At 44.0% G+C, this 72,089-nt stretch overlaps 2 protein-coding genes across 3 annotated transcripts; one reads left to right on the top strand and one right to left on the bottom strand.

The window, feature by feature from the left end:
* The first annotated feature begins 12,173 nt into the window (after window positions 1-12,173).
* On the top strand, window positions 12,174-24,246 carry pold2 (polymerase (DNA directed), delta 2, regulatory subunit). Its single transcript, XM_036936232.2, has 11 exons — window positions 12,174-12,487; window positions 12,833-13,073; window positions 13,174-13,295; window positions 13,415-13,538; window positions 13,679-13,793; window positions 14,105-14,303; window positions 14,491-14,571; window positions 14,692-14,849; window positions 15,129-15,256; window positions 18,208-18,309; window positions 23,529-24,246. Exons 2-11 carry the CDS (start codon window positions 12,839-12,841, stop codon window positions 23,687-23,689), a joined length of 1,425 nt encoding a protein of 474 aa, XP_036792127.1. The 5' UTR covers window positions 12,174-12,487; window positions 12,833-12,838; the 3' UTR covers window positions 23,690-24,246.
* Window positions 24,052-54,669, bottom strand: LOC110536316 (uncharacterized). Of its 2 annotated transcripts, none has more exons than XM_090191084.1 (23): window positions 53,681-54,669; window positions 43,707-43,907; window positions 43,082-43,129; window positions 42,310-42,870; window positions 40,699-40,782; window positions 38,367-38,444; window positions 37,730-37,795; window positions 34,859-34,936; window positions 34,535-34,644; window positions 29,661-29,800; window positions 29,498-29,582; window positions 29,088-29,232; window positions 28,928-29,019; window positions 28,617-28,740; window positions 28,322-28,518; window positions 27,843-28,019; window positions 27,491-27,663; window positions 26,732-27,232; window positions 26,489-26,619; window positions 25,836-25,975; window positions 25,643-25,742; window positions 25,259-25,425; window positions 24,052-25,169 (listed from the first exon to the last, which is right to left on the bottom strand). In XM_090191084.1, the coding sequence occupies exons 1-23, from the start codon at window positions 53,928-53,930 to the stop codon at window positions 24,798-24,800; spliced, it is 4,020 nt and encodes a 1,339-aa protein (XP_090047210.1). In that variant the 5' UTR covers window positions 53,931-54,669; the 3' UTR covers window positions 24,052-24,797. The 2 variants fall into 2 exon arrangements, with proteins under 2 accessions (XP_090047210.1, XP_036792126.2); XM_036936231.2 differs by having other exon boundaries at window positions 42,310-42,927.
* Window positions 54,670-72,089: the final 17,420 nt, after the last annotated feature.

Genomic DNA, 72,089 nt, shown 5'->3' on the forward strand with positions numbered 1-72,089 from the left:
CAAGGAAGGAAAGAGAGGAAGGCTCCACTTTCTCACTTGTGTATCTCACCTTGATCTAATTTTGCTATTTTGTAGCTATGGCAAGTGTGTGTTTTCTATCCCAGTTTACTCCTCTCCCTGTAGCCTTTATAGATGCTCCCCACCCCTTGGCTGCAACCCTTCTAATTTAGTGTACCCTGCGCGCACAATCCATGTGCAATTCCTGGTCTCTGGCTGTGTTTGGAACTGCCAATCTGCGGTCAAGAGTTAATTTCAGCCAATGTTACCATTCAGTCCCTTGACTTGATTTCCCTGACGGAGACATGGATCACCCCAGAGAACACTGCTACTCCAGCTGCTCTCTTCATCTGATTATGTTTTCTCCAAGAGCATCTAGTTGTCGCGGTGGTGGCACAGGGCTACTAATTTCTCATAACAACTGGAGATTTTCTCACCTGTCCATCTGCTAATTTGAATTTCATGCTGTCACTGTCACTTGTCCACTCAAGCATAACATTGTCATTAATCGCCCATCAGGTGCCCCCCCCCCCCCCATCAGATCCTCCTCTTCACCCTCTCAGGGCTGGGTGTTTCAGGCTCTGCACACTCTTGGATTGCATCCTACCAGGCAGGCCGCTCCTACCGTTGAGAGGATCTGTGTCTGCATCATGTACTCTCACTACTGGTGTCCCCCAGGGCTCAGTTCTAGGCCATCTTCTCTCTATACACCAAGTCACTCGGCTCTGTCATATCCTCATGGTCTCAGATCATTGCTATGCGGATGACGCTCCACAACTTTTCTCCTTCACCCCTTCTGACACACAGGTGGCGACCCGCATCTCTACGTGGCTGGCAGATATCTCCACTTGGATTTCAGCCCACCACCTCAACCTCGACAAGCTGGAGCCGCTCTTCCTCCCGGGGAAGGCATGCTTGTTCCAAGACTTCCATCACAGCTCAATGTTGTCCCACTCCCAAAGTGCAAAGAACCTTGGCGTGACCCTGGGCAACCCCCTGTCATTCTCTTCAAACATCAAAGCAGTGACTCGCTCCTGCAAGTTCATGCTCTACAAGATCCGTGGAGTAGGACCCTACATGGCACCAGTCCTAATCCAGGCACTTGTCATCTCCTGCCTGGACTACTGCAACTCTGTTGGCTGGGCTCCCAACCAGATGAAGCTCGCATCTACTAAAATATCATGGTGCTTGCCTATGGAGCAGCAAGAGGAACGTCCCCTCCCTACCTTCATCGGATGGGGCCACAGTGTCTCATCTCCTGTCTTATCTGGTGTCCTGTGTGAATTTAAGTACGCTCTCTCTAATTCTCTCTTGGTGGACCTGAGCCCTAGGACCATGCCTCAGGACTACCTGGCATGATGACTCCTTGTTGTCCCCAGTCCACCTGGCCGTGCTGCTGCTCCAGTTTCAACTGTTCTGCTTGCGGCTATGGAATCCTGACCTGTTCACTGTGATTACTATTATTTGACCATGCTGGTCATTTATGAACATTTGAATAAAATCAAATCAAATTTATTTATATAGCCCTTCGTACATCAGCTGATATCTCAAAGTGCTGTACAGAAACCCAGCCTAAAACCCCAAACAGCAAGCAATGCAGGTGTAGAAGCACGGTGGCTAGGAAAAACTCCCTAGAAAGTTTGGGGTTTTAGGCTTGGTTTCTGTACAGCTCTTTGATATACAGTGCCTTGCGAAAGTATTCGGCCCCCTTGAACTTTGCGACCTTTTGCCACATTTCAGGCTTCAAACATAAAGATATAAAACTGTATTTTTTTGTGAAGAATCAACAACAAGTGGGACACAATCATGAAGTGGAACGACATTTATTGGATATTTCAAACTTTTTGAACAAATCAAAAACGGAAAAATTGGGCGTGCAAAATTATTCAGCCCCCTTAAGTTAATACTTTGTAGCGCCACCTTTTGCTGCGATTACAGCTGTAAGTCGCTTGGGGTATGTCTCTATCAGTTTTGCACATCGAGAGACTGAACATTTTTCCCATTCCTCCTTGCAAAACAGCTCGAGCTCAGTGAGGTTGGATGGAGAGCATTTGTGAACAGCAGTTTTCAGTTCTTTCCACAGATTCTCGATTGGATTCAGGTCTGACTTTGACTTGGCCATTCTAACACCTGGATATGTTTATTTTTGAACCATTCCATTGTAGATTTTGCTTTATGTTTTGGATCATTGTCTTGTTGGAAGACAAATCTCCGTCCCAGTCTCAGGTCTTTTGCAGACTCCATCAGGTTTTCTTCCAGAATGGTCCTGTATTTGGCTCCATCCATCTTCCCATCAATTTTAACCATCTTCCCTGTCCCTGCTGAAGAAAAGCAGGCCCAAACCATGATGCTGCCACCACCATGTTTGACAGTGGGTACGGTGTGTTCAGAGTGATGAGCTGTGTTGCTTTTACGCCAAACATAACGTTTTGCATTGTTGCCAAAAAGTTCAATTTTGGTTTCATCTGACCAGAGCACCTTCTTCCACATGTTTGGTGTGTCTCCCAGGTGGCTTGTGGCAAACTTTAAACAACACTTTTTATGGATATCTTTAAGAAATGGCTTTCTTCTTGCCACTCTTCCATAAAGGCCAGATTTGTGCAATATACGACTGATTGTTGTCCTATGGACAGAGTCTCCCACCTCAGCTGTAGATCTCTGCAGTTCATCCAGAGTGATCATGGGCCTCTTGGCTGCATCTCTGATCAGTCTTCTCCTTGTATGAGCTAAACGTTTAGAGGGACGGCCAGGTCTTGGTAGATTTGCAGTGGTCTGATACTCCTTCCATTTCAATATTATCGCTTGCACAGTGCTCCTTGGGATGTTTAAAGCTTGGGAAATCTTTTCGTATCCAAATCCGGCTTTAAACTTCTTCACAACAGTATCTCGGACCTGCCTGGTGTGTTCCTTGTTCTTCATGATGCTCTCTGCGCTTTTAACGGACCTCTGAGACTATCACAGTGCAGGTGCATTTATACGGAGACTTGATTACACACAGGTGGATTGTATTTATCATCATTAGTCATTTAGGTCAACATTGGATCATTCAGAGATCCTCACTGAACTTCTGGAGAGAGTTTGCTGCACTGAAAGTAAAGGAGCTGAATAATTTTGCACGCCCAATTTTTCAGTTTTTGATTTGTTAAAAAAGTTTGAAATATCCAATAAATGTCGTTCCACTTCATGATTGTGTCCCACTTGTTGTTGATTCTTCACAAAAAAATACAGTTTTATATCTTTATGTTTGAAGCCTGAAATGTGGCAAAAGGTCGCAAAGTTCAAGGGGGCCGAATACTTTCGCAAGGCACTGTATCAGCTGATGTAAGGCGGGCTATATACATTTGATTTGATTCAGGCAATTCTCAAACCCTCCACCCCAACCCGAGCACTCCGTTCTGCCACCTGGTAGCATCATGCATAATTTATTCAGAATTATGTAAATTATTATACCGGTATATTCCCTGAGTTAACCACAGCCAACAAAGTTACATCACTCACAGTATTTTTTATTTACATTTGACTTCAGTTTATTTGAGTAAATACTTTAACACTTATTTTCTTTCTTAACTGCATTGTTGGTTAAGGGCTTGTAAGTAAGCATTTCACTGCAAGGTCTACCTACACCTGTTGTATTCGGCACATGTGACAAATAAAATTAGATTTCTGTACGTTTTATAATAATTTCATGATTTTTTTTTTACAATTTGGTACAATACATAGAAATGACATTGAAACAAAAATCCTGAAAATAATTTAAGACTTAGCAACCAGTGTTTTCAGTTCCTATTCTGGCACATGTAGGTAGCCTATGACTGTCTGTCAGGAACAATGAATGGGTCTTTCCACAAAATGGGTTCCTTTGCGTCCCTTTGATAGCCTATTTTAAGTAGAAATTGTCAACCAAGATTGAATTTTAAAAGCCTGTTATATTAAATTATGGATAATTCAATACATCTTTTAAAATTAATAAAGACTTGATAAATTGCACAAATTAAGCATTTTGACATTTCCCTCCGTCAACCGTGTCACCTCTAGAAAGATTTTAACCCACTTAACCAAACATTTTCTTCACGTTTCACCATCACTGTAAAGCCCTAGTTATTTTGTTTCTTTGACAAAGTCATATCTGAAGATCATTTATTTTAAGGTCAACCCTTTTACGTGAACTGAATTCTCATTTTTAATATGACGAAGTAAAAAAGAAATTCAAAAGACATATTGAACATCTAATAGTCAAATCATAGTGTAAAAACAAGTGAGCTGGTTCTACTGTTTTTGTACATTTTCTGGTGTTTTGTGAGGGACTACTGAGCGGGTTGAGCATAACAAGTCAACTCTGTTACCCATGGATAGAAGACAGGCTAGAAATGTTGAAACTTTTTTTTTACGCTTGCATTTAATTGACACTCCCTGTAAAAGTTGTGCCACTCCCTGTAAAATTTGTGCCACTCCCTGTAAAAATTGTGCCACTCCCTGTAAAAGTATGTGACCCCCACAAACGTTTACCGATGCACCATTGAGAGCATCCTGTCAGGCTGTATCACTGCCTGGTATGGAAACTGCACCATCTGCAACCGTAGGGCTGTGCAGAGGGTGGTGCGGTCAGCCCAAAGCATCACCGGGAGCACACTGCCTGCCCTTCAGGACATCTACAGCACCCGGAGTCACGGGAAGGCCAAGAAAATCCTCAAGGACCTCAGCAACCCGAGCCACGGCCTGTTCACACCCCCTATCAACCAGGAGGCATGCTCAGTACAGGTACATCAAAGCTGGGACCGAGAGACTGAAAAACTATATTAAGGCCATCAGACTGTTAAATAGCCATCACTAGCCAGTCTCCACCCAGGACCCTGCCCTGAACTTAGTCGCTGTCACTAGCTGGCTACCACCCAGTTGTTCATCCCTGCACCTTAGAGGCTGCTACCACATGTAAATAGACATGGAACACTGGTCACTTTAATAATGGAACACTGGTCACTTCAATAATGTTTACTGTTTTACAGTTGAAGTCGGAAGTTTACATGCACCATAGCCAACTACATTTAAACTCAGTTTTTCACAATTCCTGACATTTAATCCTAGTAAACATTCCCCGTCAGTTAGAATCCCTACTTTATTTTAAATATGTGAAATGCTAGAATAATAGGAGAGAATGATTTATTTCAGCTTTTATTTATTTAATCACATTCCCAGTGGGTCAGAAGTTTACACACACTCAATTAGTATTTGGTAGCATTGCCTTGAAATTGTTTAACTTGGGTCAAACGTTTTGGGTAGAATTCCACATGCTTCCCACAATAATTTGGGTGATTTTTTTGTAGGCCTCCTTGCACACGCTTTTTCAGTTCAGCCCACAAATGTTCTATATGATTGAGGTCAGGGCTTTTTGATGGTCACTCCAATACCTTGACTTTGTTGTCCTTAAGCCATTTTGACACAACTTTGGAAGTTTGCTTGGGGTCATTGTCCATTTGGAAGACCCATTTGCGACTAAGCTTTAACTTCCAACTGATGTCTTAAGATGTTGCTTCTATATATACACATAATTTTAATTACTCATGATGCTATCTATTTTGTGAAGTGCACCAGTCCCTCCTGCAGCAAAGCACCCCCACAACATGATGCTGCCACCCCCATGCTTCACGGTTTGGATTTTATTTATTTATTTCACCTTTATTTAACCAGGTAGGCAAGTTGAGAACAAGTTCTCATTTACAATTGTGACCTGGCCAAGATAAAGCAAAGCAGTTCGACACATACAACGACACAGAGTTACACATGGAGTAAAACAAACATACAGTCAATAATACAGTATAAACAAGTCTATATACGATGTGAGCAAATGAGCTGAGATAAGGGAGGTAAAGGCAAAAAAAGGCCATGGTGGCAAAGTAAATACAATATAGCAAGTAACACACTGGAATGGTAGATTTGCAATGGAAGAATGTGCAAAGTAGAAATAAAAATAATGGGGTGCAAAGGAGCAAAATAAATAAATTAATTAAATACAGTAGGGAAAGAGGTAGTTGTTTGGGCTAAATTATAGGTTGGCTATGTACAGGTGCAGTAATCTGTGAGCTGCTCTGACAGTAGGTGCTTAAAGCTAGTGAGGGAGATAAGTGTTTCAAATTTCAGAGATTTTTGTAGTTCGTTCCAGTCATTGGCAGCAGAGAACTGGAAGGAGAGGCGGCCAAAGAAATAATTGGTTTTGGGGGTGACTAGAGAGATATACCTGCTGGAGCGTGTGCTACAGGTGGGAGATGCTATGGTGACCAGCGAGCTGATGTAAGGGGGGACTTTACCTAGCAGGGTCTTGTAGATGACATGGAGCCAGTGGGTTTGGCGACGAGTATGAAGCGAGGGCCAGCCAACGAGAGCGTACAGGTCGCAATGGTGGGTAGTATATGGGGCTTTGGTGACAAAACGGATTGCACTGTGATAGACTGCATCCAATTTGTTGAGTAGGGTATTGGAGGCTATTTTGTAAATGACATCGCCAAAGTCGAGGATTGGTAGGATGAAATTCTAGATTTAACTTTGGATTGGAGATGTTTGATGTAGGTCTGGAAGGAGAGTTTACAGTCTAACCAGACACCTAAGTATTTGTAGTTGTCCACGTAAGTCAGAGCCGTCCAGAGTAGTGATGTTGGACAGGCAGGCAGGTGCAGGTAGCGATCGGTTGAAGAGCATGCATTTAGTTTTACTTGTATTTAAGAGCAATTGGAGGCCACGGAAGGAGAGTTGTATGGCATTGAAGCTTGCCTGGAGGGTTGTTAACACAGTGTCCAAAGAAGGGCCAGAAGTATACAGAATGGTGTCGTCTGCGTAGAGGTGGATCAGAGACTCACCAGCAGCAATGGTGTTCTACGGCTTGCAAGCCTCCCCCTTTTTCCTCCAAACATAACGATGGTCAATATGGCCAAACAGTTCTATTTTTGTTTCATCAGGCCAGAGGCCATTTTTCCAAAAGTACAATCTTTGTCCCATGTGCAGTTGCAAACCATAGTCTGGCTTTTTTATGGCGGTTTTGGAGCAGTGGCTTCTTCCTTGCTGAGCGAACACGTTTTTCTGAGGTCTTGGCTGATTTCTTTTGATCTTCCCATGATGTCAAGCAAAGAGGCACTGAGTTTGAAGGTAGGCCTTGAAATACATCCACAGGTACACCTCCAAATGACTCAAATTTGGTCAATTAGCCTATCAGAAGCTTCAAAAGCCATGACATCGTTGTCTGGAATTTTCCAAGCTCTTTAAAGGCACAGTCAACTCAGTGTATGTAAACTTCTGACTCACTGGAATTGTTATACAGTGAATTATTAGCTTTGGTAAGTCGGTTAGCACATCTACTTTGCATGACACAAGTAATTTTTCCAACAATTGTTTACAGACAGATTATTTCACTTATAATTCACTGTATCACAATTCCAGTTTACATACACTGAGTCCCGCCCCAATAAGAAACATCGACGGCCCTGAAAGAACTTCCTTTGACTATGTAAACTGGAAACCACATATCCTGAGGCAGCATTTATTGTAGCTGGGGATTTTAACAAGGCTAATCTGAAAACAAGGCTCCCTAAATTTGATCAGCATATCGAGTGCGCAACCCGGGCTGGCAAAACCCTGGATCATTGTTATTCTAACTTCCGCGGCGCATATAAAGCACCAGTCCCTGTCCCAGTCCCTGTCCCAGTCCTCCTTTCAGAAAATCTGACCACGACTCCATTTTGTTGCTCCCAGCCTATAGACAGAAACTAAAACAGGAAGTGCCCGTGCTCAGGTCTGTTCAACGCTGGTCCAAACAATCAAATTCCATGCTTCAAGATTGCTTCGATCACGCGGACTGGGATATGTTCCGCATAGTGTCAGACAATAACATTGATGTATAAGCTGATTCGGTGAGCGAGATTATCGGTGATGTTATCGGTGATGTTGTACCCACAGCATCTATTAAAACATTCCCAAACTAGAAACTGTGGATTGATGGCAGCATTCGCGCAAAACTGAAAGTGCGAACCACTGCTTTTAATCAGGGCAAGGTGACCAGAAACATGACCGAATACAAACAGTGTACCTATTCCCTCCGCAAGGCAATCAAACAAGCTAAGCGTCAGTATAGAGACAAAGTAGAGTGGCAATTCAACGGCTCAGACATGAGAGGTGTGTGGCAGGATCTACAGTCAATCACGGATTACAAAAAGGAAAAGCAGCCCCGTCGCGGACCAGGATGTCTTGCTCCCAGACAAACTAAACAACTTCTTTGCTCGCTTTGAGGACAACACAGTGCCACTGACACGGCCCGCTACCAAAACCTACGGGCTCTCCTTCACTGCAGCCGAGGTGAGTAAAACATTTAAACGTGTTAACCCTCGCAAGGCTGCCGGCCCAGACGGCATCCCCAGCCGCGTCCTCAGAGCATGCGCAGACCAGCTGGCTGGTGTGTTTACGGACATATTCAATCAATCATTATCCCAGTCTGCGGTTCCCACATGCTTCAAGAGTGCCACCATTGTTCCCATGAAAACGAAGGTAACTTAGCTAAACGACTATCGCCCAGTAGCACTCAATTCCGTCATCATGAAGTGCTTTGAGAGACTAGTCAAGGACCATATCACCTCCACCCTACCTGACACCCTAGACCCACTCCAATTTGCTTACCGCCCCAATAGGTCCACAGACGACGCAATTGCAATCACACTGCACACTGCCCTAACACATCTGGACAAGAGGAATACCTAAGTAAGAATGCTGTTCATCGACTACAGCTCAGCATTTAACACCATAGTACCCTCCAAACTCGTCATTAAGCTCGAGACCCTGGTTCTCGACCCCGTCCTGTGCAACTGGGTCCTGGACTTCCTAACGAGCCGCCCCCAGGTGGTGAGGGTAGGTAACAACATCTCCACCCCACTGATCCTCAACACTGGGGCCCCACAAGGGTGCATTCTCAGCCCTCTCCTGTACTCCCTGTTCACCCATGACTGCGCGGCCATGCACGTCTCCAACTCAATCATCAAGTTTGCAGAAGACACTATGTGGTAGGCTTGATTACTAACAACGACGAGACGGCCTACAGGGAGGTGGTGAGGGCCCTCGGAGTGTGGTGTCAGGAAAATAACCTCACACTCAATGTCAACAAAACAAAGGAGATGATCGTGGAAACAGCAGAGGGAGCAGCCCCATATCCACATCGATGGGACAGTAGTGGAGAAGGTGGAAAGTTTTAAGTTCTCAGCGTACACATCATAGACAAACTGAAAAAGTCCACCCACACAGACAGTGTGGTGAAGGAGGCGCAGCGGCTGAAGGAGGCTGAAGAAATTCGGCTTGTCACCAAAAACACTCACAAACTTTTCCAGATGCACAATCGAGAGCATCCTGTCGGGCTGTATCATCGCCTGGTAAGGCAACTGCTCCGCCCACAACCGTAAGGCTCTCCAGAGGGTAGTGAGGTCTACACAACGAATCACCAGGGGCAAACTACCTGCCCTCCAGGACACCTACACCACCTGATGTCACAGGAAGGCCAAAAAGATCATCAAGGACAACAACCACCCGAGCCACTGCCTGTTCACCCCGCTATCATCCAGAAGGCGAGGTCAGTACAGATGCATCAAAGCGGGGACCAAGAGACTGAAAAACAGCTTCTATCTCAAGGCCAGCAGACTGTTAAACATCCATTACTAACATTGAGTGGCTGCTGCCAACATACTGACTCATCACTAGCCACTTTAAACAATGCCACTTTATATAATGTTTACATACCCTACATTACTCATCTCATATGTATATACTGTACTCTATACCATCTACTGCATCTTGCCTATGCCGTTCGGCCATTTTTATGTACATATTCTTATTAATTCCTTTACACTCGTGTGTAAGGTAGTTGTGAAATTGTTAGGTTAGATTACTTGTTAGATATTACTGCATGGTCGGAACTAGAAGCACAAGCATTTCGCTACACTCGCATTAACATCTGCTAACCATGTGTATGTGACAAATAACATTTGATTTGGGGGTACCACAGGGTTAAATTCTTGGGCTGACTTTTTCTCTGTATACATCAATGATGTTGGTCTTGCTGCTGGTGAGTCTCTGATCTACCTCTATGCAGACGACACCATTCTGTATTCTTCTGGCCCTTCTTTGGACACTGTGTTAACAACCCTCCAGACGAGCTTCAATGCCATACAACACTCCTTCCGTGGCCTCCAATTGCTCTTAAATGCAAGTTAACTAAATGCATGCTCTTCAACCGATCGCTGCCCGCACCCGCCCGCCCGCCTAGCATCACTACTCTGGACGGTTCTGACTTAGAATATGTGGACAACTACAAATACCTAGGTGTCTGGTTAGACTGTAAACTCACCTTCCAGACTCACATTAAGCATCTTCAATCCAAAATTAAATCTAGAATCGACTTCCTATTTCGCAACAAAGCATCCTTCACTCATGCTGCCAAACATACTCACGTAAAACTGACTATCCTACCGATACTTGACTTTGGCGATGTAATTTACAAAATAGCCTCCAACACTCTACTCAGCAAATTAGATGTGGTCTATCACAGCTCCATCCGTTTTGTCACCAAAGCCCCTTATACCACCCACCACTGCGACCTGTACGCTCTCGTCGGCTGGCCCTCGCTACATATTTGTCGCCAAACCCACTGGCTCCTGGTCATCTATAAGTCTTTGCTAGGTAAAACCCTGCCTTATCTCAGCTCACTGGTCACCATAGCAGCACCCACCCGTAGCACGTGCTCCAGCAGGTATATTTCACTAAAGCCCTCTCCTCCTTTGGCCGCCTTTCCTTCCAGTTCTCTGCTGCCAAATGACTGGAACAAATATCAAAAATCACCGAAGCTGGAGTCTTATATCTCCCTCACTAACTTTAAGCATCAACTGTCAGAGCAGCTTACCGATCATTGCACCTGTACACAGCCCATCTGTAAATAGCCCACCCAACTACCTCATCCCCATATTGTTATTTATTTTTTGCTCCTTTTCATCCCAGTAGCTCTACTTGCACATTCATCTTCTGAATATCCATCACTCCAGTGTCTAACTGCTAAATTGTAATTATTTCGCCACTATGGCCTATTTATTGCCTTACCTCCCTAATCTTACTGCATTTGCACACACTGTATATAGACTTTTCTATTGTGTTGTTGACTGTACATTTGTTTATCCCATGTGTAACTCTGTGTTGTTTGTGTCGCATTGCTTTGCTTTATCTTGGCCAGATCGCAGTTGTAAATGAGAACTTGTTCTCAACTGGCCTACCTGGTTAAATGAAGGTGAAATAAAATAAAAACAAAAAAATTGGATCAGGAAGTAACAATTTTGGTTTTAATGGCATGATCATGAATAATACTTAATGTATTACTGTATACAGTAATGTATGGGATTAGCAAATTAGAAAAATAACCATTATTGAGAAGAAAAATAACAGACAATGAGGGCATGACAAACACACACACACACAGGTGTGATTGTGACACCTTGTGACATGCTGAATCATGTTTTTTATTGACATGATGTGGATAACTGTGTGTGACTGTCCTCAATGTCACACACACACCTACCAACTGCTTATTCTATTCACTCAATGGGTATGCTTCTTCTCTTGTCAAATCGTGTTGTGTGTGGGTGTGCCATATTCTGATAGATAGATGCATAGCCGCAGGAAGTAGTTTGGGGGTGCTGAGATACTTGTTCTGTATTAGCAGTCCCAGAAAACTAAAGGCCCAGCTCTTTTTTTTTTTTTTTTTACATTTTCAGGGGTTTGCTGCACCCTCAGCACCCCTACTTCCAGCTGTTATGGATAGATGCACACATTCCCTCTATTAATGTAACATAATAACTCATCCTTACCATAGTAATGGCCCACTGCCAGTGGGCATACATTCGGGAGGAAGTGAGCTGAATAGTTTAGAGCAGGGCTCTCCAACCCTGTTCCTAGAGAGCTACCATCCTGTAGGGCGGTAGCTCTCTAGGAACAGGGTTGGAGTGAACACCTACATAACAGTAGCTCTCTAGGAACAGAGTTGGAGTGAACACCTACAGGACAGTATCAAATCAAATGTATTTATATAGCCCTTCATACATCAGCTGATATCTCAAAGTGCTGTACAGAAACCCAGCCTAAAACCCCAAACAGCAAGCAATGCAGGTGTAGAAGACAGTAGCTCTCCAGGAACAGTGAACACCTACAGGATGGTAGTTCTCTAGGAACAGGGTTGGAGAACCCTGGTTTAGAGGACGTATAATAAGACGTCCAAGAACTCAAAACTCCGTTTTGACCTTACAAACATGTCTGACTGGTTTGTCTGTTACGTAAGACGTTGTGCAACGTCGACGCCGGGTAACAGTCAAATTTCGCGGGAGATATCTAAGCTATGCTCTTTTGAAAGAACAAACTCCTCTCCAAAAGTAAACGTGCATTTCAACAAAATCGCATTTTTGTCACGAATAAAAGGCCAATAAAGGTAATGTAAATACTTTATTTAACGCATTGACGTTTTCCTGCTTTCGCAGGACACTGCTTTTGTTGACAACAATAAGACGTTAGCAGCTAGCTTAGGTAGCTAACTAACGGAAGCTAAAGTATTAGCGAGCTAACGTTAATAACCACACTCACATTTGCAGACCACGGTACAATCATTGTAACTATTTATGAGCTGAGTTGAGGTTTAGCTAGCAGTAGTGGAGATGGCATATGGACTGTGTTTAAGCCCTGTTCAAACTACCTAAACTAGCAAGGATACCGTGTTCATTACAGCTGCAATGCAAGATCCCATATCATGTGTTTAACTTAATAACTGTCTCCCCAGGCAGCTATGTTCTCTGAGGTAAGCGCCCCTCAGGAGGGTTCCTGTTCTCTTCTGTTGTGTCGTCCTGGCTCCGAGGACCAGGAGCCCTCCGTGTTTGACAGGGTCAAGCCGGCATACTCACCCTGCTCTGAGCGTTTCAAGCTGGGGGAGCGCAGCTTCAACCGCCAGTATGCGCACATTTACGCCACAAGACTCATGCAGATGAGCCCCCTGCTCACGGAGAGGGCCCAGCAGAAATGGGGTAAGTGCAGGGTTGACCCCTAGCTCTCCAATTTGCTGCAACAGTTCATACACCAATACCTTGCTGAGAGTTAACTCTGTCCTGACTCCCTCCCTGTCAGGTGCAGATGTACGGATCAGGAAGTTGTGTGATCTGCAGATGGGTGAGCAGTGTTGCATTGTGGGAACCCTGTTCAAGCACATGGAACTGCAGCCATCCATTCTGAAGGAAATCAGTGAGGAAGTAAGAAGTTGCTAACATAAAATCAGACTTTGATTGTCATGAAACAAACAGGATCGTTTGCCAAAGTCTGTATACTGTATCTGGTAGTAACTCTTTAACTACATCTCTCTCTCTCTTAGCACAATCTGCTGCCCCAGCCTCCGCGCACGAGGTACATCAGCGAATCAGATGAGTTGATACTGGAGGACGAGCTGCAGAGGATCAAATTAGAGGGCAATATTGATGTGGACAAGTTTGTCACAGGTTTCTGTCTCCTCTGTACCTTCTACCTAGTGTATCAGGATAGACAAGCTTGTCTCAGTTCTCATGTAGTAATTATGACTGCCTCCTTTGTTTTGTTGTTTTTATTATTTATGTTTCTCGCTCTCCTTTCTCACTCTTAGGTAGTGTTATTGCTATTTATGGTGCAGAAAAGAATGATGGGAAATTCACAGTGGATGATTTCTGTACTGCTGACCTCCCCCCGCAGGCCCCCAGAACCACTCTCAGCTCAGACAGGTACACACACACACACACCATACCTGACTTTGTGAAATGTCAAACTTTAGAAGTGTACCAGTATCACAACACTGCAAAGGAAACTAAACAGGAAGCGGACCTAAATTCTAGAGGAAAACAGTCTTAATGTTGGATTAAACAGCCTTTTGTTGTCACCCAGAGTCACATTTGTTTATTTAACAAACTATAGCACACAATATTTAACAAAAGTAGGTTTTAAAGGACCAAAGCGTAGAGTCTGCTTTTTCTATTTTGCCAAGAAAAATGTGGTATTGTGACAACACTAAACTAATATATTATGTTGTGTGTAGGTTTGTGCTGCTGTTGTCAGGTTTGGGTCTGGGCGGTAGTCATGCAGACAGTATGCTGGCTTTACAGCTGCTTGTTGACATGGTAACGGGTCACCTAGGTGACCAGGGGGAGCAGAGTGGTGCATCGACAATCTCCAGGGTTCTACTGGCCGGGAACCTTCTGAGCCAAAGCACACAGGACAAGGACGCATCCACCAAGGTGAGGGGACTTATTTAGCTATGACATCCATTCATTTCAGTTGATGAGAAAGTGAGCTATTACCGTAGCTTACACTTATCAAATCATTATAGTAGAATTGTCTTGACTTAGAGGCTACTGGTTCATTTTGAACTGTCCAGCGTGTGCGTGCGTGCAATGTTTTCCTAACTGTGTATTGTCCCTCCAGGCTAAATACTTGACTAAGAAAACCCAGGCAGGCACTGTGGATGCCATGCGTCTGCTGGATGAGATGCTGATGCAGCTGGTGGTGAGTTCCAGAGATTCCTACCACCTACACCAGGGATGTCACAGCCTGGGCAGTATTTATCTAGTTTGCCATAGAATGTGCCATTCATTCAGTTATCTGAAGTGTGTCCTCCTCTCCTAGTCGTCAGTTCCAGTGGATGTGATGCCGGGCCAGTATGATCCTACTAACTATACCCTGCCCCAGCAGCCCCTACACCACTGTATGTTCCCCCTCTCCTCCTCCTACCCCACCCTGCAGCTGGCCTCCAACCCACACCAGGCCACCCTGGATGGGGTGAGGTGAGTCTTAACAACCCTGGGGCTTCTGGACTTAGAGCTTGGAAACATTTTGTTTGTTTTGACCAACTTCACAAAGCATTCTCTGTGGAAGAGTAATGTGGTCACTGTTTTCAAATGGGATTTTTGTATTGCCATAACCTTTTGCATTAAGCGAGCTAATGTATTTCCTGATGCCCTTTGTACTACAGATATGTGCTAGCTAGGTGTAAGTTGGGTTGTGTATGTCATGTGAAGTTGTCTGTAAGGAGCCAATGCAAAGGTCTTCCCTGTGTGCCTTAGGATCCTGGGGACGTCAGGGCAGAATGTGAAAGACATCCAGAAGTACAGCAGCATGGACAGTCACCTGGAGATACTGGAGAATACACTGAGGCTTAGACACCTCGCCCCTACTGCACCTGACACACTAGGTATGAACACACACCTCACTCCTACTGCACCTGACACACTGGGTATGAACACACACCTCGCCCCTACTGTACCTGACACACTGGGTATGAACACACACCTCACTCCTACTGTACCTGACACTGGGTATGAACACACACCTCGCCCCTACTGTACCTGACACACTGGGTATGAACACACACCTCACTCCTACTGCACCTGACACACTGGGTATGAACACACACCTCACCCCTACTGCACCTGACACACTGGGTATGAACACACACCTCACCCCTACTGTACCTGACACACTGGGTATGAACACACACCTCACCCCTACTGTACCTGACACACTGGGTATGAACACACACCTCACCCCTACTGTACCTGACACACTGGGTATGAACACACACCTCACCCCTACTGTACCTGACACACTGGGTATGAACACACACCTCACCCCTACTGTACCTGACACACTGGGTATGAACACACACCTCGCCCCTACTGTACCTGACACACTGGGTATGAACACACACCTCACCCCTACTGTACCTGACACACTGGGTATGAACACACACCTCACCCCTACTGTACCTGACACACTGGGTATGAACACACACCTCACCCCTACTGCACCTGATTTAGCGTCGGCTCGGCGGCCTTGGCCTCAGTGATTTAGCGTCGGCTCGGCGGCCTCGGCCTCAGTGATTTAGCGGCGGCTCGGCGGCCTTGGCCTCAGTGATTTAGCGGCGGCTCGGCGGCCTCGGCCTCAGTGATTTAGCAGCGGCTCGGCGGCCTTGGCCTCAGTGATTTAGCGCCGGCTCGGCGGCCTTGGCCTCGGTGATTTAGCGGCGGCCTTGGCCTCAGTGATTTAGCGCCGGCTCGGCGGCCTTGGCCTCGGTGATTTAGCGGCGGCCTTGGCCTCAGTGATTTAGCGCCGGCTCGGCGGCCTTGGCCTCGGTGATTTAGCGGCGGCCTTGGCCTCAGTGATTTAGCGCCGGCTCGGCGGCCTTGGCCTCGGTGATTTAGCGGCGGCCTTGGCCTCAGTGATTTAGCGCCGGCTCGGCGGCCTTGGCCTCGGTGATTTAGCGGCGGCCTTGGCCTCAGTGATTTAGCGTCGGCTCGGTGACAGGCTTCTCCACCACGCTGCTTTGATCCAATCCTGCCGTTGTGCCCTGGCGAAGCATGGTGGATATTATAAAGTGGCTATCAGCTACCTACCTAACTTAACATTAGCTCAATTCCATCCAGCTGCTCGGTGAAAAAAGTTTCTTCGTAGTAGGTCACTTTGAAAGTATAAACCCAAATGGTCAAATTGACCCTGCCCTTCTGTTTATTTTCAACTGGTAAAATGTGTTTGAAGTATGATGCGTGCAAGGGAGTTGCATGAATGAAGCATACACAACAAATCGGTTGGGCATGACGGAGGGGGCAGATTGTGGGACAGAATTAGGGATACAAACAAAGGGGGAATTGCCACCTCATACCTGACCCACTGGATAAGAACACACACACACCTCATACCTGACCCACTGGATAAGAACACACACACACCTCATACCTGACCCACTGGATAAGAACACATACACACACACACCTCATACCTGACCCACTGGATAAGAACACACACACCTCATAACTGACCCACTGGGTAAAAACACACACCTCATACCTGACCCACTGGATAAGAACACACACACACCTCATACCTGACCCACTGGATAAGAACACATACACACACCTCATACCTGACCCACTGGATAAGAACACACACACACCTCATACCTGACCCACTGGATAAGAACACGCACACCTCATAACTGACCCACTGGGTAAAAACACACACCTCATACCTGACCCACTGGATAAGAACACACACACACCTCATACCTGACCCACTGGATAAGAACACATACACACACCTCATACCTGACCCACTGGATAAGAACACATACACACACCTCATACCTGACCCACTGGATAAGAACACATACACACACCTCATACCTGACCCACTGGATAAGAACACACACACACACCTCATACCTGACCCACTGGATAAGAACACATACACACACCTCATACCTGACCCACTGGATAAGAACACACACACACACACACACCTCATACCTGACCCACTGGATAAGAACACACACACACCTCATACCTGACCCACTGGATAAGAACACACACACACCTCATACCTGACCCACTGGATAAAAACACACACACACACACACACACACACCTCATACCTGACCCACTGGATAAGAACACATACACACACCTCATACCTGACCCACTGGATAAGAACACATACACACACCTCATACCTGACCCACTGGATAAAAACACACACACACCTCATACCTGACCCACTGGATAAAAACACACACACACACACACACACACCTCATACCTGACCCACTGGATAAAAACACACACACACACCTCATACCTGACCCACTGGATAAAAACACACACACGCCTCATACTTGACCCACGGGGTAAGAACACACACACACACACCTCATACCTGAGCCACTGGGTAAGAACACACACACACACGCCTCATACCTGACCCACTGGATAAGAACACACACACCTCATACCTGACCCACTGGGTAAGAACACACACACACACACACACCTCATTCCTGAGCCACTGGGTAAGAACACACACACACACACCTCATACCTGACCCACTGGATAAAAACACACACACACCTCATACCTGACCCACGGGGTAAGAACACACACACACACACCTCATACCTGACCCACGGGGTAAGAACACACACACCTCATACCTGACCCACTGGGTAAGAACACACACTTTCTCCCTCACTCTCTCTGGTTGTGCAGACTAAGAACACACGCACACACACACACACCTCATACCTGACCCACTGGATAAAAAAAAAACACACACCTCATACCTCATACTGGTCTTATCTGGTGTTCTCTCAGGGTGTTATCCATTCTACCTGAAGGACCCTTTCATCCTGGAGGAATGTCCTCATGTGTACTTCAGCGGCAACGCCCCCTCCTACCAGGCCAAACGCATCACCGGTGAGTCCCCACTGTTACTGGAAACCTGGCATGACTGTTTATTCACATTGGAGCATTGCACTGTGCTGGTCCAGTATTACACACTGATAGTTGACAGTTGCCAGTCCTTTCTACACTGAACAAAAATAACAAATGCAACATGCAGCAATTTCTAAGATTTTACTGAGTTACTGTTCATAGAAGGAAATCAGTCAACTGAAATAAGTAAAATAGTCCCTAATCTATGGATTTCAAATGACTGGGAATACAGATATGCATCTGTCGGTCACAGATAGGTTTTCTGATCCACGACCCTGTCAGTATCTGGTGTGACCATCATTTGCCTCATGAAGCACGACACATCGCCTTCACATAGAGTTGACCAGGCTGTTGATTGTGGCCTGTGAAATGTTGTCCCACATTAGGGCTGTGGCAGTCATCAAATTTTGTCAGCTGGTTATTGTCATGTAAAAGCCTGCCTGTCTTCACAGTAATTTACCGTGAATTAAGATAAGCACGTTCAGCATCTCCAGGCTTCCACACATACACGCCAGCTGATGCGTGCCTTAATAAAGTTGATTAAACTAGTTGAATGTTCACCATCACAATAAATCCTTGATTTATTTTGGTCAGGTCTAAAGAAACATGATGATATTATTATTTTTCTACACTTTGGCATCCGTCACCCCAGGTTAGTCCATCGGACTTCCAGTGTGTGATTTAAGTGTGATTTATCACTGGAACGTATTTCCACTGCTCCAGAGTCTAATGGTGGAAAGCTTTACCCCACTCCAGCCGACGCTTGGCATTGCGTATGGTGATCTTAGGCTTGTGTGCGGCTGCTCGGCCATGGAAACCCATTTCATGAAGCTCCAGACGAACAGTTCTCGTGCTGACGTTGCTTCCAGAGGCAGTTTGGATCTCGGTAGTGAGTGTTACAACCGAGGACAGACTATTTTTACGCGCTTCTGCACTCAGCAGTCCTGCTCTGTAAGCTTGTGTGGCCTACCACTTTGCGGCCGAACCGATGTTGCTCCTAGACGTTTCCACTTCACAATAACAGCACTTACAGTTGCCTGGGGCAGAAACTTTACAAATAGACTTGTTAGAACGATGGCATCCTATGACGGTGCCACGTTGAAAGTCACTGAGCTCTTCACTAAGGCCATTCTACTGCCAATATTTGTCTATGGAGATTGCATGGCAGTCTGCTCAATTGTATACACCTGTCAGCAACGGGTGTGGCTGAAATAGCCGAATCTGTTCATTTTAAAGGGGTGTCCACATACTTTTGTGTATTTCAGGTAAATAGAATAGGAGTTGGCCTACTGTAGGCCTATGTTATCTGGCTATGCATCATACTGTTCATTTATCTGACAATATATGTTTAAGTCCCGTGCCATTTTTTTATATGATTTTATAGTAAGAAGAATATCATTTAGCTGAATAAAATAGAAAGGATATTTTTTTCCATTGCAGTGAGTTTGCATGTGAAGTGAATATATTGAGCATAAAAGTGATCATTTGAAACAGGTCCTATATGCTAGATTTAGTTATTTGTCAACTTTAGTTGTGAATGATACAAACCTTAGAAATCAACATATATGGATGGACTGGATGGTGCGACTATAGGCTTTTGATGATTTGAGAAAGTAGCAAAAAAAAGTTTGTGCAGCCTGAGGCAAGGAAAAGAGCGCAGTTGTTCTCTCATCAAGTGATCATATTTTCACCCATCAGACTATCCTCCAATTTAATCTTGTCTTTACCTATATTTAACATTCGTTTCAGATTAGAATGGCCCATTTTCCAAATGGCAGGGGGAAAAGACATGTAATCTGTATGCACTAGAATAGTGAATGGAGGCCGCGTGCTTTCCCGCCGGTCCGTTTTGTAGGCTACTTGGGTTTTATAGCGGAGCGTGTGCTTAATATGAGCAGCTGAAAAATGTATATAACATCACTTATTTCACTCCATGCATCAACCACTGTTTGAGAAGCATGCTCTCGCTGCCTGACTGGTGATATTCTGCCTAAACTATGTATGCCATGGGTTCTCCAACCTTGTTCCTGCAGCTACCCAGTGCTTAATATGGGAAACCAAGTGAAATTTGTTCTGGAACATCGATAGTAGCATGTTTCCGGAAACAAAACATATTTCACGAAACTGTTGACAGGCCGTCTGCGCGCTGGATAATTTATTAAAGGAGAGCGAGGAGGAGATGGAAAGGCATGGTGGTGAGATTCTGTATAGTTAAAGGTAATGTCACCCAATTAATCATGAAAATATAAAAAAATGCCTTATTACTCGACTATTCAAATACAAATTCACTATAATTTTAGGCTAACTCTAAGCCGCCCTTCAGTCAATGAACCAACCGCATTGCCTAGGGCTGTACGTTCTCTCTCCCAGACTCAAGGATAGACATTTTGGTTTAGCATAAAGTAACCAGTCCATCCAGTATGCATAATAATATAGTCCACACTCAAAGGCAATTACTCATTCTATTTGATTTTAGAGTACAGACTAGACCAATTATGTACTAAAGACATCTTAAATCAGTTTAGTTTTTCTGCCATTGTTATATGGGGTAGGCTATGTATTGTATGGCACAATCATAATTTCAATTCATATTTTTTTTCTGGGCCTGGGCTCATTAAGCCTCTGCATATGCTCTAATGAAGTAATATACAGCCAGGTCATCTGATTAGCTGGCTGCCTAGAGTTGTAACCGAAAGACGTGGATGTCAATTTTAAGGCAGCCTTCCGCACCTCTGATTCAGAGGGGTTGGGTTAAATGCGGAAGACACATTTCACTAAACTGAAAACATTGACTAGGTATTCCCTTCCAGTAATACAGTGAGGGAAAAAAGTATTTGATCCCTGCTGATTTTGTACGTTTGCCCACTGACAAAGAAATGATCAGTCTATAATTTTAATGGTAGGTTTATTTGAACAGTGAGAGACAGAATAACAACAAAACAATCCAGAAAAACGCATGTCAAAAATGTTATAAATTGATTTGCATTTTAATGAGGGAAATAAATATTTGACCCCTCTGCAAAACATGACTTAGTACTTGGTGGCAAAACCCTTGTTGGCAATCAGAGGTCAGATGTTTCTTGTAGTTGGCCACCAGGTTTGCACACATCACAGGAGGGATTTTGTCCCACTCCTCTTTGCAGATCTTCTCCAAGTCATTAAGATTTTGAGGCTGACGTTTGGTCTTGGCCATGGTGGAGAGTTTGGAATCTGATTGATTGATTTCTTCTGTGGCCAGGTGGCTTTTATACAGGTAACAAACTCCCTTTAATAAGTGTGCTCCTAATCTCAGCTCGTTACCTGTATAAAAGACACCTGAGAGCCAGAAATCTTTCTGATTGAGAGGGGGTCAAATACTTATTTCCCTCATTAAAGTGCAAATCAATTTATAACATTTTTGACATGTGTTTTTCTGGATTTTTTTGTTGTTATTCTGTCTCTCACTGTTCAAAGAAACCTACCATTAAAATTATAGACTGATCATTTCTTTGTCAGTGGGCAAACGTACAAAATCAGCAGGGGATCAAATACGTCCCTCACTGTATGCTTGAATGTGTTTTGCATTAATCATCACCTTATAAAGCGCTGTCCATTTCGTTGAGTTTAGGCTTTGAAACAACATCCACAGCAACCATGTTTTTACAGTTTCAACCCCCTGTTGAACTTTTCTTCAAATTGATCATCATAGTGAGGTGAGTTTTAGAAGTATGATAGGCCTAAGTGTTGGATGTGATTTTTGATTGCATTTGCTTTGGTGTGAGTGGTTCGAGGGACAATACAGTCCTGAGTACCAGGCCATTAAGACCTGATGGTAGTTAGCAGGTTGGGTACTACCAAAGCATGTCCAGGAGATTTCCACGACTCAACGGCCACATGGAATTTTACTGCGGTCATGACCGGTAGGTAATACAGTCACTGCAACAGCCCTAGTTCCACTGCTCTTCAATGGCTGTGTGAAGTTGCTGGATATTGGCAGGAACTGGAACATGCTGTTGTACGTGTCAATCCAGAGCATCCCAAACAAGCTCAGTTGGTGACATGTCTGGTGAGTATGCAGGACATGGAAGAAACTGGTAAATGTTCAGTTTCCGGGAATTGTGTACAGATCCTTGCGACATGGGGCCGTGCATTATCATGCTGAAACAGCGGCGGATGAATGGCACGACAATGGGCCTCAGGATCTTATCATGGTATCTATGTTCATTCAAATTGGCATCAATAAAATGAAATAGTTTGTTGTTCGTAGCTTAGGTCTGCCCATACCATAACCCCACCACCATGGGGCACACTGTTCACAACATTGACATCAGCAAACCGCTCGCCCACACAACACCGTACATGTTGTTCTGCCATCTGCCCAGTACAGTTGAAACCGGGATTCACCTGTGAAGAGCACACTTCTCCAGCGTGCCAGTGACCATCAAAGGTGAGCATTTGCCTACTGAAGTCGGTTACAACGCTGAACTGTAGTCAAGTCAAGAGCCTGCTGAGGACAACGAGCATGCAGATGAGCTTCCCTGAGACGGTTTCTGACAGTTTGTGCAACATTTCTTCAGTTGTTCAAACCCAGTTTCATCAGCTGTCCGGTTGGCTGGTCTCAGACAATCCCGCAGGTGAAGAAGCCGTATGTGGAGGTCCTGGACTAGCGTGGTTACACGTGGTCTGCGTTTGTGAGGCCAGTTGGACGTACTGCCAAATTCTCTAAAACATTGGAGGTTGCTTATGGTAGAGAAAAACATTCCAATTATCAATTAGCAACAGCTCTGGGGGACATTCTTGCAGTCGGAATGCCAATTACGCGCTCCCTCAAAACTTCGGACATCTGTGGCATTGTGTCGTGTGACAAAACTGCACATTTTATAGGGGTATTTTATTGTCCTCAGCGCAAGGTGCACCTGTGTAATGATCATGCCATTTAATTAGCTTCTTGATATGCCACACCTGTCAGATGGATGGATTATCTTGGGAAAGGAGAAAAGCTCACTAACAGGGATGTAAACACTTTGTATGCAACATTTTCTGGCATCATTTATTTCAGCTCATGAAACATGGGAACAACACGTGTTCTGTTTAAAAATGTTCAGTGTACATTTTGCGGGATCTTTTGCGATCTACATATGTTTTAGCAACTGGTGTACTGTAGTTGCATGGGTGACATGGGGTGTAATTTAATGACCAGTTACATGCCCCACCCTCCCTAGGTGCTGACGGTCAGGAAGTCCTCCTGGTGGCTATTCCAGAGTTCAGCAGCACTCAGACAGCCTGCCTGGTCAACCTCCGGACTCTGGAGTGTGAGCCAATCCGCTTCTCTTCCTTCTCTGCTGGTGATGATGAGGAGAGTGAGATGAACATCAGCCACTGAAGGAGCAACGCACACTCTTTGTCCTCAGCCCCTTCCCCTGGTCCTCAAATGGAATCAGGTTGTACACTATCAAAAATGTTTTTAAAGTGTCTGCTGAAGTCTCTCATTGGTTTCTCTTGATCAGCAAAGATATCAGTCATTATATATAGTAAATATGGAGGATCAATGATGCTGTGCAGTCATCCCAGTACTGTTTGAGTAGAAGGAAACATGTTGCTAATGAAAGGTGTGTGTGTGATGGAACGGACTATCTAATGAAGAGCTTTGTTTGTGTGCCGATGCCCAGACTCCTGTATTTGTCAACACACATTGTTTCCATTTTAGTACGGTAGATGGTGTCATGAAGAACAAAACACAAATGCTGTACGTAAATGAGCCTTTATTCATTGAAAAAATAACTTTCCTCAGCTACGTTATGAGGAACATTTCAGAAAATCTCTCGTTCTCTCAACCTTCAACTAACATTTTGTGAAGTTAACATTTTAATGTCTGTTGGTATTATGGTTTTGCTGTCATGGGTGAAAATAATGTAAATAAATCCTCCCTTTTCAAAGAAATACATTTTGCTTCTTTGTTTTTACTCTTCAGGGGTGGAGGTGGTAAAAATAAGTTTAATTTACAACCAGCACATATACATGATCTCTGAAGCACATTCTCTAGGAAGGCCTTGGTGTAAAAGGACCTTCCCAGATATCGGTACTGACATTTTCATTTGTGTTGAACTTCGTATCAAAAGACCTACTCAAGCAGTTATACAGAACACTGACATTAGCGTGTGCGCCTGACTATTCAACATCTTTGTTCCTTTTGAGTTTCTGTAAATATACCTAAACGCTTCTTGTGGCCCATTTGTAGATCTGAAAGAATGGATGGGTTCAGTAATATAGGAGGGGGAGAGTCAATCTATCCTATTGGAGATTAAGCCATATTGCTTAAACATATCCAGTCCACTCAGATTTTCAAGGGGTCACTTAATTGTCCAGGAATTGAGTTAACAGTCTGGGCTTGACTGACAAATTGGTCCTGTTCAACTTCTTCCTTCCCTACCTTGATTATTTTAAGGAAATGGGGAGAAAGGATGTATTGGAACAAGGTCTTGGTGTTACCCTTAGTAATCGTCGATCTCGTAGTTGTAATCCAAGATGGAGTCTGTGAAACCTTCTGGTGCCGATGTTTGCCCCTCTCCTATGAGCCACGAGTCGTACCAGGCAGTGGTGGGCTCTGCCTCTGTTGTCGTGGGAACCGGCGTGGTTGTCGGGGGCAAAGTCGTTGTCGATCTCATCAGTTTCTGTTGTCGTAGACGACGGAGGCGGCCGAGCCTCCTCTTTTGCTGGCGCATGCGACTCGTCTCAGGTTCATTGGCGGCAGCACCATTGTTATGAACCACACGGCTGTTACCGTTGGAGGCGGTGTTCCGTCGTGTTCCACCGTTGCCGTGGCTGAGCAAGCGGATGGGCTTGTTGCCGTGCAGGGCCATGATCTGTTGATGAATTGATAGTATTTATATAGCGCTTCATTGGCTCTCAAAGGGCTAATGGGTAACCTAATTGTAGGTGTAGCAGTACGCACCTGTTTGATGCGGTCCCAGTTGGACTTGGCCAGGTTAAAGCTGCAGGTAGTTGCCCCTGGCTCGTAGCCCACCACACACAGCTTGGTCAGGGGGGTGAAGCCTTCTGCCCGCACCGTCACACGGTACTCACCTGGGTTCAACAAGCGCCAGTAGTCCCCTGTTACAGCTGTGGAGGGAGGAGAGGGGTTAGACTGCACATTCAGTGAGGATAGCAGGCTCCTGGAGTGCTTTTGGTTTGTTCAGGGGCAAAGGGACAGCAGGCTGTTACCAATAGTGCTCACCTGAAGTTTCATGAATCTGCCAATATGGCGGTGCATGGCAACACTGATTTGTTAAGCAGTAATGCAGGAGGCAGTATGGGGTATGGCTGACACTGTACCCACCTGTAGTGACATCATGGTTGACCCCCTCTACAGACACTGTGGCATTAGTGATGGGGTTCCCCTCATTGTCTTTCACCACGCCCCTGATCCCACGATGTACCTGGGTGAAGTGAAAACCAGGGGTCAAAGGGTCACGGTCACTATACAGCCACTCCATGACTAGGTGTGTTTGGTAAATTGTGTGTGTGATTACCTGCTCCATGAAGGTGAGCATGGCCTCTCTGTTCTTCTCCCACTCAATGACCAGCTCACTCTGATGGGGGAACTTATCACAGCCCAGGAACATTGACAGCTCCAGACAGTTAGTGTGCAGGTAGCTGAAATCATTCATACCTGAGGACGGAGGAGGATAGGGGGGAGGGAGAGACGGGAAGGAGAAAGGGATGAGGGAGAGACGGGAAGGAGAAAGGGATGAGGAAGAGACGGGAAGGAGAAAGGGATGAGGAAGAGACGGGAAGGAGAAAGGGATGAGGGAGAGACGGGAAGGAGAAAGGGACGAGGGAGAGACGGGAAGGAGAAAGGGACGAGGGAGAGACGGGAAGGAGAAAGGGACGAGGGAGAGACGGGAAGGAGAAAGGGACGAGGGAGAGACGGGAAGGAGAAAGGGACGAGGGAGAGACGGGAAGGAGAAAGGGACGAGGGAGAGACAAAGGTAGCAATTATTGGCCACCAGAGAGTGGCATTGTCCTCAAAAGTGGGTACTTTACTCTGATGACTGATTCATGTTTCATTACACGGTTTAACCTTGTTGAACTACTGAATGTAATGTTGACTAACAAATTCCTTATTGAACAGCAGACAACAATGTAATGAAAAGGGATGTTGTCGGTTTGACTGTGTACTCACTTCCTGTGATGGGCTTCCACTTGGCGCGGTTGATGATTCCGACGCCGCCAGTGATGTCATTGCCGTGACAGGAGCCGTGGGAAGTGTATGTCATGGACAGGTGAGTGGAGGCGTAGGAGATAGCCAACCACCTGATGGCCCCATATATATACACACACACACACACACACACACACACACTCAGATAGTCAGATATGTGGGATATTCTGATTGTTGACCTGTGGTTACCTTCAGGCTACACACCTGAAAAAGGAGGCGTCTGCCGTGGTCCTGGGTTCATCCTCAGGCTCTGCTTCCTGATGTCCCCCTCTGTCATCCTCCTCTTCCTCTTCCCTGTGGCCATAGCCATGCCCCCTCCACTCCTCCTCCAGCTCCCTGTTCTGCCGGTCCTCTTCCGGCTGCTGGTATACCCTGTTCCATCGGTCCTCTTCCGGCTGCTGGTATCCCCTGTTCCAACGGTCCTCTTCTGGTTCCTGGTATCCCCTGTTCCATCGGTCCTCTTCCGGCTGCTGGTATCCCCTGTTCCAACGCTCCTCTTCTGGTTCCTGGTATCCCCTGTTCCGCCGGTCCTCTTCTGGTTCCTGGTATCCCCTGTTCCGCCGGTCCTCTTCTGGATCCTGGTATCCCCTGTTCCAACGCTCCTCTTCTGGTTCCTGGTATCCCCTGTTTCTATCATCATCCTCTGGCTCCTCACGGTCATAGCCTCTATCCCAATCTGCCCCTCTGTCATACTCATCCTCGAACCTAGAAGAATGATTCAGATTTAGTTGATAGTTTATTTGGTTTGCCATAAAGAGAGTGCAGGAAGAGAGATATTGGGAGAGAGCGAGAGAATGAGAGTGAGTAGGAGAGCGCGAGAGAATGAGAGAGTGGGAGAGAGCCAGAGAATGAGAGTGAGTAGGAGAGCGTGAGAGAATGAGAGAGTGGGAGAGAGCCAGAGAATGAGAGTGAGTGGGAGAGAGAGAAAGAGGGAGAGAGAGAGAGAGAGTAAGTGCCTCGTACTGTCTCTTCTTGCGGCTGTGTGCCCGGTCTCTCTCGCTGGTGCTGGCGGCCTTGGTTAGGCGGTGGTTGTCGTAGGGGTAGGCCACTACCCTCTCCCCTCCCTGGAAGTTGGCCCCCAGTACAAACGGGTGGCTCTCCATCCACGAGATGATGGCTTGAGTCTCCACAGCTATCTGCAGGACAAGAAAAACAAACAGCAGCTGTCATGTTGAGGCGAAAGACAGAGAAATAGGACTTACTCGTACTGTCTCTGCTCTTCACACATCTACATTTATTTTCTCCCTCCTCTCCTGTCTTCATCCCCTCTCTTCCGCCCCTTCCTCTTCCCCATCCCCTCCCTCCCTTCACACACCTTGTCGTCCCCCACTGTGTCAGCAGGGATCTTGACATGGTGATTGGGGGTCAGTTTGGGCACCATACCCTTGTCCTCTGCCTCCCACAGAACACTGTTCAGGTCAGGGAAGTTGTGGAAGATGTCATGGCCGTCCTCCGTCCAGTGGCCTGTGGTCCAACCACTCAACTCTGAACCCTGTGGTGGCAATGGGACACAATGTTATGGAGAGAACCTGAAAGAACATCCTTACAGAACGTATTAGGATTTGCTTGAATGTGTCTATTTTTGTCTTGTTTAAAATATCTTCTCTTAAGAAAAATAAAGTTGGGTGCCAGACTGTTCCTGCATGCAACAATACTTGCCTACAGCAAGTTGGCTAAATCAGAAACTGTCTGGCACCTAACTTTCTTTTTCTTTAAAGAAAAAAACAATTGCACCCTGGAAGAATAAAGGAGGTACAGCCGGTACCTATACCACGTATAGTGCCCAGTACTAACCGCTATGAGGGCCTTCTCCTGTCCGTCAGGATTCAGAGAGGGCACCAGGTGGGTACGTATTCCTTCCACCAGGCGGCGCACTCTGGGGTTGCCGTCTCTGTACTCCTTACAAAGGTACTGCATCAGAAGAAGAACCATCTCCCGCCCTGTTGCCTCATTTCCATGGAGACCAGCCGTGTATCGGAACTCTGGCTCACCTAAGGGGGAAAAACACAGATTGTCATAGTCTTTCCATACTAAAGAGGACACAAGTACAGAGCTTTCTGTGAAAAAGACAGTATTTTTTTCTTCCCACCTATCTCATGTTCTGTGGGGTTGCCTGATATCACCATGGCCACAATGTCTAGTCCATTGGAGCTGCGGCCCAGGCTGTACATACTGGTGATGTTGGGACACTCCTCAGACACAGACTTCATCAGCTACAGTAGAGACACAGTGGAAAGCAGAGGTCACCAACCCTGGTTCTGGAGACCTACAGTCTGTGCAGGACTTTGTTACAGTCAAACACATCTGATTTTAACCAATCAGTGTCAAGACAGTGTTGAAGTCATTTGTAACATTAGACCTGAATCCAGTTCATGAAGGTGGTATTCATCACCATCTCACCGTGACCATATCTGAGTAGTTGTGATGTCTGAAGTCCAAGTACTGGACTGGAGTCACCTCATTCTGCAACCTCTGGTAGGCACTGGTGGGGTCTGAGGAGACAGAAACACACAGCATGAGTGTTTGTGTGTGAGTGTGTTGGTGTGTGTGTGTGACTCACCAGGCAGTGGGCATCCCAGCACCTCCAGCCTCATACAGCAACTGCCGTTCCAGCTCTGAGGGATGACTCTGATGTAGCGAGCTAGTATGGGCTCAGCTAACTGATTCAGCACTGGGGTGTCCTTATCAGAGTTACCAAAGAACAACTGGAGAGAGAGGAGAAGAGAGAGATTGAGAGCGAGAGAAAGGAAGAGATAGCGAGAGGGAGATAAGAGGAGAGAGAGGAGGTAAGAGGTAAAGAGAGAGAGTGGTGGTAAAAGATGGAGAGCGAGAGAGAAATATAGGACTCAATGTCCAGACACAGTAAACATTTACACCCCATGAAGAGAGGATAAGAATGAACCCTGCTTGGGAGCAAAGCTGACAAAAGCCTCATTTGAAACAGTGTAGCTGTGAGGCTAAAAGACTCACCCAGTCAGAGTAACCGTCATTCATGGTTGTCCATTCTCTGCTGTCATTACTGAATTGCACATAGTACGATGTCACAAAGTCACTCCTGGAACACAAAGTTTAGTCACCATTTTATTTAAATCTCTGTAGATAAAACATGCGCTTATGTGTGTGTGTGTCTTACTCATTGCGTGAGTCTCGTCCTTGTGTTATGATCCCAGTAAACTCTGTTACTCTGCGAGCGTCAATCTCAAACCAGTGAATGTTGTCCTCTTGGTTAGGACACCACGCCCCACCATGCATGTCGTCCTCATCCTCTGAAGCCTGGAAACCATACCGTTTTAGAGATTAGGGGATGAGGGGTTACCCTCAGGGTTAATGTGTGAGGGGTTACCCTCAGGGTTAATGTGTGAGGGGTTACCCTCAGGGTTAATGTGTGAGTGGTTACCCTCAGGGTTAATGTGTGAGGGGTTACCCTCAGGGTTAATGTGTGAGGGGCTACCCTCAAGGTTAGGGTTCATGTGTGAGGGTTTACCCCCAGGGTTCATGTGAGGGTTTACCCTCAGGGTTTGAGTTTGAGTTTATTATTTATTTTTACAGAGACAGTGCACATTAATCAACGTTTCAGTAAAAGTGCCGGTTTTAGCCAGCCGGCTAATTTTCAACCGCAGTCCCTGGGCAGGTTATTGAAAACAATTACAATATAGACAATAGCAGCATAGAACAAGCAAGACATGGCAACATAGGACAAGCAAGACGCAGCATACAGACAGAGCAACATAGGACAAGCAAGACGCAGCATACAGACAGAGCAACATAGGAAAAGCAAGACGCAGCATACAGACAGAGCAACATAGGACAAGCAAGACATAGCATACAGACAGAGCAACATAAGACAAGCAAGACGCAGCATACAGACAGAGCAACATAAAATAAAAAGCAGCAAGACAAAATTCATAAAAGCAACAAAGTGTTTCCACACCTCACAAGCAACAGACAACATGGAAAGCGGCAACACACAGCTAGGGACCATGTTCAAAAATCTGATTGACCTTTAGCCATGTCTTCAAGCATTTTGTGAAAGTGTGATATGTGGTGCAGTTATGTGTGTCTGATGGCAGTGTATTCCAGACATTGGAAGCTCTCACAGAGAATGCAGATTTACTAAAGGTGCTTTTCCTTAGGGGAACTATACAGTCACCTCTCATGGCAGACCTTGTGGATCTGCTGCCATATGTCTGGGTTTTCTGTTTAACAAAAATATTGAGTGGAGGGGGAGCCAGGCCATTAAGGATCTTGAGGGTTAGGGTTCATGTGTGAGGGGTTACCATCAAGGTTAGGGTTCATGTGTGAGGGGTTACCCTCGGGGTTAATGTGTGAGGGTTTACCCTCAGGGTTAATGTGTGAGGGGTTACCCTCAGGGTTAATGTGTGAGGGGTTACCCTCAGGGTTAATGTGTGAGGGGTTACCCTCAGGGTTAATGTGTGAGATGTTACCCTCAGGGTTAATGTGTGAGGGGTTACCCTCAGGGTTAATGTGTGAGAGGTTACCCTCAGGGTTAATGTGTGAGGGGTTACCCTCAGGGTTCATGTGTGAGGGGTTACCCTCAGGGTTAATGTGTGAGGGGTTACCCTCAGGGTTAATGTGTGAGGGGTTACCCTCAGGGTTAATGTGTGAGGGGTTACCCTCAGGGTTAATGTGTGAGGGGTTACCCTCAGGGTTAATGTGTGAGGGGTTACCCTCAGGGTTAATGTGTGAGGGGTTACCCTCAGGGTTAATGTGTGAGGGGTTACCCTCAGGGTTAATGTGTGAGGGGTTACCCTCAGGGTTAATGTGTGAGGGGTTACCCTCAGGGTTAATGTGTGAGGGGTTACCCTCAGGGTTAATGTGTGAGGGGTTACCCTCAGGGTTAATGTGTGAGGGGTTACCCTCAGGGTTAATGTGTGAGGAGTTACGCTCAGGGTTAATGTGTGAGTGGTTACCCTCAGGGTTAATGTGTGAGTGGTTACCCTCAGGGTTAATGTGTGAGGGGTTACCCTCAGGGTTAATGTGTGAGGGGCTACCCTCAAGGTTAGGGTTCATGTGTGAGGGTTTACCCCCAGGGTTCATGTGAGGGTTTACCCTCAGGGTTTGAGTTTGAGTTTATTTTTTATTTTTACAGAGACAGTGCACATTAATCAACGTTTCAGTAAAAGTGCCGGTTTTAGCCAGCCGGCTAATTTTCAACCGCAGTCCCTGGGCAGGTTATTGAAAACAATTACAATATAGACAATAGCAGCATAGAACAAGCAAGACATAGCAACATAGGACAAGCAAGACGCAGCATACAGACAGAGCAACATAGGACAAGCAAGACGCAGCATACAGACAGAGCAACATAGGACAAGCAAGACGCAGCATACAGACAGAGCAACATAGGACAAGCAAGACATAGCATACAGACAGAGCAACATAAGACAAGCAAGACGCAGCATACAGACAGAGCAACATAAAATAAAAAGCAGCAAGACAAAATTCATAAAAGCAACAAAGTGTTTCCACACCTCACAAGCAACAGACAACATGGAAAGCGGCAACACACAGCTAGGGACCATGTTCACAAATCTGATTGACCTTTAGCCATGTCTTCAAGCATTTTGTGAAAGTGTGATATGTGGTGCAGTTATGTGTGTCTGATGGCAGTGTATTCCAGACATTGGAAGCTCTCACAGAGAATGCAGATTTACTAAAGGTGCTTTTCCTTAGGGGAACTATACAGTCACCTCTCATGGCAGACCTTGTGGATCTGCTGCCATATGTCTGGGTTTTCTGTTTAACAAAAATATTGAGTGGAGGGGGAGCCAGGCCATTAAGGATCTTGAGGGTTAGGGTTCATGTGTGAGGGGTTACCATCAAGGTTAGGGTTCATGTGTGAGGGGTTACCCTCAGGGTTAATGTGTGAGGGGTTACCCTCAGGGTTAATGTGTGAGGGGTTACCCTCAGGGTTAATGTGTGAGGGGTTACCCTCAGGGTTAATGTGTGAGGGGTTACCCTCAGGGTTAATGTGTGAGGGGTTACCCTCTGGGTTAGGGTTCATGTGTGAGGGGCTACCCTCAGGGTTCATGTGTGAGGGGTTACCCTCAGGGTTCATGTGTGAGAGGTTACCCTCAGGGTTAATGTGTGAGGGGTTACCCTCAGGGTTCATGTGTGAGGGGTTACCCTCAGGGTTCATGTGTGAGGGGTTACCCTCAGGGTTCATGTGTGAGGGGTTACCCTCAGGGTTCATGTGTGAGGGGTTACCCTCAGGGTTCATGTGTGAGGGGTTACCCTCAGGGTTCATGTGTGAGGGGTTACCCTCAGGGTTCATGTGTGAGGGGTTACCCTCAGGGTTCATGTGTGAGGGGTTACCCTCAGGGTTCATGTGTGAGGGGTTACCCTCAGGGTTCATGTGTGAGGGGTTACCCTCAGGGTTCATGTGTGAGGGGTTACCCTCAGGGTTAATGTGTGAGGGGTTACCCTCAGGGTTAATGTGTGAGGGGTTACCCTCAGGGTTAATGTGTGAGGGGTTACCCTCAGGGTTAATGTGTGAGGGGTTACCCTCAGGGTTAATGTGTGAGGGGTTACCCTCAGGGTTAATGTGTGAGGGGTTACCCTCAGGGTTAATGTGTGAGGGGTTACCCTCAGGGTTAATGTGTGAGGGGTTACCCTCAGGGTTAATGTGTGAGGGGTTACCCTCAGGGTTAATGTGTGAGGGGTTACCCTCAGGGTTAATGTGTGAGGGGTTACCCTCAGGGTTAATGTGTGAGGGGTTACCCTCAGGGTTAATGTGTGAGGGGTTACCCTCAGGGTTAATGTGTGAGGGGTTACCCTCAGGGTTAATGTGTGAGGGGTTACCCTCAGGGTTAATGTGTGAGGGGTTACCCTCAGGGTTAATGTGTGAGGGGTTACCCTCAGGGTTAATGTGTGAGGGGTTACCCTCAGGGTTAATGTGTGAGGGGTTACCCTCAGGGTTAATGTGTGAGGGGTTACCCTCAGGGTTAATGTGTGAGGGGTTACCCTCAGGGTTAATGTGTGAGGGGTTACCCTCAGGGTTAATGTGTGAGGGGTTACCCTCAGGGTTAATGTGTGAGGGGTTACCCTCAGGGTTAATGTGTGAGGGGTTACCCTCAGGGTTAATGTGTGAGGGGTTACCCTCAGGGTTAATGTGTGAGGGGTTACCCTCAGGGTTAATGTGTGAGGGGTTACCCTCAGGGTTAATGTGTGAGGGGTTACCCTCAGGGTTAATGTGTGAGGGGTTACCCTCAGGGTTAATGTGTGAGGGGTTACCCTCAGGGTTAATGTGTGAGGGGTTACCCTCAGGGTTAATGTGTGAGGGGTTACCCTCAGGGTTAATGTGTGAGGGGTTACCCTCAGGGTTAATGTGTGAGGGGTTACCCTCAGGGTTAATGTGTGAGGGGTTACCCTCAGGGTTAATGTGTGAGGGGTTACCCTCAGGGTTAATGTGTGAGGGGTTACCCTCGGGGTTAGGGTTCATGTGTGAGGTGTTACCCTCGGGGTTAGGGTTCATGTGTGAGGTGTTACCCTCGGGGTTAGGGTTCATGTGTGAGAGGTTACCCTCGGGGTTAGGGTTCATGTGTGAGAGGTTACCCTCGGGGTTAGGGTTCATGTGTGAGAGGTTACCCTCGGGGTTAGGGTTCATGTGTGAGAGGTTACCCTCGGGGTTAGGGTTCATGTGTGAGAGGTTACCCTCGGGGTTAGGGTTCATGTGTGAGAGGTTACCCTCGGGGTTAGGGTTCATGTGTGAGAGGTTACCCTCGGGGTTAGGGTTCATGTGTGAGAGGTTACCCTCGGGGTTAGGGTTCATGTGTGAGAGGTTACCCTCGGGGTTAGGGTTCATGTGTGAGAGGTTACCCTCAGGGTTAATGTGTGAGGTGTTACCCTCAGGGTTAATGTGTGAGAGGTTACCCTCAGGGTTAATGTGTGAGGGGTTACCCTCAGGGTTAATGTGTGAGGGGTTACCCTCAGGGTTAGGGTTCATGTGTGAGGGGTTAGTGTGTATGGGTTAAGGATGAAGGTTACCTGCATGTTGAGCCGTGCCCTGCCCTGGCTGTAACGGTGGTGAGACATGGAGGAAGCCAGCAGCTGGTCTGATTCTATCCTGTGAGACTCCATACCCAGGGGAGGACACTCTGCCACCAGGGGAAAACATCTCAGTCACACACACTTCACAAACGTTCCTAACCACACTGGAAAACATCATAAGGTATGCTAATGGTTTCTGGAAACCGATTATCTCAAATAAATTGAAGTATTAAACTAGTCAGATTACAAAAATTGTGAATATGAAGATGACATGGAGATGATAAAGGTATTTTTGTAATTGGATGGTAGTAGTTGACTTACTTTTGGGCTCTTTGAATACGGGTGGTCTCTTCTTGACTTTTTCCCTATCTTCCTCCTCCCTCCTCTGCTGAGCTCTCTCTGTTAAAGAGCACCCATAGTCAATCACTAACTACCATTCCAGTAATCAATTGTGTGTGTGCGTGCGCGCATGAGCTCGTTAAGAGTGTTGGGCCAGTAACTTAAAGGTTGCTTCTTCGAATCCTAGAGCCAAAGAAGCAACCTTTCAGTTAGGTGAAAAATCTGCCCATGTGCCCTTCAGCAAGGCACATATCCCTAATTGCTCCTGTAAGTCTCTCTGGATAAGAGCGTCTGCTAAATAACTCAAATGAAAACGTGCCTGTGCGTGCCTGTACGTGCCTGCGTGTATGTGCGTGACTGCGTGCCTGTGCGTGCCTGCGTGTATGTGCGTGCCTGCGTGTATGTGCGTGCCTGTGCGTGCCTGCATGTATGTGCGTGCCTGCGTGTATGTGCGTGCCTGCGTGTATGTGCGTGCCTGCGTGTATGTGCGTGCCTGTGCGTGCCTGCGTGTATGTGCGTGTCTGTGCGTGTATGTGCGTGCCTGCGTGTATGTGGCCAAATGCATTAACACCTCAGAGTACCCACATGCCTCTGGGTTCCTTTCTATCTCTCCAAATCCAGGAATTTGCTGAATAAATTCACATGAATTTTATTGTATTCAGTAAACCTAGAGACAGGTGTGCGCGCATGGGCTTTCACAGCATACTCCATAAAGTTGCAGACAGACAGACACACTGTACACACCTGTTTTATGACTGTTTCAGTTGAGCGATTTTAACCTCTTAACCTTAACCTTTTAACCTCAAGGATCCTTAAAGATTATCTGTCATCCCTTTACTGGTTAATCCCACACTGAAAACGCACTATATCTGTCATCCCTTTATTGGCTATCCCACACTGAAAACACAGTATATCTGTCATCCCTTTACTGGTTAATCCCACACCCTGGATATCCCACACTGAAAACACAGTATATCTGGCATCCCTTTACTGGTTAATCCCACACCCTGGATATCTCACACTGAAAACACAGTATATCTGTCATCCCTTTACTGGTTAATCCCACACCCTGGATATCCCACACTGAAAACACAGTATATCTGGCATCCCTTTACTGGTTAATCCCACACCCTGGCTATCTCACACTGAAAACACAGTATATCTGTCATCCCTTTACTGGTTAATTCCACACCCTGGATATCCCACACTGAAAACACAGTATATCTGGCATCCCTTTACTGGTTAATCCCACACCCTGGCTATTTCACACTGAAAATACAGTATATCTGGCATCCCTTTATTGGCTATCCCACACTGAAAACACAGTATATCTGTCATCCCTTTACTGGTTAATCCCACACCCTGGCTATCCCACACTGAAAACACAGTATATCTGTCACCCCTTTACTGGTTAATCCCACACCCTGGCTATCTCACACTGAAAACACAGTATATCTGTCATCCCTTTACTGGTTAATTCCACACCCTGGATATCCCACACTGAAAACACAGTATATCTGTCATCCCTTTACTGGTTAATCCCACACCCTGGATATCCCACACTGAAAACACAGTATATCTGTCATCCCTTTACTGGTTAATCCCACACCCTGGATATCCCACACTGAAAACACAGTATATCTGTCATCCCTTTACTGGTTAATCCCACACCCTGGCTATCCCACACTGAAAACACAGTATATCTGTCATCCCTTTACTGGTTAATCCCACACCCTGGATATCCCACACTGAAAACACAGTATATCTGTCACCCCTTTACTGGTTAATCCCACACCCTGGATATCCCACACTGAAAACACAGTATATCTGTCACCCCTTTACTGGTTAATACCACACCCTGGCTATTTCACACTGAAAACACAGTATATCTGGCATCCCTTTACTGGTTAATCCCACACCCTGGCTATCCCACACTGAAAACACAGAACATCTGGCATCCCTTTACTGGTTAATCCCACACCCTGGATATCCCACACAGACAAATGTTCCATATTATGATTATACAGTTCCTGTGGTTCTAACATGGTCACAGTGCACGAGGTACAGAAAGAGACCAGAACATGTGGCAACAGCTGTTGGTTAGATCTCCATCTCTGCCTTCCTTCTCTAACCGGGACTCTATGCTCCTCTGTTTCTATCCCTTATCTTGTTTTTTTCTCTCTTTTCATTAATCTTTCCTGTCAGTACTGTAACCTCTCTTGGCTGGCCCATCCCTCCCTCTTTCTTTGCTCCACTCCAGCTCATAAATAATTCAAACAGTACAGGTCACCACTATACCCCAGGCTTTTCTTCCCTGCCATCCTTCCTTCACAACACATTTCTACGGTTGAGATTTGTCCTGTTCTGGAGAGAATTAACTTTTGTCCCTCGTCTGCAAGTCTTAGCAAGTGAAGCCCAGGCAGAGACTAACATCTGTGTTTTCGTTCTTTTGGCTTTTATTGGAACCATGAACCACATGGGACTGATAAACCTCCTGTACATGAATCTGTGAGTAACATGACATGTTCTATCTGTGTGTCATATGTTCTTCTGATTGTCTGAGAGCTTTGACAGTACAACGTTTGGCATTGCAGTGTTACTAAGTTTTACTTGTTGCAATGTGTGGTTGTTTTACCTCCCTTAATTGAATGCACTGATTGTTAGCCGCTCTGCATAAGAATTACCAAAGATATTTAGTCTTACGGCTAAATGACCAACATGTAAACGTAGTGTCAAATATTACTGTATGATGGGAAGTATCCACAACCTAGGACAGATGGACGGACAGACGGACAGATAGATCACAGTCATTCAGATCATAATGGAACAGACAGACCACAGGTCAGATCATACCTCTGTCCTCTCTCTCCTTTTCTTTCCTTTGTCTTTCCCTCTCCTCCTCCTCCTCCTGTTTTTTTGCTGTAGTAAACAAAGGAGTGAAAAACTTCAATGGGTGAATCCATTTTCCCCACCTCCCCATGTTTCAGATGTGAAACATTCAAAAGGTTGCAGATAGAACACCAACAGCTGTCATGATTCCCTATTCTATCTGACAGATAATCCATCACAACAGGTGTGAACAAAGCATTCTTCAACTTTTTCCCCTCTTCCCTTTCTTCATGTTTGCCACATAACCATAAACATAAGTGTTTGAAGAAAGGATCAATTCCATTACTTAGCTTATTTTGCAGTTTGTAACTTCAGCTGGCAAAGTCTCGCTAAACCCAATTTTATGAAGAAGATAACAGACCATGTAATTGAAACAGTCTGACAATTATACACGTCTCTTGTTCATTCTTGTGGGGAATGAAAGAGTGTAGGCCCATTACTTTGACTCTGTGGTAGCGGTCCAATTCTTTATTGTGTCTATCTAATCTTTAATTTACTGCAGGGTCCCAATGAAATGAAAAACAGATTTCTATTGGAGATTTGGCCATGGGTTAATGTTAGTTCATTTCATGTGTGTGTGTGTGTCTGTGTGTGTACATACTCTCTCCACCACTATATCCATAGTCATACTCCTCGTACCATGGGCTTTCATAGGTAGGTGGTGGTGTAATAGAATCCTCTGTATCAGAGGGAGAAAACACAACGTTAGAACAGTCTTAGTATACTGTATCAGAGGGAGAAACACAACGTTAGAACAGTCTTAGTATACTGTATCAGAGGGATAAAACACAACTTTAGAACAGTCTTAGTATACTGTATCAGAGGGATAAAACACAACGTTAGAACAGTCTTAGTATACTGTATCAGAGGGATAAAACACAACGTTAGAACAGTCTTAGTATACTGTATCAGAGGGATAAAACACAACGTTAGAACAGTCTTAGTATACTGTATCAGAGGGATAAAACACAATGTTAGAACAGTCTTAGTATACTGTATCAGAGGGATAAAACACAACGTTAGAACAGTCTTAGTATACTGTATCAGAGGGATAAAACACAACGTTAGAACAGTCTTAGTATACTGTATCAGAGGGATAAAACACAACGTTAGAACAGTCTTAGTATACTGTATCAGAGGGATAAAACACAACGTTAGAACAGTCTTAGTATACTGTATCAGAGGGATAAAACACAATGTTAGAACAGTCTTAGTATACTGTATCAGAGGGATAAAACACAACGTTAGAACAGTCTTAGTATACTGTATCAGAGGGATAAAACACAACGTTAGAACAGTCTTAGTATACTGTATCAGAGGGATAAAACACAACGTTAGAACAGTCTTAGTATACTGTATCAGAGGGATAAAACACAACGTTAGAACAGTCTTAGTATACTGTATCAGAGGGATAAAACACAATGTTAGAACAGTCTTAGTATACTGTATCAGAGGGAGAAAACACAACGTTAGAACAGTCTTAGTATACTGTATCAGAGGGAGAAACACAACGTTAGAACAGTCTTAGTATACTGTATCAGAGGGATAAAACACAACGTTAGAACAGTCTTAGTATACTGTATCAGAGGGATAAAACACAACGTTAGAACAGTCTTAGTATACTGTATCAGAGGGATAAAACACAACGTTAGAACAGTCTTAGTATACTGTATCAGAGGGATAAAACACAACGTTAGAACAGTCTTAGTATACTGTATCAGAGGGATAAAACACAACTTTAGAACAGTCTTAGTATACTGTATCAGAGGGATAAAACACAACGTTAGAACAGTCTTAGTATACTGTATCAGAGGGAGAAAACACAACGTTAGAACAGTCTTAGTATACTGTATCAGAGGGAGAAACACAACGTTAGAACAGAGGGAGAAAACACAACGTTAGAACAGTCTTAGTATACTGTATCAGAGGGAGAAACACAACATTAGAACAGAGGGAGAAACACAACGTTAGAACAGTCTTAGTATACTGTAGCCTGGGTAACACATTGTTTCTGCATTGATTCAACAGGACTACCCCACTGGGCACAAACTGGTTGAATCAATGTTGTTTCCACGTCATTTCAGCAGTGGAAAGCTGATTGAATTTGCAAAAAGTCATCAATTTAAGAAATGTTGAGAATGTTTGTCTTTTTTTCACCCAACTTTTAACCTACTATAAATCAAATGACATGGTTTTATTGATTTCACGTTGAATTAACGTTAGTTGACAACTCATTCAAATGCAAATCAAAACTAGACGTTGAACTGATGCATGTGCACAGTGGGACATAACTGCCCTGGCAAAACCACAAGTTGACTCCAGCAGAAACCTGTTTGGTAGTACTGTTCTCTTTTTACTAAACAACATGACACAGACTCTCTTTGGTTTTATGTGTGCTTTCCAAAGCTCTCTGTAGCTACGGCTATTTAACTAAAGGCCTTGATAATGCAGTAATCTTCCAATACAGTGAAAGTGAAATACAGTGAAATATAGTCAAATTTCTGCAGCCACAACAGACCAACGTAAAGCTAGTGTAACTCACTGCTTGTTATTTGCCTAGTTAAATGTTTAATTTACATTTACAAGGAATAAAACAGAGCAACCATCTTGTGAAAGGCTTCTCGATCAAAAACAAAACCATGAAAAGCCTTTGATTGTGTGGAACTAAACTCTCACCCACTCACTCTCATTTAAAAGAACAGCTATGATCTAGCTAGCCTGATGTGATTCCCTGGAGTTAGAGGACGGTTGATCATATCCCACACTAAAACACGGGTTGTCTTTCATTCTTAGAAAGGAGGAACACCAGCATACACTGTGGCTCTCTAAGCAGTGACTGACTGACTGACTGACTGACTGACTGACTGACTGACTGACTGAGATACATTTACAGTATGTATTGATTGAGTCATTGATTTAATTATGTAAGTTACCTGTGACAGCGTAGCTCAAGTCGTCTTTCTCTGTGGGGACAACCTCTTTACCGTCAGGGAAAGGAAGATTCTCGGGCACCTCATCTGTTATTAGAGAACAGAGAGAGTGAGAGTTAGAGAAGGAGAGAGTGCGATAGTGAGTGAGAGAATGAGAGAGTAAGAGATTGAGAGAGCGAGATATTGAGAGAATGAGAGCGAAAGAGAGAGTGAAAGCGTGAGAGAAAGAGAATGAAAAAGAGAAGAGAGAAAGAAAGGAGTGCAAGATTGAAGAGAGTGAGATAGAAGAGGAAGAAAGGAGGGAGATGGATGATGAAGTACGAGTAGAGCGCAAGAAGAGAAATGAGAACGGAGAGAGATGATGGAGTGATATGGTGAGAGAAATAGAGGATGAGAACGGAGAGAGACGATGGAGTGATATGGTGAGAGAAATAGAGGATGAGAACGGAGAGAGACGATGGAGTGATATGGTGAGAGAAATAGAGGATGAGAACGGAGAGAGACGATGGAGTGATATGGTGAGAGAAATGGAGGATGAGAACGGAGAGAGACGATGGAGTGATATGGTGAGAGAAATAGAGGATGAGAATGGAGAGAGACGATGGAGTGATATGGTGAGAGAAATAGAGGATGAGAACGGAGAGAGATGGTGGAGTGATATGGTGAGAGAAACAGAGGATGAGAACGGAGAGAGACGGTGGAGTGATATGGTGAGAGAAATAAAGGATGAGAACGGAGAGAGACGGTGGAGTGATATGGTGAGAGAAATAGAGGATGAGAACAGAGAGAGACGATGGAGTGATATGGTGAGAGAAATAGAGGATGAGAACGGAGAGAGATGGTGGAGTGATATGGTGAGAGAAATAGAGGATGAGAACAGAGATGGTGGAGTGATATGGTGAGAGAAATAGAGGATGAGAACGGAGAGAGATGGTGGAGTGATATGGTGAGAGAAATAGAGAGGTATTGGAGAGTAAGATACTGTAGGAGTGGAGATATGGAGCAATGGTAGAGTAAAACAGTAGTGGAAATATGGACACAGTAACGTAATGAAAACTTGTTACTTTCACACAAAGTACAGAAGAGCTGAGCTTAGCTATGAATGTCACTGACAGACCTTCATATGAGATGATCTTTCCATCATCTGATTAAAACTCATTGGTTAAAGCAGCATTTCTCAAACTCGGTACTCTGGACTCCAAGGGGTGGAAGTTTTGTTTTTTGCCCTAATACTACACAGCTGATTCAAATGATCAAAGCTGGATGATTAGTTTATTTTAATTAGCTGCGTAGTGCTGGGGCAAAAACCAAAACGTGCTCACCTTGGGGTCCCGAGGACCGAGTTTGGGAAACCCTGGGTTAAAGACTCCAGGTGGTTTGATGTAGAGAGGAGCTGGAGAAGAAATGTACAAGTCCAAATAGTTCAGTATGTGCTGTTATAAACTTATAAACGAATAGCTAGTATGTAAAATACTTTACTAACTACTTGGAAATTACTATTCAAGTTATTTCAAAATGACATTTTACAGGTGTTGGTACCTTTATCCCATTCATCCATTCATTCAGTCAGTCAGTCATTGTCAGTCATTTTAGGAAACTGAGGTTTAAACATACATTTGGCTTCCCAGTAGTCTTCATCTCCCGTGTCCACCTCTCCATCCACCACAAGAGGGGGGGGTGTGGCCGTCGGGTCCTCTCCCGTCCAATAGTCATCTTCTGGGTCGACCACTGGGCCTGCAGGCTCCTCCTCCTCTCCCTTCCAGTAGTCATCCTCTGAGTCAGTCTCTGGGGTGGCTGGCTTATCATCATCATCAGGGTTCCAGTACTCATCCTCTGAGTCAGTCTCTGGGGTGGCTGGCTTATCATCATCAGGGTTCCAGTACTCATCCTCTGATTTCGTCTCTGGGGTGGCTGGCTTATCATCATCAGGGTTCCAGTACTCATCCTCTGAGTCAGTCTCTGGTGTGGCTGGCTTATCATCATCAGGGTTCCAGTACTCATCCTCTGAGTCAGTCTCTGGGGTGGCTGGCTTATCATCATCAGGGTTCCAGTACTCATCCTCTGAGTCAGTCTCTGGGGTGGCTGGCTTATCATCATCAGGGTTCCAGTAGTCATCCTCTGAGTCAGTCTCTGGGGTGGCTGGCTTATCATCATCAGGGTTCCAGTAGTCATCCTCTGAGTCAGTATCTGGGGTGGCTGGCTTATCATCATCAGGGTTCCAGTAGTCATCCTCTGTCAGAGGGACACAGGACAGTAGATGTAACATTATTATTGTGGAGAAAATCTATATGCTTTTCGATGGTACAAATAAGATCAACATTTTGATTGGTATTAGAACACTGAGGCACCAGCTACAGAGAAATGATGTGAAAACATCTGCACTCACCTCTGTCTAAATAGGGGAAGTCTGGGTAGGGGTCAGGTTCTGTGGGCGCTTCAGAGGGAACAGAGAGCACCGTCTTACAAACAACTTAGCACTCACAAATTACAAATCATTGTATAGCTAATTTATCAATTCTAGTCTGTCTTAAAGAACCAGTGAGGTCAAAAATGAGATTTTCTGTGTTTCATATATACAGTATTTACACACTATGAAGTTGGAATAATACGGTGAAATTGTAAAAATTACAATAATACCCTTTAGCGTTAGAGCTGTTTATAAAGAGCCTGAAATTTTTGCCTGTTTAGGTGGGATGGAGTTTTGGCTTGCCTGGTGACATCACCAGGCTGCAATTAGTTAATAAACCAATAAGAGTTCCAAACCTCTCTGCCAATAACAGCTAATCGTCAGTTTTCCCCTCTCCACTCAGAACACTCCCAGACAGTCCTAGCAAAATTCTTGCTTGAGAAATTGCTCTTTACTAAGAAGCTGTTTTTTGTTTATTTTTTTTTACAATTTTAATTGAAAATAATCACAGTAAGGTACTTAATTGTTACCCAGAAATGATTTGATACTGAGATGAAAACAGCTGCATTGGACCTTTAACTAGAGTGGTGTGTAACTAAATTACCTGGCTCTGTGTACACCTCTGTGGTAGTGGTCGGTGGTAGTGTGGTAGTGGTCGGTGGTGGAGTTGTTGGTGCTTTGCCGCGGCGGCCTCCCTTGTCCTTCAGCTTTTTGTCTGCTTTAGACTCCTTGTTCTTCTTGTCCTTCTTACCCTTTTTTTTCTTCCCTTTGCCCTCCTCCTCCTCTGGGGCTCTCCTGACCCGGGCTTGGAGATGGACGAAGAAGCAAAGGAAAGTGAATAAACTCGATCATGTTGACCCCTGAGGTCCCAATATGAATCCTTACAGCTCCTACCAGATATGTATATATATGTATATCGAAAGCGTCTGCTAAATTACTCAACTGTAAATGTTGAAATTGATAGGACAATATGGCATTCAAACAACGGCTATAAATCAACACCAACTTTCTGCAATTGAAACAGAATGATGAGAGAGCAAGGGACGGAGAGAGAGAGAGACAGACAGAAAGACAGATCCCGGTCCAGACATGTGTACCAGGAAGTGGGTCTGCCAGACAACATCACTAGCAGGGGGCACAGCTGAGCTAACGTCTGGCAGACAGGCTGTGAATGTGTGTGTGGCGGGGGGGAGATGACGGTGTCCTGTGCAGAAGAAAGCCTCCTCTGTTCTATCTACAAAAAAGGTTTGGGGTAGTTTCCCCTTTTTTCCCCCAATTTCGTGATATCCAATTGGTAGTTAGTCTTGTCCCATCACTGAAACTCCCCTACTGACTCGGGCGAGGCAAAGGTCGAGAGCCATGCGTCCTCTGAAACACGACCCTGCCAAGCCGCACTGCTTCTTGACACGTTGCTCACTTAACCCGGAAGCCAGCCGCACCAATGTGTCGGAGGAATCACCATCCAGTTGGCGACCAAAGTCAGTTTGGAGTCGCTAGAGCATGATAAGACAAGGAAATCCCGGCCAGCCAAACCCTCCCCTAACCCAGACAACGCTGGGCCAAGTGTGCTCTGCTTCATGGGTCTCCCAGTCATGGCCAGTTGTGACATAGCCTGGGATCGAACCCGGGTCTGTAGTGACACCTCAAACACTGCAATGCAGTTCCTTAGACTGCTGCGCCACTCGGGAGGCCCGGGACCCACAAACACATACACGTACACACAGACAAACCTCAAGAAGAGGAACTATAGCGACATCATCATACTCATGGTCAAGGAGATCTGGGCTTATCTAAGTGTTACCACATGATGTCCCATTTGAATATTCCAAAATCACATAGTAGGACTGTAGGTTTCTATTTGATGTGGAATGGATAATGAAGCTGTTCTTCTTTCTGGCCTTTCCTCTGAATGAACATATTTTTGTATGTTATGAATAATATGTGGATGTAATTATCCTCTTGTGCTGCTTATGGTTCTGCCTCAATCGCCACTGGAAGGCGTTGTATGGTAATGTAATGTAACATTTTGGGAAGCAAAAAGTTGTGTAAATCCAGAAGTCAGTGGAGCCTCATTGGCATTTCACTATCTCTCTTCATGGCTGTCTGAATATCTGTGCCAGTGACATAACTGTGGAACGGAGGCTATGTCTTCATGGAAAATATTCCTCCATTAGTAAACCCAGTCAAACTGTAATGACATGCTGTTAGGGCATTATCAACATTGTCCTGTCTGACTCTGTGTGGTTGGTAATTCTCATATCTTCTCAATGGTGGACAAATAGGTATAACAGTAGTAGCAACTATCCCATAGCACACTACAAACTATGTAACAATGTCTACCTACTGTACAACATACACTGAACCAAAAAATGGACGCAACATGTTAAGTGTTTGTTTCATGAGCTGAAAAAAAAAAATCCATACGCACAAAAAGCTTATTTCTCTAAAATGTTGTGCACAAATTTGTTTACGTCCTTGCTAGTAAGCAATTCTCCTTGCCAAGATAATCCATCCATATGGCATATTAAGCTGATTAAACAGCATGATCACTACACAGGTGTAACTTGTGCTGGGGACAATAAAAGGCCACTCTAAAAATGTTTTAACCTAACAATAAAAATTGACATTTTAACCCATGGGTTAACTGCCTTGTTCAGTGGTAGAAGAACAGATTTTTTACCTTGTCTGCTTGGGATCCGATCTTGCAATCTTTCAGTTACTAGTCCAACACTCTAACCACTAGGCTACCTGCCGACCCAGTTTTGTCACACACCACTATGACACAGATGTCTCAAGTTTTGCGAGAGCGTGCAATTGGCATGCAGACTGCAGGAATGTCCACCAGAGCTGTTGCCAGAGACTTGAATGTTAATGTCTCTACCATAAGCCACCTCCAACGTTGTTTTAGAGAATTTGGCAGTGTCCAACTGCAGACCACGTATTCCCAGGGCCGGTCCCGGCCATTCTGCCGCCCTAGGCAAGCCTAAAGAAATTGCCTTCCCATGCAAAACTAGAACAGTCCCAGTAAACAAAATAACATTGAAAATACATCTAAAATAGTATTTTCCAGACATTGAAGTTAGGTTCAATTTACGTTCTGAATGAAAGGTGAAAATGTGTTTTTTTCTGGACATTGAAAATATGCATTTTCCAGACTTTGAAATCAACAGAATTTTTGGTTCTGAATGAAAGTTGAAAAGACGTCATTTAGAAACGTCTATGTATGGACCAAATCAAGGCCGGTCCAGACAGGACCAAATCTGAACCAAACATAGAAGTCTATGTTTGGGCCAAATCAATGCCGGTCGATACCAGACAAAATGTGAACCAACGTCCATGGACATGGAATGCAAGGCCAGTCTGGATTGCACCAAAAAAAGACATCCAGTCCGGACAGAGCAACAACAAAAAGACATCCAGTATCGTGTCCAGTCGCTTATTTGCTACTTACATGCGGTAATAATAAAAAGGAGTGTAATAGCCTACAGTTTTCTTGACATTTTGTTTTAATTATTGTGAATGGGTTATGTTTTACCCTGGCTATATCTGCTACATGATTCATGTTAGATTATTTTGGGGACGGAATGTTGGTTGCGCGCCGCAGCGATGCTTCTCTCCAACAGAGAGACGAGCTGGGAATAAACAATAAAAATATTTTGCAGCCTTGCCTTTGACAAAGTGGGAGCTGCTTATCACAGGGCGGCATCAGCGCTCACCTAAAAAGCCCATATGCCACTGTTTAAGAGAAATTGACATTGTTTTTGGGCAGAATTATGTGAGATTTAATGTGTTGTTGGAAGTGCATCTTTATCAATTTAGTTCAGAAAATGATACCCTCGTCAATGTGCCGCCACAGGCCGCAGCCTAAATCTGCCAAATGAGCGGGCTGGCCCTGTGTATTCCCAGTCATGTGAAATCTATAGATTTATTTCAGTTGACTGATTTCCTTATATGAACTGTAACTCAGTAAAATCTTCAAAATTGAGGCATGTTGCATTTTATATTTTTCTTCAGTGTGGTTACACAGTACCTACTAACTAATATAATTGCCATATAAATACATGGTTTTAGTGCAACCTAATTGGGAAATTGGTCTGATTCAACCAACAGATGTGTGTGCTGAAGTTTACTAGATTTTAAGCTGTGAAACTCAGAAACAAATGTACTTTATGATTAAAACTTCATCATCATCTCTGTCTCAGAGGGTGATTCCTTCCACTGTAGAGTGGGGTTCTGTGGTCACTGTTCACCCATGATTACAGCACAATCAGTGGAAAAGAAAAGTTGACTGTACAAATCTGTTTGCAAGATGCTCAGCTCAGAGCCCAGCCAGGTATGTTACTGCAGCAGCAGACTAAATCTTCCCCAGTCTCAGTCCCAGTCCAAGTACCAGTCTCAGTCTCAGTCTAAGTCCCAGTCCAAATACCAGTCTCAGTCTAAGTCCCAGTCCCAGTCCAAGTACCAGTCTCAGTCTCAGTCTAAGTCCCAGTCCAAATACCAGTCTAAGTCCCAGTCCCAGTGCAAGTCCCAGTCCCAGTCCAAGTACCAGTCCAAGTCTCAGTCCCAGTCCAAGTACCAGTCCTAGTCCCAGTCCTAGTCCAAGTACCAGTCCTAGTCCAAGTACCAGTCTCAGTTTAAGTCCCAGTCCCAGTGCAAGTACCAGTCCCAGTCCAAGTACCAGTCCTAGTCCAAGTACCAGTCCAAGTACCAGTCCTAGTCCAAGTACCAGTCTCAGTCCCAGTCCCAGTCCAAGTATCAGTCCTAGTCCAAGTACCAGTCCAAGTCTCAGTCCCAGTCCCAGTCCAAGTACCAGTCTCAGTCCAAGTCCCAGTCCCAGTCCAAGTACCAGTCCTAGTCCAAGTACCAGTCCAAGTACCAGTCCTAGTCCAAGTATCAGTCTCAGTCCCAGTCCAAGTACCAGTCCTAGTCCAAGTACCAGTCTCAGGCCCAGGTATACTTTGCTCTGCTCTGGTGCGTGCCAAGAGACACGGTCCAGATGGGTATGACAAAAGACAAAAGGAACACCTATGTGAGAAAGCTGTTCATTGACTACAGCTCAGCGTTCAACACCATAGTGCCCTCCATATAATCACTAAGCTAAGGAACCTGGGATTATATTTTATTTTATTAGGATCTCTTTTAGTCCTCATTTGGACTGTTCTTCCAAGAGTTCTTAAAATACAATTTATAATATGATCATATTTTCACATACAACACACTGTTACAAACAGACATAATACACTGACATGTTGACCAGATAAATACTCAGTCTAAAAAGTATGATTCTTCATCTACCATAGTCCAGCACAGCTTTCCTATGTACTACATTTAAATGGTTTTAAAGTATTGTTTGAATTTATATATTGAAAATGGTCTTGTTTGCTCAGATAAATTATTCAATTTCTTTATTGCGCTAAATCGAAATGTTATTTAGCCTTCTCTTTTCTGTCTAGATGACACATAGGTGGTGGACAATCTATTCCTAGTGTCACAACTTCTACCGAAGTCGTTCGGGCAATGCTCAGCGTTCGACGTCACCGGTCTTCTAGCCATCATTGATCCATTTTCATTTTCCATTGGTTTTGTCTTGTCTTCCCACACCTGTTTTCAATCCCATTCATTACCTGTTGTGTATTTAACCCTCTGTTTCCCCTCATGTCTTTTGTCAGAGATTGTTTATTGTCAGTGTTGTGTTTATTGTATAGGTGCCCGACGTGTCCTCGTACCCATGTTTGTTTATATTCTATTCTTATTAGTGTTATGGAGCATGTTACTTGGACATTCATTAAAGACTCCATTTTACACTCCGTTTGACTCCTGCGCCTGACTTCCCTGCCACCTATACACACGACTTTGACACCTAGTATTTACTGAATGTCTGTCTCTTTCCAACTGAATACTGTTGTGAATAGAGTTTGGCTGTTATAAATGGTGTATATTACAAAATAAAATAAGCATGTATTTATTTAATATCTTGTTGACTGATGACCAACCAAGAGCATTGAGCATGACTACAACCGAATAACCATATATCCACCTTAAAACAATCCTTGCTGCTTTGTTCTGTTCAATCTGCAGCCTCCAAATTTAACTTGTGGATGCATTTCCCCAGAACACAGAACAGTAGATCACTTGACTCCCAATTAATGCTTGGGTTGTTTACTTAAGAATCTTTCCCGGTAAATATTTAGCTATCCTTCTGATCATGCATGCAGTTTTAATATTTTGTTTTACATAGATGAGTTATTTGAGACGACCATGATAAGCAGTTGTCTAGCTGCACTCCTAGTAGTTTGGTTTCTGCCACTTCCTAAGTTTGTACTCCCCCCATACTTAATTGTGTTCCATGCTGTGTTGGCCTTTTTCTAGTGGAACAGACCAACATAACTTTGGTTTTCTTAGTGTTTAAAACAAGTTTGTTCCCGGCAAACCCACTCCCTGATATTTTCCATATGCTGTACGTGTTGAACCGATTGGAAAAAGGGGACCGAGCACGCCCCCATTCTCAGTGACAGGGCTGCAGTGGAGCAGGTTGAGAGCTTCAAGTTCCTTGGTGTTCACATCACCAACAAACTAACATGGTCCAAGCACACCAAGACAGTCGTGAAGAGGGCACGACAAAACCTATTCCACCTCGGGAGACTGAAAAGATTTGACATGGGTCTTCAAATCCTCAAAAGGTTCTACAGCTGCACCATCGAGAGCATCCTGGTTGTATCACTGCCTGGTACGGCAACTACTCAGCCTCCGACCGCAAGGCACTACAGAGGGTAGTGCGTACGGCCCAGTACATCACTGGGGCCAAACTTCCTGCCATCCAGGACCTCTATACCAGGCGGTGTCAGAGGAAGGCCCTAAAATTTGTCAAAGACTCAAGCCAGCCTAGTCATAGACTGTTCTCGTTGCTACCGCACGGCAAGCGGTACCGGAGCACCAAGTCTAGGTCCAAGAAGCTTCTAAACAGCTTTTACCCCCAAGCCATAAAACTCCTGAACACCTATTCAAATAGCAACCCAAACTATTTGCATTGCGCCCCCCCCTATTCACCGCTGCTACTCTCTGTTGTTATCTCCTATGCATAGTCACTTTAATAAATCTACCTACATGTATATATTACCTCAACTAACTGGTGCCCCCACACATTGACCTTGTATTGGTAACCCCCTGTATATAGTCTTACAAGTGTTATTTTACTGCTGCTCTTTAATTACTTGTTACTTTTATTTCTTATTCTTATCCGTATAACTGCATCGATGGTTAGGGGCTCGTAAGTAAGCGTTTCAATGTAATACCTGTTGTATTCGGCACATTTGACTAATACAAATTGATTTTATTTTATTTTATTGTCTTGCTGTATAAATTGTAGTATCATCTGAAAATGTAGTGGTTTGAGTTTCAGATAAGGCATAAGGAAGGTTGTTGGTATATATTAAGTAAAGAAGTGGACCAAGGCAGCTGCCCTGTGGTATTCCACAGTTTAAAGCATGAGGGGAAGAAAATTAACCATTGATATACAGTGGGGAGAACAAGTATTTGATACACTGCCGATTTTGTAGGTTTTCCTACTTACAAAGCATGTAGAGGTCTGTCATTTTTATCATAGGTACACTTCAACTGTGAGAGACGGAATCTAAAACAAAAATCCAGAAAATCACATTGTATGATTTTTAAGTAATTAATTTGCATTTTATTGCATGACATAAGTATTTGATCACCTACCAACCAGTAAGAATTCTGGCTCTCACAGATCCCTGTTAGTTTTTCTTTAAGAGGCCCTCCTGTTCTCCACTCATTACCTGTATTAAATGCACCTGTCTGAACTCGTTACCTGTATAAAAGACACCTGTCCACACACTCAATCAAAATATATTTTAGATTTTAGATTTTTCAAAGTAGAGACCCTTTGCCTTGATGACAGCTTTGCACACTCTTGGCATTGAGTAGGTGTGTCCAAACTTTTGACTGGTGGTATACAGAAGACAGCCCTATTTGGTAAAAGACCAAGTCCATATTATGGCAAGAACAGCTCATATAAGCAAAGAGAAACAACAGTCCATCATTACTTTAAGATATGAAGGTCACTCAATCCATACAATTTCAAGAACTTTGAAAGTTTCTTCAAGTGCAGTCGCAAAAACCATCAAGTGCTATGATGAAACTGGCACTCATGAGGACTGCCGCAGGACAGGAAGACCCAGAGTTACCTCTGCTACAGAGGACAAGTTCCTTAGAGTTACCATCCTCAGAATTTTCAGACCAAATAAATGCTTCACAGAGTTCAAGTATCAAACACATCTCAACATCAACTGTTCAGAGGAGACCTTATGAATCAGGCCTTCATGGTCAAATTGCTGCAAAGAAACCACTACTAAAGGACACTAATAAGAATAAGAGACTTGCTTGGGCCAAGAAACACGAGCAATGGACTTTAGACCGTTGGAAATCTGTCCTTTGGTCTGATGAGTCCAGATTTCAGATTTTTGGTTTTAATTACCGTGTCTTTGTGAGACGCAGAGTAGGTGAAAGGATGATCTCCGCATGTGTGGTTCCCGCCGTGAAACATGAGTTGTGAGTTGTGATGGTGTGGAGGTGCTTTGCTGGTGACACTGTCTGTGATTTATTTAGAATTCAAGGCACACTTAACCAGTATGGCTACAACAGCATTCTGCAGCGATATGCCATCAAATCTGGTTTGCGCTTAGCGGGACTATCATTTGCTTTCAACAGGACAATGACCCAACACATATCCAGGCTCAAGGGTGCCAGGCTGCTTTTCAATACGCACACCTGTCACCATGATTACGGGCAGCTGCAAAATATTGGACTCACCTGGACTCCATTACTTTGTGGATTACCCCCTCTATATTTGTCTGCTCTTCAGTTTGTTCCCTGTGTCAGCATTGATGATGTTATTTTTCTCCTGTCCAGATGCTGTTCCTGTTCTGTTTCATGTCTGTGTTTCATTAAATGTTCACTCCCTGTACCTGCTTCTCGTCTCCAGCGTTGATCCTCACAGTAAGGGGCAGTAGGTAGCCTAGTAGTTAGAGCGTTGGGCCAGTAAGCGAAAGATTGCTAGATTGAATCCCCGAGCTGACAAAGTAAAAATCTGTCGTTCTGCCCCTGAACAAGGCCATCATTATAAATAAGAATGTGTTCTTAACTGACTTGCCTAGTTAAATATATATATATTTTTTAAAGTACGTTAAAAAAAGTAAGGGCTATTTGACCAAGAAGGAGAGTTATTGAGTGCTGCATCCGGTGACCTGGCCTCCACATTCACCCGACCTCAACCCAATTGAGATGGTTTGAGATGATTTGGACCACAGAGTGAAGGAAAAGCAGCAAACAAGTGCTAAGCATATGTGGGAACTCCTTCAAGACTGTTGGAAAAGTATTTCCAGGTGAAGCTCGTTGAGAGAATGCCAAGAGAGTGCAAAGCTGTCATCAAGGCAAAGGGTGGCTACTTTATAGAATCTAAAATATATTTTGATTTGTTTAACACTTCTCTGGTTACTACATGATTCCATATGTGTTATTTCATAGTTTTGATGTCTTCAGAAAATTGTAAAAATGAAGAAAAACCCTTGAGTAGGTGTGTCCAAATGTACATAGTAATTCAATCAATCAATCACCTAACCTAACCTAACCAAACCTACATGTACATACAGTGCATTCGGAAAGTATTCAGTGTTATTGCGTGTAGATTTAATCTTTAGAATATACTGTAAGACTGTAACAACAAAATGTAGAAAAAGTCAATGGGTCTGAATACTTTCCGAATACACTGTATTACCTCAATCAATCACCCCAACTACCTCGTACCCAAGTACACTGACTTGGTACCGGTACTCCTTAAATATAGCCTTGTTATTGTTATTTTATTGTGTTACTATTTTCTTTTTATCTATTTGCTCATTTTCTTACTTTTTAACTACATTGTAGGGAAAAAGCTTGTAAGTAAGCATTTCACTGTAAAGTGTACACTTGTTGTACTCGGTGCATGTGTCAAATAAGATGTGATTTGATTTTGTGAGCTGGAGACAAACAGGTGAGAGTGGTGTGTGCAGGGTATGTGTGTGTATACTGTTGGACAGGTCATAGTGACTGAACAGTGCCTGGGTAATTCAGGAAACCGCCGGCTTCTTTTGAAACCAATGCTCTCCATTCATCTTCCATGTTCTCTGTGCCTTATCCCCTGTCCTCTGTGCCCTGTCTCCTGTCTGACAATGTAACATAATGTTCTCCAGTCCTGCTCCTGGAAAGGAGGCATCTGTTCCAGCCCAACAACCAGACGATGTAGATTATTTTTTTCTATTAATGGTTTGATCATTAGTTGATACGGTGTGTTATTGCTGGGCTGGAACAAAGTCCTGCACATCTTGTGAGTCTCCAAGACTAGGATCCAAGAACACTAGTGTAACACAAGCCAGGGGTTCCAAAACAGTTTTCTTCTTGAGCCCCATCAAGTAGATAAAACCATCCATGTTTCTAGCCACAACTCAATTGGGATCTACCAGTGGGTCCCAACTCTCCACTTAGTAACATGTATTATAATAGGTAGGTTGGCTTTGTTCTTACCTGGTACGGCTTCTTCCTCTGTGGCTCTCTTTGCCTTGCCAGTCTGTCTTTGCGTCTCTGTGAGCTCCTGTTCTTTAGCCGGCTCATCCTGGGACTCCTCTCCATGTAGGGCCTCCATTCCTCCATCCATCCCTCTCTCCACAGCCTGGCCTATAGAGACTATGCCTCCTGCGCTCTCCCCTCCTCTTAGCAGTAGCACACAGCATAGGGCCAGCAGAACCAAACACACCACTGCAGTATGACCCCCCATCCTCCCTACTCTACAGTACCTACCTCAATGTTCTACAAAATACTTCTAGCTCAGTATTCCGATCAAGTATTCCACCACAGTATTCTACTTCAGAATTAAAGTTATTGCTAAAGTTCCAGCTCAGAACGCTACTCAGAAATTCTACCTCAGTGTTCTAAATCAGTATTCTACAAAATAATTCTACCTCACCAAAACACCTCACTGTTCTGTCTCAGCATTCTACTCCAGTGTTCCACACCTTCACTCTAGTGAGGAATATTCTGGAGCTACACGCGCACTGCAAGCCACAGCTAAACCCACTCACTCAAAGCATGAGGCAGGGCTGAACACAGAGAGGAGGGAGGGAGGAAAAGAAGCCCAAAAACAATGGCTGAGGGAGACAAGAGAAAGAATCACCTTCACCTGGCTGATGAGTTGGAACAGGTGCCCAGATCAAAAGGAGATCTCAGCACAGATTGAGCAGAGCAGCTCACTGGAGAAGCCAGGAGAGGGAAGGCAGAATCCAGGCTGGCTCTATAGATTTGAAAATAGAGCTTAGTCCTGTAGCAGAGTGCTTCTACCAGCTCTTCCCTCCGCAGACTGCTCTTCCCTCCGCAGACTGCCACAGACAGGCACAAATGGAAAGGCTCCCAGGACGCTGGATTCCAGAGGAGGAGAGGGGGAGGGGAAAAGAGTGGAAAGAGGGTGGGGGAGGACAGAATGTGTGTGTGCTAACAATACTGAACCCCACAACATCTGTGGACTCATGGAGTGGACTTAGTTCAAAGCAAATGAAAACAATAAAGAACATATTCCACCTCAAACTGGATTTAGTTTTTTAGGAATGTCCCGCTCTCCTCACCATCCAGATTTCAGGGGAACTGTAGCATTCTTTCCTTACGATGTAGCTTAGCAAAGTCTCCCATTAGTTTGAAGGAAAACTCATTCCCAGCCAAGAAGAAACACACACACACACACCTGAACACACACACACACACACACACACACACACACACACACACACACACACACACACACACACACACACACACACACACACACACACACACACACACACACACACACACACACACACACACACACACACACACACACACACACACACACACACACACACACACACACACACACACACACACACACACAGAATAACTATTTGAGCAGATGACAAAAGTTTGCCCTTTTCGGGGCTTTGTGTTTTCTTTGCTCTGCCCTGTCTGTGGCCTCCCCCAGAGAAGTAGTCTCCACTCTAGTACCTCGGGTTAACTGAGACGAAGGAATTGGAAAACAAACTGAATTGGAAAAAGATATGCAGCTACTGGAGGAAGCTTAAATGGAAATTTGTTTTTCAGCACTAAATTATGGTGCTGCAAACAGAAACAGACAGCCTAATAATTCAGAAGAAAAGAAAACAGTGGGAAAAAAAATCTGATTCTAAGCAGGATTGTTTAGATGGTGAGTAGTAGTAGTATCTCTTGAGATTTGTCCAAAAGGGCTTATTTTTAAATGTGTTTAGAGTTATAACTCACAAATCAAATTATAAGCATCTGGTTGGAAATGACTCAAAGTGAGTAAGAGGGTTTTGGTTTTGTCCAAAGTACTCTGATTCAAGTCTATCTTCCCGTACGCATCACAGATTTACCTTTTTTTTATAGAGAGACAGTAGTTTTTCCATGACACACAGTTTATAACCAACAATCTGTGATGTTGGGGGATAAGGGTAGGTCAAACATTGCAAGTACATGAGGACCTTGCCACGCTGTAGAGGAACAATTTATATTGCTCAGATGTCATACTGACCTTTATTCCAGACAAGCATGAGTCTAATGTGTGTGTGTGTGTGTGTGTGTGTGTGTGTGTGTGTGTGTGTGTGTGTGTGTGTGTGTGTGTGTGTGTGTGTGTGTGTGTGTGTGTGTGTGTGTGTGTGTGTGTGTGTGTGTGTGTGTGTGTGTGTGTGTGTGTGTGTGTGTGTGTGTGTGTGTCTCTGTGGATGGATGGTGTCCTACTACTGTAGCATGTCTGAATAAACCATCTCATCTCTGCCATTTTTATACACACACACATACCCTTACACACACAGAAACCTCCCTGCTTGATGAAGTAATTCACTTGGCTATGGAATTTTAATGTTGACAGAACTACATGAGTTTGTGTTTAGAATTTTGTCGTCACACATTGAGATTCGTGGTTGCAAGTAGCTTCGCAAATGTGTAATTTAATTTTGAAGCTGCCCACTCAAGAAAATGTGTGAAAGATTTAAGGGTCGCAAACCTGTAACTTGACATTTGAATACATTTAATAAGATTTGCAAGTATCATTTATTTTCAGAATTATTACAAGTCCATTGACGAGTATGAATATTCTGCTGTGAACCAAAAATACACGCTGGGAGTTCTGTCACTGTTGTCATGCTAACAAGAGTAACGTAAACTTGTAAAACATTTTGTAAATTTGTAGAAAGATATTTGCAGGTGGAAATGTGATTTTCGCTCCGCGAGCAGGACCTTTAACTCCTCGCCAATCAGTTCCCTCTGCCAAAACCACAACTGACGAACCATTTCCATCAATCAAATCTCAGGAATTAGCTTCCCACATGAGAAAGAGAGGATGAGGTAAATTAACGAAAATTATCTACTTGAATGTAATCGTCTCTTTTATCTGTGTTCATCGATTTTTTTTTGTGAAAGGGCATGACAGTAGTTTGCTCATCATGTGAAACATAATGGTACATTTCAGACGAACTCTAGACCAGCCATTGCATTGACAGCCGCTATTGCGTTAGCTAGCTGGCCTCTGACATTCTTCCAAGTTTTACTATCAACAGTCTAGCTTTATCAGGCAGCTTTAGATGCGAGGGGAAAACTCATATATTTTCTAGTTAGTTAACCATCTATTGAGGAAGTTGATTGGAAATGCCATTAGATAGTTAAATTGAAACAGCTGAGGGAAATCTAGCTAGCTAATTCCCATCATCATCATCATCACTGCAGCGTAGCTAATGTTAGCTAGGTTTCTAGAAAATATTAAATATATATTTGAAGCTATATTTGAAAGACTTGTTACTGACTTTTGAACACTTGTCGAACTACTTCATTCCACTGCTTGTTTATTGATTAATTGGTGACTGAAAAAGTTGGCAATAAAAATGCCCCTCCCAATTTTACTGCAAATAGATTAGCGATCTACAAGTAAACTCGTGACAACTTGATCATGCTTATGAATATGTAAAACTGTCTACAAAACTATGGTACATTAAAGGTAGTTGGGGTTCTCAGCGACTTGAACCAGAACTGAAATTTGAGCAGTGAGGTTAATTTCTTCCCCCCTCTGCTCTTTTCCTCAGGTTGAAGCACATCCTTAACACCCAGACAGATGTAAAGAACTTGGGAACCTCCCAGCCACCAGGAAAATCATATTTTTCTTGGAGTTTATTCACAAGTTTAGATAGAAATAGATCCACATGTTATTTTCCTTTATGCAGAATTGTCGCTAAACTTTTAACTTGGAAAGCTCATTCAATAATACAGACGTGGGTGATTTCTGTCCCAGGGGACTGAACTGTGTGCACATTTTTGTTCAATTTAGACCACAATTAGTTGAATGAGGTGTTAGTGAAGTCCTGAAACAAAACTCTGTACACTCCTGTGTAAAGAATCTATGGCTGTCATGACTTGAATCTAATAAATTCAGTTACCATTTTATTTTGTTAATCTATACAGATGTGTCACGTGATTTCCAGGAGACTGGTGGAGATGGATACAACCATAACCCAATGCAGTACATTTTCCTGCAACCAGGTTGAGGCCTGCTACCAGCAGGAACATGGAGCACTCCATGTCAATATATATCTATTTTTTATATATATATATATATCTAATGCTCCACTTATATGAATGGTGAATACATTTTTATTAATGTACAAAGGACATCACACAGGTGTGCCAACTAAAATATATATCCCAGACGAGACTGAAGAATAGGACATAGGCTGTGTTTAGGCATGGGCTACCTATCTAATCTTTTTTTCACAAATTGGTCTTTTGACCAATCAGATCATCTCTGAAAAAGATCTGCTATGAAAAGATCTGATGTAATTGGTCAAAAGACAAATTAGTGGGAAAAAGATCAGAATTGGGTTGCCTGTCTAAACACAGCCAGGGATAAGAGAATATAAATTATTTGTGTTTTTATCTGTTTCTATGAATTTTAGTGACCTCATACAGTACATGTTGGGGCAGCAGGTAGCCTAGTGGTTAGAGCGTTGGACTAGGAGCTGAAAGGTTGCAAGATTGAATCCCTGAGATGAAAAGGTAAAAATCTGTCGTTCTGAACAAGGCATTGAAAATAAAAATTTGTTCTTAACTGACTTGCCTAGTTAAATAATAAATAAATATTAAATGGCTATGAGATAAGGAGACTCTTGCTCTAAGCAAAGGGAAGGTACCACTGAAAGCCCCAGACTTCAGGCAGATAGCTTGATGTACATGTCACAATCCAGGCCCATGTCACAGCATGCAGTGGCCTGATAGGGAGATGATAATGAGTACGTTTCACCATCAAATCCGTGTTAGCATTTACTGCACGTTGCTGAACAATCCAACCATTTGTTAGTGTCATTGATATAAATGGGCAATTCAAATCCAATATCCAGTTCATAAGCATTGACTAATACCCTTAGGGTCCTTTGGTGGTCTGGCAGCATGCTGCTTTCTAGTGATATTTTGGTATTAGGATCGCCATTACTCTTCCTGGGGTCCACATGAAACATGACATTACATTATCAGGTTAGAAGGTAAGACCCAGATGCAGACTGTGTCAAAGTAACAATGTGTATTACAGCAACGGGCAGGCAAACGACAGGTCAAGGCAGGCAGGGGTCGATAATCCAGAGTAGTGGGGCAAAGGTACTGGACGGCAGGCAGGTAGAGATTGGTAATCCAGAGGTGGGGCAAAGGTACAGGACAGCAGGCTGGGTCAAGCAGGCTGGGCCAAGCAGAGTGGTCAGGCAGGTGGGCTCAGAGACAGGGTCAAAACCAGGAGGGTGAGGAAAAAGAGAGACTGGTACAAACAGGCGCTGAGCCAAACCACTGGTTGATTTGACAAACAAGATGAACTGGCAACAGACAAACAGAGAACACAGGTATAAGTACCCAGGGGATAATGGGGAAGATAGGCGACACCTGGAGGGGGGTGGAGACAAGCACAAGGACAGGCGAAACAGATCAGGACGTGACATACTGTTACGTTCCCCAGTTTCTGTGTTGTTGTGGGTTTGTATGTGTGTGTATATTTCAGGAAATGGCTTCCTGGATTCCTGAAGCAGCTGATTGGTTGGCCCCATCGCTGATTGGAGCTCTGACCCCTCCCTCTCGTCAGGGGATACAGCTGTCTCTTCATTACCAACTCCTTCTACAGCTTTATTAAAAGCCTGTGTTCCATCATTAGGGAAACTACCTTCATTTTTGTGTCCTGTGTTGGTTGTTGTGGCGGTCAGTGAAAGTTTTGTTGATATTATTTTGTAGCCGCTCCTTCAAAGATATGTACAGTGCCTTGCGAAAGTATTCGGCCCCCTTGAACTTTGCAACCTTTTGCCACATTTCAGGCTTCAAACATAAAGATATAAAACTGTATTTCTTTGTGAAGAATCAACAACAAGTGGGACACAATCATGAAGTGGAACGACATTTATTGGATATTTCAAACTTTTTTAACAAATCAAAAACTGAAAAATTGGGCGTGCAAAATTATTCAGCCCCCTTAAGTTAATACTTTGTAGCGCCACCTTTTGCTGCGATTACAGCTGTAAGTCGCTTGGGGTATGTCTCTATCAGTTTTGCACATCGAGAGACTGACATTTTTTCCCATTCCTCCTTGCAAAACAGCTCGAGCTCAGTGAGGTTGGATGGAGAGCATTTGTGAACAGCAGTTTTCAGTTCTTTCCACAGATTCTCGATTGGATTCAGGTCTGGACTTTGACTTGGCCATTCTAACACCTGGATATGTTTATTTTTGAACCATTCCATTGTAGATTTTGCTTTATGTTTTGGATCATTGTCTTGTTGGAAGACAAATCTCCGTCCCAGTCTCAGGTCTTTTGCAGACTCCATCAGGTTTTCTTCCAGAATGGTCCTGTATTTGGCTCCATCCATCTTCCCATCAATTTTACCCATCTTCCCTGTCCCTGCTGAAGAAAAGCAGGCCCAAACCATGATGCTGCCACCACCATGTTTGACAGTGGGGATGGTGTGTTCAGCTGTGTTGCTTTTACGCCAAACATAACGTTTTGCATTGTTGCCAAAAAGTTCAATTTTGGTTTCATCTGACCAGAACACCTTCTTCCACATGTTTGGTGTGTCTCCCAGGTGGCTTGTGGCAAACTTTAAACAACACTTTTTAAGGATATCTTTAAGAAATGGCTTTCTTCTTGCCACTCTTCCATAAAGGCCAGATTTGTGCAATATACGACTGATTGTTGTCCTATGGACAGAGTCTCCCACCTTCATCCAGAGTGATCATGGGCCTCTTGGCTGCATCTCTGATCAGTCTTCTCCTTGTATGAGCTGAACGTTTAGAGGGACGGCCAGGTCTTGGTAGATTTGCAGTGGTCTGATACTCCTTCCATTTCAATATTATCGCTTGCACAGTGCTCCTTGGGATGTTTAAAGCTTGGGAAATCTTTTCGTATCCAAATGCGGCTTTAAACTTCTTCACAACAGTATCTCGGACCTGCCTGTGTGTTCCTTGTTCTTCATGATGCTCTCTGCGCTTTTAACGGACCTCTGAGACTATCACAGTGCAGGTGCATTTATACGGAGACTTGATTACACACAGGTGGATTGTATTTATCATCATTAGTCATTTAGGTCAACATTGGATCATTCAGAGATCCTCACTGAACTTCTGGAGAGAGTTTGCTGCACTGAAAGTAAATGGGCTGAATAATTATGCACGCCCAATTTTTCAGTTTTTGATTTGTTAAAAAAGTTTGAAATATCCAATAAATGTCGTTCCACTTCATGATTGTGTCCCACTTGTTGTTGATTCTTCACAAAAAAATACAGTTTTATATCTTTATGTTTGAAGCCTGAAATGTGGCAAAAGGTCGCAAAGTTCAAGGGGGCCGAATACTTTCGGAAGGCACTGTATATGCCAATATAACTTATTGTTTTTGGTTAATTGAAAGTGTTCACGTAAATTATTCTGTTTCATTTGTTCCCAGGGGGAAGGGGAACACACCGTGGGAGTGTTTAGGCAAGAGGCCTGCGGGCATACATAACCTGTAGTATTTAATCTGTCTATGCACACTAGGTAAGACCTGGGTGGACCACCCCCTGTATTTTGGTTAGCTCGCCAGTTGGTGCTTAAGGCTAGGTAAGAAGTGGGAAGGTAGGAGAGGGGACTCTAACTTTTACTTTCTTTGCTTTGGTTCCGTCCTGCCCCTTTTCCCCATATTACAGGGAATGTATAATTCCTAAACACGGTAAACAGTGTTTCTCTGCCTCTGTCGTCCTTCCCCACACCTACTATCACACACTTTTTTTCACTCCAATGGGAGTTGATGTAGCGGGGTGTTGTGTTCCCTCCTCCAAGAGGCATACGTAACTGTTATGAGAATTATGTTATCAATGTTCATAAACTGAACTTCAATTAAACTACTCAGTCCGCCACCTAAAATTTGTAAGATTCCGGTTGAATGAAACAGACAGAGCCCCAGCTTACAATAGTCAAAATGCTTATTCAATAGAGCTCTAAAAAATGCACATAGCCTTTTATACCTCACATTTGGTCATATAAATGCCCTCCTCTCTAACACTGTCAATGCTGTTTACAAGTTTTCTCCAACACATGCATTGCTTATCATATCCTACAACATGTTACATAATCTACTGCAAACCTAATGGTTTCTCCCCTCCCTGGGTGGGGAGACGTCCTTCCTGTTATCAGTTTCACAGTGGTCACAAGTTATCTGTCACAAGCTGTCTGTTGACAGTTCTTCTTTTCCTATGCACACACTCGCCTATAGTGCTAAATAGTAAAGTCTTATCTTGTCCTATGATTCAAATACATTTCACTCCATTATACAGTAACAGGGTGGAATATGTTTAGTCATTACCTTAAACATATAAATGTCTATATCAGTAACACATACATAGTACAGAACATTATTAGTCAAGGACTGAAATAAATACATTTTCAATGTCACACACAGCCTACATATCAGTACATACAATATCTAGGTCTAATAAATAGTGCAGTGCAAATTACAATGCAATATAAAATGGCTGTCTCTTACTCCCTCTCCACCTGAAATGCAATAACAAAAACATGAATAACATTAATCCAACTGTTTCATTCACCAATTAATCCTTAAACAGGCAGTGAAATTAAGTAGTTTGACAAGTGTTCAAAAGTCAGTAACAAGTCTTTAAAACAGCTTCAAATATATATTTATTTTCTAAAAACCTAGCTAACATTAGCTACACTGCATTGATCCAAGATGGCGTAGCAGTCAGACGTCTTTGTCCTTCGTCTTGTCGTGTCCCATGTATATATCTTTTTCTTTACATATCTTTTTTATATTTTTCTAAACCTCAACTTCAAAATACTCTCCTGCAACCCACCTCACCCAATGTGGTGTGGATCTGTTTTCTCTAAAGTATTTTTATTTACCTCGGAACCGGAATCCCCCAACAGAAGCTAGCCAGCTTACTAGCTAGTAGCTAGTAGACAGCTAACCACTGCCAACTTAAATAAGCATGCCCCATTCAAAAAATGTAGAACCAGGAACAGATATAGCCCTTGGTTCTCTCCAGATCTGACTGCCCTTGACCAGCACAAAAACATCCTGTGGCGTTCTGCATTAGCATCGAATAGCCACCCTGATATGCAATTTTTCAGGGAAGTTAGGAACCAATATACACAGGCAGTTAGGAAAGCAACAACTAGCTTTTTCAAGCAGAAATGTTCATCCTGTAGCACAAACTCCCCAAAATTCTGGGACACTGTAAAGTCCATGGAGAATAAGAGCACCTCCTCCCAGCTGCCCACTGCACTGAGGCTAGGAAACACTGTCACCACTGATAAATCCACTATGATTGAGAATTTCAATAAGCATTTTTCTACGGCTGGCCATGCTTTCCACCTGGCTACCCCTATCCCGATCAACAGCCCTGCACCCCCCACAGCAACTCGCCCAAGCCTCCCCCATTTCTCCTTCACCAAAATCCAGATAGCTGATGTTCTGAAAGAGCTGCCAAATCTGGACCCCTACAAATCAGCCGGGCTAGACAATCTGGACCCTTTCTTTCTAAAATGATCTGCCGAAATTGTTGCGACCCCTATTACTAGCCTGTTTAACCTCTCTTTCGTATCGTCTGAGATTCCCAAAGATTGGAAAGCTGCCGTGGTCATCTCCCTCTTCAAAGCGGGAGACACTCTAGACCCACTAGAGTAACTGCTATAGATCTATCCTACCCTGCCTTTCTAAGGTCTTTGAAAGCCAAGTTAACAAACAGATTACTGACAATTTTGAATCATCAAATCAAATTTATTTATATAGCCCTTCGTACTTCAGCTGATATCTCAAAGTGCTGTAGAGAAACCCAGCCTAAAACCCCAAACAGCAAGCAATGCAGGTGTAGAAGCACGGTGGCTAGGAAAAACTCCCTAGAAAGGCCAAAACCTAGGAAGAAACCTAGAGAGGAACCAGGCTATGTGGGGTGGCCAGTCCTCTTCTGGCTGTGCCGGGTGGAGATTATAACAGAACATGGCCAAGATGTTCAAATGTTCATAAATGACCAGCATGGTCAAATAATAATAATCACAGGCAGAACAGTTGAAACAGTTGAATTCCACCGTACCTTCTACGCTATGCAATCTTGTTTCAGAGCTGGTCATGGGTGCACCTCAGCCACGCTCAAGGTCCTAAACGATATCATAACCGCCATCGATAAGAGACATTACTGTGATGTCGCTCTTGCTGCTGGTGATTCTCTGATCCACCTCTACACAGACGACACCATTCTGTATACCTCTGGCCCTTCTTTGGACACTGTGTTAACTAACCTCGAGACGAGCTTCAATGCCATACACCTTTCCTTCCGTGGCCTCCAACTGCTCTTAAATGCAAGTAAAACTAAATGCATGCTACTGAACCGATAGCCCGCACCTGCCCGCCCGTCCAGCATCACTACTCTGGACGGTTCTGACTTAGAATACGTGGACAACTACAAATATCTAGGTGTTTGGTTAGACTGTAAACTCTCCTTCCAGACTCACATTAAGCATCTCCAATCCAAAATTAAATCTAGAATCGGCTTCCTATTTCGCAACACAGCATCCTTCACTCATGCTGCCAAACATATGAGGGTAAAACTGACTATCCTACCGATCCTCGACTTTGGCGATGTCATTTACAAAATAGCCTCCAACACTCTACTCAACAAATTGGATGCAGTCTATCACAGTGCCATCCGTTTTGTCACCAAAGCCCCATGTACTACCCACCACTGTGACCTATACTCTCTCGTTGGCTGGCCCTCGCTTCATACTCACCGCCAAACCCACTGGCTCCAGGTCATCTACAAGTCTCTGCTTGGTAAAGCCCCGCCTTATCTCAGCTCACTGGTCACCATAGCAGCACCCACCTGTAGCACGCGCTCCAGCAGGTATATCTCACTGGTCACCCCCAAAGACAATTCTTCCTTTGGCCGCCTTTCCTTCCAGTTCTCTGCTTTCAATGACTGGAACGAACTGCAAAAATCACTGAAGCTGGAGACTCATATCTCCCTCACTAGCTTTAAACACCAGCTGTCAGAGCAGCACACAGATTACTGCACCTGTACATAGCCCATCTGTAAATAGCCCATCCAACTACCTCATCCACATACTGTATTTATTTATCTTGCTCCTTTGCACCCTAGTATCTCTACTTGCACATTCATCTTCTGCACATCTACCATTCCAGTGTTTAATTGCTTATTGTAATTACTTTGCTACCATGGCCTATTTATTGCCTTAGCTCCCTTATCCTACTGTATTATTGACTGTATGTTTGTTTATTCCATGTGTAACTTTGTGTTGTTGTTTGTGTCGAACTGCTTTGCTTTATCTTGGCTAGTAGTTGATAGCGGTTGTCAATGCAATGGCTGGCAAACTACTATAATTCCTTTTCACAAAAAATATTGAACACAGACAAAAGAGATTATTACTTTCAAGTAGATCGTTTTCGTTTCATTTACTTCATCTTCTCTTTCTCATGTGGGGTGCTAATTCCTGAGATTTGATTGATGGAACAATCCAGCCAATGATTAGGCTGTTGTGGTTTTGGCAGAGGGAAATTATTGGTCAAGAGTAAAAGGTGCTGCCCCCACAGTGCTAATCATATTTTCACTAGCAAATATCTTTCCACAAAACTGCAAGTGTATTTGCAAGTGTATTTCTGATTCACAGCAGAATATTCATACTCGGAAATGGATTTGTAATAATTCTGAAAATAAATTATACTTGCAAATCTTATTGAATGTATTCAAATGTCAAATTACACATTTGCGAATCAGATTTACAACCACAAATCTCAGTTTGCGACCACGAAATTCAAAATACAAACTCACGTAGTTCTGTCATTAGAATCCCATACTTTGCACGCCACTGGAGAGAAGAGCAGAAAAATATGCCAATATGCAAATACTGAAAACCTGGCAGACAATAGATAAACATGTAATGGAAAGTTAGATTTCAGAGAGGGCTCTGCTAACTGCGGTTGATGGGGATTCAGTCTGTGTCCAGGGATGACGTTCCAGCCAAAGAATGCTGCAGATTTCGGTTCAGACTACATTAAACTCAAACTGAGAAGCCAGTTTATTAGTAAAACTCCAGTGACTGGAGTTTACTCATTTCACAAGAGAGCAGAAACAAAACGTCAAACCCCAGGAAAGGTGGGCCCTAGTGAGTGTATGTGGTTTTCCTATGCTCTCATGTCCTACCCATCACAAGGATTTCACTGGGGGCCCAATGCAGAGATTATAAATAAAAATATAAATCAAACTATCTGAGATTGCTGAAAAAAAAACATAAAAACTAGCTGTTCTTATTCTACCAAGGTACACACAGCATCCCATTTCCTCTCAAAACATTCCTTCCAACTTTGCAAATGGGATCATTACTGTATCTGACTCAGTGTAGTTTCCATCTCTCTGTCCTCTCACTCCCTCCCATTCTCTCTCTTCCTACTGTCTGTAAAAGCATCAAGTCATGGTTTTCTTGAATTTCTCTCCAAGTGGGAGTATTGACTACATGGCATGATACTGATTAGACCAAAATGGACGTCAGCCAAAAACAACTTCCACCATTATAAACTCATTATCATAATGTGCTTAACCTGTGAAAACAGTGAATGAAGTAAACTTCCCATCGTTTGTGATGAAATATAAATTAGATAGTGGGCACTGGGCAGTTGCAATCACTCACCCGTATAACAAGGACAAAGGGACAACATTGGGCAAAACAGCCAGACCCTGATGTGTGAAAGTGTGATGATGACTGATTAGTGTTTTTTCAAGCTATCGAGAGATGCTTGACAGATGCGTGGACTTGCGAGTCCTCATGACTCATTGAACCAACACATGACACTCCCGCAAACAGGCACACACACACACACACACACACACACACACACACACACACACACACACACACACACACACACACACACACACACACACACACACACACACACACACACACACACACACACACACACACACACACACACACACACACACACACAACGAATGAAACACACTCCTTTGTTCAACTTGCAAGTTTTTATAAACCTAATCAGAGAATGGGACACAGACGGCCATTGTAGAGTAGCAATACCTTCCAAGGCCAAGTTGGAAAAGCATATTCACCGATTCATCCTCATGTCACTACCATGTTGATCATTGCTGACTGACTCAGCATGTTGTCCATCACAGGATAATATGAGTTGGCATGGCTTCCTTCCGTTAGGTCTGCTCCTTGAACGTCACTTCATCTGCATGTATGTAACACTTCTAATTCTAAAAGTATGTACAGTTGAAGTCGGAAGTTTACATACACTTAGGTTGGAGTCATTAAAACTTGTTTTCAACCACTCCACACATTTCTTGTTAACAAACTATAGTTTTGGCAAGTCGGTTAGGACATCTACTTTGCATGACAAGTAATTTTTCCAAAAATTGTTTACAGACAGATTATTTCATTTATAATTCACTGTGTCACAATTCCAGTGGGTCAGAAGTTTACATACACTAAGTTGACTGCACCTTTAAACAGCTTGGAAAATTCCAGAAAATGATGTCATGGCTTTAGAAGCTTCTGATAGGCTAAGTGACATCATTTGAGTCAATTGGAGGTGTACCTGTGGATGTATTTTCAAAACGCCTGAAGGTACCATGTTCATCTGTACAAACAATAGTACGCAAGTATAAACACCATGTGACCATGCAGCCGTCATACCGCTCAGGAAGGAGACACGTTCTGTCTCCTAGAGATGAACGTACTTTAGTGCGAAAAATGCAAGTCAATCCCAGAACAACAGCAAAGGACCTTGTGAAGATGCTGGAGGAAACAGGTACAAAAGTATCTATATCCACAGTGAAACGAGTCCTATGTCGACATAACCTGAAAGGCCGCTCAGCAAGGAAGAAGCCACTGCTCCAAAACCGCCATAAAAAAGCCAGACTACGGTTTGCAACTGCACATGGGGACAAAGATCATACTTTTTGGAGAAATGTCCTCTGGTCTGATGGAACAAAAATAGAACTGTTTGCAATTCACAAAATAGATAGCATCATGAGGCAGGACAATTATTAGGATATATTGAAGCAACATCTCAAGACATCAGTCAGGAAGTTAAAGCTAAAGTTTTCTAAATGGACAATGACCCCAAGCAAACTTCCAAAGTTGTGGCAAAATGGCTTAAGGACAACAAAGTCAAAGTATTGGAGTGGCCATCACAAAGCCCTGACCTCAATCCCATAGAAAAAGCATGTGCGAGCAAGGAGGCCTCCAAACCTGACTGTTACATCAGCTCTGTCAGGAGGAATGGGCCAAAATTCACCCAACTTATTGTGGGAAGCTTGTAGGAGGCTACCTGAAACATTTGACCCAAGTTAAACCATTTAAAGGCAATGCTACCAAATATTAATTGAGTGTATGTAAACTTCTGACCCACTGGGAATGTGATGAAAGAAATAAAAGCTGAAATAAATAATTCTCTTGACTATTATTCTGACATTTCACATTCTTAAAATAAAGTGGTGATGGATGCTAACTGAACTAAGACAGGGAATTTTTACTAGGATTAAATTGTGAAAAACTGAGTATAAATGTATTTGGCTAAGGTGTATGTAAACTTCCGACTTCAACTGTATATCTGTGGTTCTGTTGATGTCTAGTCCATGACGTCAACTTCTATGTCATGCTTTTGACTGCAACAGTACCTCAGCAAACAGTCCTGAGCTCAGAGTCTACAGGGGCAGGAAACAATGACATCAGAGAGAGAGAGGGAGAGGGAGAGGGAGAGGGAGAGGGAGAGGGAGAGGGGGTGAGTGTGAGAGAGGAGAGGAGGTAGAGAGAGAAGGAAAAAGGGGTGAGTAAGAGAGAGAATGTGTCAGTGTGTATGTGAGAGGGAGAGAGAGAGAGAGAGAGAGAGAGAGAGAAATGCTGTGTTCCAGAAGGCTCTCTAGGTACACATGGAAACAGATTTTTATACTACACCCAGCTTCATGCCTTCATTCTCCCGCTCTTCCTTTAGACTTGTAACATTCTGAACCCCTCCTAAACCTTCTTAGATGTCTAACATACACAGCTACAGTCTGGAAGCTAGAAAATAAATCACTTTTGCATGCTTTAAAATACTTTTATCATCTCAAATTTACAGTAGGTGGAGACTGCATTGACATTTATTTAAAAAATGGGTATCGGTAGGCGAAAGGGGGAGGGAAAGAGGTGGAGAGACACTAAGACAGTGAGAGTAGCCTACCCAGCCTTTATTGCCCCAGGACCTTTGAAGAGTAATGCATTCCAAACAAGCTATCACAGTATGTTTTTTATAAGATTCATTTCCTGTGGTCTGAGCATGTTGGTGTTGGCAAACTGCCCTATTATAATAACAGTGGATGTCGCCTGTGTAAAGTGATTTCCCATAAGCACAATGATGACTGTGTATAGTGCAGAGTTTTAGGGGTGTTGGGAACTAGCTTTTAAACTTGAAAATATGAAATATCCTTATTCATGGTACCGAAGAAGAGGGGAATGTATGATGTTTACATTCTACCAGGATATGTTATTGTCAGACATCAGGGATCCTATGGGAGGAGAAGAGACACAGTCTGGTACGTGTCAACATGACAGCTGTGAGTTGGGGAGGAGTGAGCACTTTGGGGCAGAGGTCAAGTTAGATGAAGTGAGGAAGAACATATACATCTTCTGGTTAGCAACAGGGGTGTATTGGCTGTTCAGATGTGTAGGAGGGGCTCAGCATGGGAGAAAGGGTTAAATCCAGAGCTTGTGTGAAAATGTTCCTTGTCTTATGCAACTGTATGACCAATGAGTGAATAGAGTTGGTTTAAACTATACTAATTGTCCGTGAGGTTCATTTAGAACCTAACATGTCCCATTGAAGTGGGACTTGAACCAATGACCCTGTGGTTATAGCAAGTGCAAACGCCTGTACCATAGAAGTCCAGCAGATCTCGTTTTGTAGGTTCCTACAGTACTTTCACTCTGTCAAGGCGTATGGATCATATCACTATCACCAGCTGCAAACAGGCTGCGATAGACATTAGACTTAAACAAAGTGTTCTCCTTTTCGGTCTAAAGGTAGCAAACCTGTGACATTTAGAATAAATACTACTATAGCATTTGGGAACTATGGAGTAACCCATCTGGCTTTGGTTGGCCAATGACTGCTTGAACAACCCTCTGACCTGATCTTAAAAACTGCAGTGTTAGGGTGTATGCTATGCTGTATGCACAGTTTACAAGGAGTGTGGGAGAAGTTTAAAACAGTATTACTATGCAAAAGCACCTCCAATTGCTTGTTAAGTGTAATTTGTCTACCCTTTTGAAAAGGTAAACTAATGTGCTCCGAGGCCTCAGGGTTAAACATGTTTTTATTTTTTTAGTATTATTCATTTTTTTAACCTTTATTTAACTAGGCAAGTCAGTTAAGAGCAATTTCTTATTTACAATGACAGCCTACCCCGGCCAAACCCGGACGACGCTGGGCCAATTGTGTGCCGCCCTATGGGACTGAGATCCAGTGCCTTAGACCGCTACGCCACTCGGGAGCCCACGGTTTTAATAGTGCCTGCCTCGCTCTACTCCACCCTAATATCCCACTGCATGAGGTGAGGTCTCCTTTCAGGACTACAGACAGACAGAACTGGTGGAGGCCCAATTCTTTCCCCATAAATGAATTGACGTTTGTTACAGTACCAGTGGAATTCATATCAAGCCAAATATAGTAACAAAAACAAAAAACTCTCATTGCTTGAATATGAAGACAACACTATAAAAAAAATATTGATGAGAAACCATTGTGTCTGGCTCTACTGTAGATAGAAGCAACAGGTGCTGTCTGGTTGGATCTCAGATCGGCTTCTCTTGTCCTCCACTCTGGCTTGGCTAGAGGACGCCAAAGCCTCTTTATTAGAAAAAACACGTGAGCGTGACGCATGGGTTGGCGCGCTCTGCATCTGTCTTTATTTTCTTTGAAAACACATCCAGACAGGTCTGTTAGTAGCGAAAGAGCGAGACATGGTGCACCTGGAAAGAAAAATCACTCTTATCCAGAGCAACTTACAGTCGTGAGTGTGTACATTTTCAGACTTTTTTCAAACCCACAACCCTGGCGTTGCAAATGCAGTACCTGAGGCACAGATGGTCTTCAGCCTAACGGATGTGAACGGGCCTGATGTCAAAGGTGTTAAGGTGCTCCATGGCAGACACTCTCTCTAACCTGCCTGGCTTCTCTCCTCTCTATTACCTCTCCTTCTCCGGCAGAGGAGAGGTTTGAGCCACATTACAGCTCTGTCTGTTTGTCTGGTCTACCCATGTGCATGACTGAGTCACATATTCCTGAACAGAAGGAAAGACACCCTCACAACAGGTCAATAAACTAGAGCGGCAGTGACATATCTGGCAAACAAGCCAATACACTGGAGTTGTGCTTAGGGATGTAATAGTGGAGGACTGGCAACACTCAGGTCTTCATACACTGTGTCCATATTTAGTCACACAGAAGCTGGTTTGGAGCTGTGAATCTGAAGTGAAGCAGAGAACCCGGGCTCCCTTCAGGGCGTGAAACACAAATGGCTCAAATATGCAGAACTGGAGGAGATATTTACTTATTTCATCACACTTTGTATAACCCACAAGCCATCACATGGAAGCCATCACATGGAAGCCATCACATGAAGGGACAATGGGGAGTGTAAAGTAGTATGACAACAATGATATGTGTAGAAATCAGGGTTGGGTTCAAATCCATTTCACCTCCGTCAGTTCAGGAGATAATTTTAGCCTCTATAGTAAGTGTGAAGAGACAGGACAGGTCAGCTATGTGTGATTCACTGATGTGGGGTTGAAATACACACGCGATGGCTAAATGTCTCATCTTTCCACTGTACAAAATGTGCAGGGTTGGGATTCATTTAGGAACTACACTGTTCTAGTGTGAAGAATAACTTCCAATTTAACAGACTGGAATTGAACCTGGCACCCTGAACCCTTGTACAAGTCTTAATTACACTGTCAAAGGACGCCCTCAAGTGGTAAAGCTATAAAACTACGAGAGAAACCCCATCACTGCTGAAGCTTTAGGATAGGGTTCCCCAACTGGCAGCCCGTGGGTGGTTTAATTTGGCCACAAAGTTTTCTGAGCAAAAATAAATACAAAAGAAAAATCGTATATTTTTTTAAATTGTTGGACATGACTGTAAAAACACCAGGAAATCAGCTCCAAGTGATTTTAATTTAAGAAAATTGTTCCCAAGTATTTCCACGTATAATACAGAGACACTTGATCATACACAAATGTAAGCAAGGTTTGAAATGATGATGTTTCAGTCAAATATTATATCCATTTGGGATTCTTGTGGTCAATTTGCA

The sequence above is a fragment of the Oncorhynchus mykiss genome, chromosome 11 (genome assembly GCF_057628025.1).
Source record: "Oncorhynchus mykiss isolate SJ-2025 chromosome 11, ASM5762802v1, whole genome shotgun sequence".
Classification (NCBI taxonomy): Eukaryota; Metazoa; Chordata; class Actinopteri; order Salmoniformes; family Salmonidae; genus Oncorhynchus; species Oncorhynchus mykiss.

Excerpts from the sequence above, each read along its gene's own strand:
- LOC110536316 (XM_036936231.2), bottom strand. The coding sequence starts at position 53,930 with ATGGGGGGTCATACTGCAGTGGTGTGTTTGGTTCTGCTGGCCCTATGC. Across the intron at positions 29,583-29,660 it reads GGACGAGACTCACGCAATGA|GAGTGACTTTGTGACATCGT; the intron begins GTAAGACACACA and ends TTTGTGTTCCAG. Across the intron at positions 25,743-25,835 it reads TGCTCACCTTCATGGAGCAG|GTACATCGTGGGATCAGGGG; the intron begins GTAATCACACAC and ends CACTTCACCCAG.
- pold2 (XM_036936232.2), top strand. The coding sequence starts at position 12,839 with ATGTTCTCTGAGGTAAGCGCCCCTCAGGAGGGTTCCTGTTCTCTTCTG. Across the intron at positions 13,074-13,173 it reads GAGGGCCCAGCAGAAATGGG|GTGCAGATGTACGGATCAGG; the intron begins GTAAGTGCAGGG and ends CCTCCCTGTCAG. Across the intron at positions 18,310-23,528 it reads CCAGGCCAAACGCATCACCG|GTGCTGACGGTCAGGAAGTC; the intron begins GTGAGTCCCCAC and ends CACCCTCCCTAG.